Source organism: Delphinus delphis, chromosome 11 (genome assembly GCF_949987515.2).
Source record: "Delphinus delphis chromosome 11, mDelDel1.2, whole genome shotgun sequence".
Lineage (NCBI taxonomy): Eukaryota > Metazoa > Chordata > Mammalia > Artiodactyla > Delphinidae > Delphinus > Delphinus delphis.
This window is the reverse complement of record NC_082693.1, coordinates 68,894,814-68,966,902: the sequence shown is the minus strand read 5'-3', so window position 1 is coordinate 68,966,902 and position 72,089 is coordinate 68,894,814. Positions and strand designations below refer to the sequence as shown.

Sequence of the window (72,089 nt, the reverse complement as noted above, 5' to 3'; positions counted from 1 at the left end):
GGAAGATTAATGGTTATACATGCTCCAGAGGAATATTACCCAATCCTGAGTGGCCTTAAAAGAAATTACAATGATCCAGAAGACAGAGTGAGATTTCGTTCCAAGCAAAATGTAGATTATGCTTTTTTGCTTAATTTTTGTGCCAATATTTCAGACTATTATGTAATGCTTGAAGATGATGTTCGCTGTTCAAAAAATTTCTTTACTGCCATCAAGAAAGTCATTACATCCCTAGTAGGAACTTACTGGGTAACCCTTGAATTCTCTAAGCTTGGCTATATTGGAAAACTTTATCATTCTCATGATCTCCCACGTTTGGCGCACTTTTTATTAATGTTTTATCAAGAAATGCCTTGTGATTGGCTACTAACTCATTTCCGCGGTCTATTGGCTCAGAAAAATGTGATTCGTTTTAAACCATCTCTCTTTCAGCACATGGGTTATTACTCATCATATAAAGGAACCGAGAATAAGCTGAAGGATGATGATTTTGAAGAGGAGCCATTTGATATCCCAGATAACCCTCCTGCAAGTCTATATACCAACATGAGTGTTTTTGAAAATTATGATGCAAGCAAGGCTTATAGTAGTGTTGATGAATACTTTTGGGGAAAATCACCGTCAACAGGAGATGTCTTTGTAATTATATTTGAAAATCCAATTGTAATCAAAAGAATTAAAGTGAATACTGGAACAGAAGATCGACAAAATGACATTTTGCATCATGGAGCCCTAGATGTTGGGGGAGATATTAGATATTTTAAACAAAATAGACAATGTGTTACTTACATAAGACTAGGGGAATTCAAAAATGGAAACTTTGAAGTATCTGATGTAAATCAAAAAATTCCATTTGATATACATTGTATGAGGATATATGTTACCAAAACACAAAAGGAATGGCTGATTATTAGGAGTATTAGCATATGGACTTCTTAGCCAATTAAATCAATATGTCCAGTTACTGAAGCAGGTCTTCCTGTTTCCTTTTTGGCTACCTTCCTCTTTTGCTCCCTTTATCCTCTGGAGGGAAAACAATGGATCAGATGTTCAAAAACTCATTTTGGCAGTTTTGATTTACACATAGTCAGCATACTTTTACTCTAATACACACATTTAACTTCTGAAGTTGAGTATCAGTTCACAGTTAATGCTACTTTTGTTTATATTTTAATGTTATCATATTACTTTCAAAATTTCATCTGAATGTCAAAAAGTGACATGAAGGATTTCAAATGAGAAAACGTAGTTTGTTGGATGGTGAATCTTGAAAACTAGTTGCCACTGTATGCACTTAGTTAAGAAGTGACTTCATTATATCATCAGATAATTTTATTAAGCATCTCTGTGACTATGCAGTTGGTTAGAATGATAATTTTTTTTTCTTGTAAACTTAGGTTTCCATAGACTTCTGTACATCTACAATGAATACCTCCTTATAGAAGTGATGTCTTTACAACAGAATTTTGTGTGTAGGTGGGGTGATGGAAAGAAAAAAAAAAGACTTAAAAAATATCTTCCCCTGACTATATAAAAGGGGACATTGTTCAATGTATAAAAACTTGAACACCTATTGTCAATAAATTTTCTGTGGGAAGCAGTCTTTTTCTAGTTTCCCTTTTGCAAAGAAGAAGTTATGCTCAATATTTTCAGGTTCCATTGGGTACCTGCATTTAATAGAAGAAATTAAAGAAGGCTTATAGTTATTCCATTCTTAATGAACATTTTCAGTATATGCAGAAAATTTTTGAAATTGATTTTATATGTTTTGTATTAAAATTCATATGATTGAAACCATTGTGATTTATCATATACTTTTTTGGAGTTCAAATGGACATCTTAATGAAGGACAGAAGTAAGAAACAGAAATCAGTCACTTCTTCTACACACAGAGCTAGTTCATAGCAAAGCTAGAATGAGAGATCGGATGTTCTGATATCCAGACAATGTTCTTTCCCTTATGTAGAGATTAGTCTTCACATAATTTATGCTTTTGGTTCTCTGGTACGTGAGTCTCAGGTAATAAGTTATTCTATTGGAAATAGCTTGTATAATTCTTCTGTAAGTCATGTTATCATTCTGTAAAATAATCCTAAAGTGTGCTAAATGATGCTCTTGTGGTATATGCACCCAAATGGTAAGCAAACTTGTCAAAATTTTACCATGAAGGACTTGACAATAGTATCCATACCATGGGTCCATTAAAGCAATTCAGGACACCTTAGTGCATCCTAAAATCATTGTTTTTTCTGAATGTCCTGAGCTTGTCTCATCCTTTTATTTTTTGACAAACAGCAAAGGTGAAGGGGTTTATTATGAAGAGAAATAAAGAGTACTTCATGGATGTTTATGGAAAGACTCAAATATACTATTATATAGACAAATATATACATATATATATAGAGAGAGAGAGAGAGAGCACAAGAGAGAGAGATATTAGACTTGGGATAATGAGAAGGAATAGGAATTCCTCTTGTTCTTGCTTCCACCCTGAAACAAAATCCTTAGGACTCACTGGTATGATACAGTCCAAAAAAAGAATGGAAAGTATTTTATTAATTCTATTCAAATCAATTAAATTAGAAACTCAGACTTAAAAATTGGGAAATATTTTCTTTTATTGATACAATAGCTACTGTGTATTTTCTTTGCACCCAGTTGCTATAGTGTTAGAGAAAACAATGAACCTATAAGTATTAATATTCTGTGGCACATCTAAGTCTTAAAGTCCAAAGAAAAGATGAATACTGCCACTAAACTAAACTAACGGTAATAACTTTTGCTTTCATTTGGAGGATGCTTGCCAGACACTTAAAAATATTCTGTTTTCTTGGCTTTTCTCACCCTCTTTTATTAACTGGCTAATATATATAGTATTCTATGCATACCTCAGAATTCAGAAAAACTTTTATGCACTTTGAATGATAAAAGGTACACAATAAAGACATATAATACCAAGACCTAGGTAGACTCCATGAGGTGAGTTGTAAGCTTTTACATATTCTTCTGGGAGCGTTTCCAAAGACCAGCCATTGACATCGACTTCTGGAAAATGCTTCAAGAAAGATTACTTAAGATAACAGTGAAATTGGATGTTTGCTGGAGAATTGCAAATGCTAATGTGAACCAAAGGGATCACATTTCATCTTAAATTTGATCCTTTCATTACTAAAACTGGGTTTGAGCTGATCAATCAACTAAGACTGTCTCTATGTTTTCTTTACAGGTTGACTGTGGGTCAACTTTCTAAGAAAAGACTTTGACAAAGAAAGCTTCTCCATTATAGATCAGGGGGACAAATAACCTTTCTCTTTATAAAAATAACCTGACCAAACATTCTTTATCTTTACATGGTTCAATGCTGTATATCCTATATTTTCAAATTCTGAATAAGGCTCTAATAATCTTGTCTCAGAAACACAAAGCAAAAAAGACAGGTTTAATTATATTCTGTTATTAAGAATTATGTGAGATCTCTGTCTTTGCAATAATTTAAAAATACATATATTAAATTCTTTGTTACGAGTACCCATTGGAAAAGACTGGAATGTGACATGAATAGCTGAGTTATTTAATTGCTATGAAAATAAGACGCTGACAGATTTCAAGCACAAAATATGGTATGACTGTAAATAACCTCTATTTTTATACTTTAAACTGACTGAAAGATTACTTACACTTAAAATTCTTCTTAAGGGAGCCTTTTCAGCATTTATGGACATCAAAGAAAAGCACCTTGGAAAAGCACAATACAGATTTGGAAAATAAACATTTTCGGAAAATACACATTTTAGCGGCAATAACAAGTGTGAATATAAAACAAGTACATAAAACTTGTTAATGCAAGCACTTTTACATTCTCATTGAAAAACTATAACCTTGTGCAATTTATAAAGTATTTTCCAGTTATAAAAATATAATCTGGAAACCAATGTGTCATTTAGAACTATTTCTGTCATACAGCTACACTCATGACATTGGAACATTCCATTTCTTACTGAGCCAGTATTCTTGGGGAATTCTTATAACGCTATCATAGAAAAACTGGCTGTACAATAATGGTGTATAAATGAAACAAACATATATGAAATATATGATATGGCAGAGAAAGCACTTGCTCTTCTAGATGTCCGTACGGCACATTTCACTCAATATTTGCCAGTTTGCAGCATGTCCTTTAGAACATTGCTCCCAGGATTAACACTGAAAACACTGCTCTCAATCTCCTCTAGCAGTTGAAGATGAAAATGTAATTCTCTTCTTTGGCCTCGTCAATATATCCATTAACGCAACACATTTTTTATCACCATACTACTGACTAATAGAACCCACACTCAAACTTTATATTACATGATCTACTGATAAAACATGATTTGCCATTTTGTACATGTTCAATTGATTCTTTGAAGATTTCTTCTAAAGTTTAATATTAATTTCAAAAGAATTTCATTTTGTTTCTTCTGACTCACGATCCCACACTTTCCAGTTCTTGATTCTGTCATTCAGTGTTTTAACATAGCCTCCCAAATTTGTGTTACCATAATTTAATATGTATGTCTTTTGTCTTCATAGGAGATACAATGGAAGAGTCATGCAGACCTGAGTTTGAAACCCAGATCTACAGTAACTAGTCTCTAGATGTGATCAAAGTTATTTAATCTCTTTGAAACTCAGTTCACTTATCTGTGAAATTGGAATAATTTTACCTTGAAGGATGTTAGAGCTGGAAATCAGATAACATAAACTCATCAAGAAACTTATGTTTCCTTTTTAGCCATGCTATACATATGTAAAAGGATATGGCCCTTCAAAACACTACCAGAGACCTTCATCCTGACCAATAGGAATCATAAACTTGACTACACATTAAATATGTTATCCACCCTCCTTTTTATATTATGACCAAAAGAATGGCATGTAGAATTATGTAAATGCCTTCCTAAAATCAAGATATATTTCTGTCATTCTAATCTATTACTTTAGAAATCTTATTCAAAATTTGTAACATTTGTTCCTAATGTTCCCATTGTAAATATTAATGACCATTTTTTTTAAGAACTCTAAATTCATTTACTTTGGAAAATAAAGAAAAAGAAAGGCTTTTTGTAATTTCTAAAATTTTACTTAGAATCTTTATTAAGCTCATAGAGCTGTGGTTTTCAAAAAAATTTTTTTTAATGTTGACGTTCTGTTCTCTGGTATCTTTCCCATTACTGGCAAAAGTGACCAGTGCAATGATATAAGTGACCCAATCCATGATGTTCAAACTTGGAAATAAGCAGTTTATCCCCTTGACTACCTTGAGTTTCAGTGTTCGTATTTCTACTGCTTTGAATTTCTTCTCTATTCATTTCAGAATTATTCTTGTTAGGAGGGAAAAGGCTGTAATGCAACGTGATTTGATTAGTTCTTACTTTTTGATTTTCCTTTGCTTTTTTTTAATATAAATTCATTTATTTATTTTTGGCTGCGTTGGATCTTTGTTGCTGCGTGCGGGCTTTCTCTAGTTGCAGTGAGTGGGGGCTACTCTTTGTTGCGGTACGCGGGCTTCTCATTGCAGTGGCTTCTCTTGTTACAGAGCACGGGCTCTAGGTGTGCGGGCTTCAGTAGTTGTGGCACGTGGGCTTAGTAGTTGGGCTGTAGAGCGTGGGCTCTAGAGCGCAGGCTCAGCAGTTGTGGCGCACGGGCTTAGTTGCTCGGCGGCATGTGGGATCTTCCCAGACCAGGGCTCGAACCCGTGTCCCCTGCATTGGCAGGCGGATTCTTAACCACTGCGCCACCAGGGAAGTCCCATGTTTTTCCTTTGCTTTTAACTGTATTTTTTATCTACCCCGAGAAAACATCTTCTTTATTATTTTTTATATGTTCCAAAATCATTGCACGTGTGTGTATCTACACATCTGTCATGAGTACTCTCTCCCTATATATATATTTATGTTTGTGTGTATATACACAAACATACATGCATATACATGTTTATATGTATATATCTGTGTGTGTATATATATGTATTTGTACACGTGTACCTATATAGATGAAAGAGAGAGATGTATATCCTTTGCATTATTTTTAGCTTCCACACTTCCACTTATTCTTGGCTTTAGCTTTTATGACACACTGTCTTCCTGGTTATGTTCCCCTTCTGAACTGGCTTTTGGTTACTTGTCCTTACCACATATTTTATACATGACATCCTCCGAAAATATTTCTTATTAGAGATTTTGTGCAACTGTTTGGATTCTTTAAATTCCTTATTTTTTAATTTAAATTCCTTTGAATTTAAATAAAATTTGAAGGTTAAAATATGAGTTTCAAGGGGTTGTATTTCCAAACTATAAAGATACACAGATAACAAGATCATGAATCCCCAAAATTCTAATCCCTTCCACCTCATTAATCTGTTCATCATCAGTTAGTTACTCCAATTTAAGTCCAGAGTAGAAATCATTTCATTAATCCCCAAATCTTCTGAGATGATTTACTCTTCTGTTTTTAACATTGAGACTGAAATGTAGATTTGAGACCATGTTCTGGATAATTGGATATGGACATCTATTCTGAAAAACATATTTGAGACCAAAGTAGTTTTTTATTTGAACAGTTGCTTCAGCTTCCCATGTCACTCTGTCTAGATATTCTCTTCGAAGAATTACTCAAAAGTTAAATTCACTATGTGAGAAAATATGTAAGTTGTATATGCTCATAAAAAATACAATCATATTAAGAACATAGAATGTTCAAATTTCATGTCTTATAGGAGGAAAAAGCAATACCCTAAATAGCCAGCTCTTTAAAATGGTTCAATCAAACATACAGTGAAAAGATTCTCAATACCTTTTCTATTAAATGAAAATTTTCATGAGACATATGCTCATTAAATTTAATTATCACTTTAATTGTTTAAGGGTAAACAATGACAGTGAATAAAAAATATTTAGAAACTGAGTCTATACTTTCAAAATACTACGTGTTTGTTAATACAACTTAAACCACAATAGCCAACATAACCTATAATCTTTCTGCCTAACTGCAGATAAATACAATTTTAATGTATAAAAGTCACCAAAAGTCAATGCATAAATAAAGCAATGGAGGCTGTTAGCACTCATAATTGAAAGCTAATTATAGCAAAAATATTTAATTTATGGTATACTCAAAGGTCTGGAAGAGATGTAGAGAAGTTTTCCTTCTATCTACCTCCTCCTCCCTCACTTCACTTTGTGTCACCGAGGAACAGAGTGCCCGAAGTACCACACAGAGATAAATGGCAATCCCATTTTCAATCTCCAAGGTTTTAAACTCTTAAAATATTATATGCATTTTTCCCCATGAAATACCTCACATTGGTTTAAATGTTTGACATTTCCTATATTCCCGTTTTAAAATAATCTATATAATTCACTCCAACTTTTAAATATATTTATATTTTGCCACACAGTTATTTTACATTTTTTACTTTATCAATAAGTGAGAGTATATTTCTAAAAAGTTAAAATAATGATCTCAATTCTACGAACTTCTTCTCTTTTAAAGTAGTCTGGTTTTGACTACAAATTACATCTGTAATCTTACAGTTGTGCACCACATGAGACAGTGTCAATAGTTGGCAGAAGTTTTTCATTCGTATTCGAAAATAAACACATTAACAAACTACAGCTTGCATTTTAACAATGAGTACTGTTGAACAGTATTGAGGGTTTACACATTTCTTTCTTTTTTTTTTTTTTTTGCCGTACGCGGGCCTCTCACTGTTGTGGTCTCTCCCGTTGCGGAGCACAGGCTCCGGACACGCAGGCTTAGCGGCCATGGCTCTCGGGCCCAGCCACTCCGCGGCACGTGGGATCTTCCCGGACCAGGGCACGAACCCGTGTCCCCTGCAGCGGCAGGTGGACTCTCAACCACTGCGCCACCAGGGAAGCCCTACACGTTTCTTTTTATAACACATTGGATCTATTCTTGAATTAGAATTCCCTACCTACAAATAATTATACTATTAATAAAAGGATAAATTTAAGAAGAATAATTCCCTAAAAACTAATTTCTTTGATTCATAAATCAACCTATCTAAGTCAGTTATTTTCAAAAGGGCAAACTGATCTCTGCTAATGGAATGAACAATGGCTTTTCCCTAAATGAAAATATTTATAACCTTAGCTTTTTATAGAATTACAATAAAGAGGCTTTCCCATTTGAGTAAATATCCAAATTAAAAAAATTTTAATTATGTTAATGCAATTTGTACTTCTATTATCAACATTTCTCAAGCTCTAAATCATATATAACTGAGCACAAAAATTTTGTTTATTCATGTGTTATCTTTATCCACCATAATTTGATAATCAATCATGACCTTATTAGTGTCCTTAAAAATCACTTAGAATATCCAATTATTTTGGACAAACATTTGGAAAATGTGTCACTAATAGTCAAGAAGATTTCTAAGACTTAAGTGTGTATTTGAAGTATCTGTAATTTAATGCTTGCAGATTTGTTCAGTTAAATTCATGCACCAAAGCACATATTTCTACCCTCACTTTCTGCTGATTCCTTGTAACCATCCTCAGAGTGGTCAAAACACATCCTCTCAAAATATTCTCCATCATATCAAATTGCTATGAAATGAGTGATAATAATAACTGATTGCTAATTGAACTTTGACAACTGATGAGATAATCCTTTCAAATATTGTGGTAAGGAGAGGTTGCTGGGCAACCAAAGAATGTAAAAATCACAACAGGAAATACCGCATACAAGAGCTGGAAGGGGGCTTCCCTGGTGGCGCAGTGGTTGAGAGTCTGCCTGCCGATGCAGGGGACACGGGTTCGTGCCCCGGTCCGGGAAGATCCCACATGCTGTGGAGCGGCTGTGCCCGTGAGCCATGGCCGCTGGGCCTGCGCGTCCGGAGCCTGTGCTCCGTGGCGGAAAAAAGCTGGAAGGATTCAGACTGAAAATCTTTGCTTCATGATTTTGCCTAAAGCAAGTTATCTTTCCTGTCGGCGTTACAAATTACCATGGCTCAACTTTTTAGTCTACAATACTCATCAAATTTTTGCTCCTGCAAATCAAAATTTGATTCTTGAGACTGTCAAAAGACAATATTACTTGACCAAATAGATCAAGCTCACTTTTAATGAAATCAGAATTCCAGATTAAACTCAAAGCTGTATTTTGTTTGCTATTTTATAAAATGGATAAACTGTTTTCTGCTATGGGATGTTACAACAGGAGGTCCAAATTAATATGAGCAATGATGAATCTGAGTCATGTGTTTCCTATAAAATCAATTAAAAAAATATAAGTGCCCTTCTAGTTAAAGCAAACTAAACTGATCATCTTTGAAAAGTAAAAAGATATTTTGTAATATTTTTTTCTGATAAATCTTTCAACTGGAAAATTCAAGTTAATGTATTTATAGCTACACATTATCAATCAACACACCACTAATAAGTAGGTACTTAATAAGTAGCGATCTGATGCACTACTAAAAATAGCTGTCATAAATTCCATTCATACAGTGTCACCCTAACAATTAGTATTCTGTTTTGTAAGAAGAAAGTGACATTAGTTAAATTCTTTTGATGCCTATTTTATTCTTTCAGATATACTTATTTACTATTAATGTAAATTGTATTACTATGAATAATTAAATTTATTATAAATATATTAATTTTCACCATTTTTCTGATTTTCATCAGTAAATTTAATAATTGCTGCAATAAAGTTTATACATCACTCTCACAATACCTAAAAGATTTTACAAGGTGCACTTTTACTTAACACAATAACAATCTCCATGCCACTGCTTCACTGTTTTAATCTCATAATTTATGTGATTAATTTTGCTTTTTTAGCCATTTTAGGAGTCATAGAGATAGAGATTGTACAGGTACAAAGATACCTTTTGGGTGAATTAGGGAACTAGCTTTACATACTATTCAACATTCTTGATAAGTCAATTTATTGGTCTTACCATATAAAATATAATGTATAACATTAATCATTTTAATTTAAATTGCTTACAATTTCTCCATTTGGTTTCAAAGCAAAATAGAGTCTGGATTGTGAAAGCAATAGGAATTTGGAATAGTCTAAGAATAGTAAATGTGATTTGTTAAACCAATAATTTTCTTCAGAATATATTCAAGACAATTTATTAAAATGAGTGCACACAAGGAAATCAGTTGTGTCCAAATAGACCTAAAAATGACAAGAAACATATGGTCGTGTTAAGCTGGACTATACTGACAAAGTATTCATAGGTTTTAAAGTAATCTAGGAGGATTTTTAAGTAATGTGTCTACATTCATATCACTTTAACAGCTTTCACTGACTTGACCAAAGAATGTAGGTTCTATTTCCAAGAAATACAAGGGAAAAAAACCTAATTTTTTCAATTTTGGGAAAAATTCAGGGGTTTTTTTGGATAGAATTTATTAATTATGTTAATGAATCTACCATAGAATTCAAAATTTACCAGTTGATTCATTCCTTAATGAAATTTGAGTGATGTAGGAAAGGCATTGTTTCATCTATTGACAATTTTAACAAATTAAATATTTCCTTACAAACAGTGATTAAATCATGATGTTAATAATTCATATTTAATGGAGGGTAAAAGAGGAAGACAGAAAGTGAGACAAAGTTATCTAGGTTCCAAAGAAAAGGCACCTGGGCTGATAAGAAAACAAAACAAGTCTCTAATTTATAGATTATTTGTATAGTCTCAACATCTAAAACAGTGCTTACATGTAAATAACATGTTCTGAGCAACTGTGAAACAATGGTTTAATGACTTCATGTACATTTCATTATCTTATTTAATAATTGAAACAATCATGTAAGACACGAACTATTATTAAACTAACAGCATATGAGGAAATTGGAGTTTAGTAACTTGTCCACGGTCAAGTAACTAATATGTGATGGAAAAGAGATTCTGTCTCAGGTCTGTGTAATTCAAAAGTCCATGCTCTTAACCACTACTGTAAATCACCTCCTAATTATGATGCATTCATTGACAATGAATGCATATGGCTATAAAGTGATTATTTAGGAGATATGACTATATTAAAAATAATATAAAAGTCTAAAACTGAATTTAGATTGAAGTTCTTTCATATGAAATGCTTTTTCTCATTTTAAAAAAATTTGAACATCTAAGATGTTTCTACAATTTATTTTACTGTACTCAGCCACAGCCTGGAAGTCTAAAGTTGTTTGGTTTAATTGTTTTGTTTTGTTTTGTTTTTTCTAATTCCAGTTATTTGAGAAAGAAACAAAACTTATGGACTCTGGGTGTATTAAAGGACTCCCAAAATAGTAAATTTGAATTACTGCCTTATATGATAGTCTTTCATAACTCCAACCCCAAATCTGCCTAATTGGTAGTTTGGCAATATGTGTGAAATATTTTTGGTTGATTAACTGAATTTTTTAAATTTTCAGTAAATATTTTGGAAAGGTTGGAAAACACCAAAAAACTTTAAATTTACATTATCAGCTTACATGTACTGGGTGCTTAGTATGTATGGGGTATTCTCCTAATAGGTACTTCTGTTACTTTTTAAAACAATGATTTTTACAAGTCGTTATGAGAAAGAATCACCTGGATAGTTCACTGAAAATGCGTATATCAGACTATTGTATTCTTATGGTACACATAGTATGAGTCTAGGAATTGTTAATTTTAATGTATTCCAGTTAACACTGATGCAAATGGTGCATGAACTCCTTTCAGAAATACTGCATTAAATCCTTCCAGCTCTATTAAGTAGGAATGACTATTATTCCTACTTCGGATATGAGGTATCTCAAGTTAGAGTTATGCAATTTGCTCAAGATCACACAGTTGAGCTGGATCAAAACTCTGACCTTGAGAGTGAAACCCTAAACCCAATTCTTATGAACACTATTATTCTTTACTTATATTTACCTAAATTAGTAGCTTTTAAGTCTTGTTGCTTGTTAACATCACCAGGGAAGTATTTTGCTCATTCCTCAGCTCCTCTCTCAGAGAGTCTATCGTAAGTGTTCTGTGGTTTCCAGGAATCAGTATTTTAAAAAAAAATTCCTAAGCAATTCTAATGTGCAACAATGGAGAACAATTGAAAATCACTGTACCTCAGTAAAATTCCAAAGTTTCTCATTTATCCAAGTTGGAAAGGCCATAGATTAAGAAATGAGATAGAAGGTGTAGATTTTCCTTTGTTTTTCTCTCCCTGCCCTTGCAGTTCATTTCAATACTATTAGAGTTGGATTGAAAAATACAAGCTCCAGCCAACTTCCTATTGCCTTGTTGGGTCTATAGAGATCATCATACATGCCTTTCTATTGAATCTAGCATTGTAGTTTTGTTTTGTTTTTTTAAACACCTTATTGGAATATAATTGCTTTACAATGGTGTGTTAGTTTCTGCTTTATAACAAAGTGAATCAGCTATACATATACATATATCCCCTTATCTCCTCCCTCTTGTGTCTCCCTCCCACCCTCCCTATCCCACCCCTCTAAGTGGTCACAAAGCACCGAGATGATCTCCCTGTGCTTTGTGGCTGCTTCCAGCTAGCTATCTATTTTACATTTGGTAGTGTACATATGTCCATGCCACTCTCTCACTTCGTCCCAGCTTACCGTTCCCCCTCCCCTTGTCCTCAAGTCCATTCTCTATGTCTGTGTCTTTATTCCTGTCCTGCCCCTAGGTTCTTCAGAACTATTTTTTTTTTAGATTCCATATATATGTCTTAGCATACGGTATTTGTTTTTCTCTTTCTGACTTCCTTCACTCTGTATGACAGACTCTAGGTCCATCCACGTCATTACAAATGACCCAATTTCGTTCCTTTTTATGGCTGAGTAATATCCCATTGTATATATGTGCCACATCTTCTTTATCCATTCGTGGATAAAGATAAACTTCCCTGGTGGCGCAGAGGTTAAGAATCCACCTGCCAATACAGGGGACACGGGTTTGAGCCCTGATCTGGGAAGATCCCACATGCCGTAGAGCAACTAAGCCCATGCACAACTACTGAGCCTGCGCTCTAGAGCCTGTGAGCCACAACTACTGAAGCCCAACAGCCCTAGAGCCCGTGCTCCACAACAAGAGAAGCCACCACAATGAGAAGCCCACACACCACAAGGAAGAGTAGCCCCCGCTCACTGCAACTAGAGAAAGCCTGCACGCAGCAACAACGGCCCAACACAGCCAAAAAATAAATTTAAAAATTAAAAAAATATAAAATGTGTCGATGGACACTTAGGTTGCTTCCATGTCATGGATATTGTAAATAGAGCTGCAATGAATATTGTGGTACATGACTTTTTTTGAATTATGGTTTTCTCAGTGTATATGCCCAGTAGTGGGATTGCTGGGTCATATGGTAGTTCTATTTTTAGTTTTTTGAGGGACCTCCATACTGTTCTCCATAGTGGCTGTACCAATTTACATTCCCACCAACAGTGCAAGAGGGTTCCCTTTTCTCCACACCCTCTCCAGCATTTATTGTTTGTAGATTTTTGATGATGACCATTCTGACTGGTGTGAGGTGATACCTCATTGTAGTATTGATTTGCATTTCTCTAATGATTAGTGATGTTGAGCATAGGATTATAGATTTTTAAAAAACTGCATAAGTAATTTTTATATGGGTCTTGGCATATACATTTTGTTAATTAAAACCTAGGAATCTTCATCTTAATACATAAAATATAATACATAAAATATAATCTTCATCTTAATACATCTTTTTAATTTGTTAAAATACAAGAATGTATTTTTTTTAATGTAAGCTGAATTACCTTCCTTTTTTCCATAAACTTAAGTAAACTCATTTAAGAAAGGGAGAAAAACTACCACTTAGTTAAACTTTTTTTCATCTTTTCCATAAATAAATAAATTCTCCAAATGTCAACATATATGTCTTTCCTCATGCAGTCATAGCCCATATTATCCAAATCTCTAATTTACTTGTTTTTCTTTTTCCAGGAACTGGGTACTTTAAAAATGTATTTATATTTGTTAAGTTTTCAAATTTCATCTAACAGAGAACACACTGGCTTGCTCTGAGTGTTTAGAGAGTTTCAGGTTATTGATATAAGCCTTGATATATATTCCCACAGAGAAATTAAAGTCCTTACTCAAATACCTGTAAAGTGTCAGAAACCTTGGTGATGGCTGATTGAGCCAAAAAAAGCAAAGGCAATGAATAGAACAAATTATGCACACACACACACATACTTTTACACACACATTCATGCATAGTTCCAAGGAGTCACGTACATTAATTCCAGCTCACAAATTCTCATTATTATCTGGCTGAAGAGAATCATGTCTAATTAAATTTACTTGTAAAAGAAATCTGGTCACTTAATCTTTTTGAGATGAATCAATACATTCATATGTTGATGTTTTGTCTTATTCCAAATGTAATCTTTTTCTCTGCAAGGTCTCTAGCTAAAATGAAGTACTTTTTCATGAATGAAGAGATCTCATAAATAATATTCTGAGGCCAATTTTTATTTTGGACTCACAGGATTTTCAGATTTGATCTACATAAAATTAGTTTCAGGAACACTCATTTGTATTACTTATTTTCTCTTTGCAAACATTACTGGAAATGTTAGCTATCAAGCCTGAATTTAGGGGACCATATATACTTAAAATACAACGTATAGAGATTTCTTATAGTTATTTGATAGTCTCAGGATAACCAATTTTATCTTTAAACTTTCCATTGATTAGTATAGAAGAAATAACATTTTCCTCTAAGATGAAATGAAACTTGTTCTTTGTCAAACACCATTTAAATCAAAGGATTTATAATTAAATACTCTCGATTGATTATGAATCTGAAATGCCAGACAGTTTAAAAAATTTGTTCAAAGTTTCATTGCTAGTTAATACCAAAGACAAAAATACAAATCAGTGTTGTTTCTTCAGGCAATGCTCTGTCTGAGATTCATCAAATTTGCAAATTCAAAAAATATATATACATTCAAAGAACTAAGATTAAAGAAGATTACCTTTGCTTATGTACTCAGGTGCACAGTAGACTGGAACAGTTGGGTTTAATAATTTCACTAACAAACGATAAGATGACTACTTTGATTAAGTACCCTTATATTCTAGAAGTTTCAAACTAGGTAGGTGCTGGGGATGGGTTAAGTAGATAGACAGATAGGTATGTCAGTTTTAGAAAAAGAGACCTACAGCTCAATCCATAAGCTTAGCAAAAATAAAAGAAAGTGAGAGAATGTGGCCAAATCAGATAGGGATAAATATGAATGAATAAAGAAAAGTCTTCAAATTAATAACTAAATGATAGGACATCATTTTTTTATGTCTTGGTATTATTGTTTAAACTTTTGATAATATAAAAATGAATGTTTCATAAATTATTTTGAATACAATCATAGATAATATAACCATAACACAAAATTTCTGGATAAGAGAAAGTAGAAAAATAAGCACTGATAATTTATTCAGTGCAGCTAAATGTCATTTGTTTGTCAGCTATTTAGTGAGCACTCTCTGCATTCCAGGCATGTCCCTTTCTTAGCATAGCCTTACAAGTCAGTTTTGTGCACATTTATTAAATAGAGATAGTCTATGAAAATCTGTCTATTTTGAAATGTTGAAACAATTCAGATAATTGAAAAGGTGATTAATCTGACAATTAGATCTGTAGACTTGGCATGAACCATGGTACACACATGGACAATAAATGTCAATTTTAAGTAAATTTAATAAATAGCTGAATGTTCTAATCATTCAGAGTATAGGACAAGTTCTGCTTCAAATTCAAGTTTTCACTTCATGAAAGTCACATTTGTTCATAATTATTCCTTCTCCGGCTCTAAGTGTGGTTCTCATCCAATTGTTGAGAGTGTCCTTTTTCCCAAGTTCACAATTTTCATAGCAGTAAGGAAGTAACAAGAAATATTAAAAGCAATAGATTTTATAAAGAATCTTCACTCAACGTTCAACAACTCTCTTTAATTGAAAGAGAATATATCTACAGAAGTTAACGCAGATTTCATGAGCCTTCAGCCAAGGTAACTAGGAAGGATTCATGAATGACTTCCACATTTGACAGAAAATAAAAGCCTCCAAACTCTACATAATAATCCAAGGGAGATCAGTGATAGTACATTTGCATTTCTCAAGGGCTTTCTGGATCCTCAAGATCTTACCTGAAAAGTGAGTATAATGATAGGAATTTCAGGCATCAGTCCGCAGATGGGGTATCTATTTTGGGATGGAGGACTTTTAACAAATCACACTACCTAGGTGGCAACTAATTCTACTTATCCATATGGCTGACTCTGTAGGGAAAAAAAAATTATTGCTGCTAATAGTTTCTCCTTTATCATTGAAGTGTCAGAAGAAACAGTAGGTGAAAGCTTAAAACCTAGCGGCAGTAATGGGAAAAAATAATTGTAGTTTTCAGAGGAGTTGCAGTTTTTCTGGCCTATATATTAGATAAGGGTATTCCATAAATAGATGATGTTCTCTGTATCAGTAAATATAATTACCCTCATCTAGTCAATTTCCTTCGCTTGGATTCCCCCTTATGGTTAAAAACATAGTTTAATCAAGATATCTTTCTAGTTTAATGGATCTTGCTTTAGGTCCTGAAATAGAATGATACTATTAGTTCATCCAGGTATAAAAAATCTCTAAATTCTCTCCATAACTATCATTCCAAGATTCGATGGCCAATGTTACCATAAAATCCTTGGGGACCCACAAAGCATATAAAGCTCACTGACAAGGAAACTTATTCTTTCCTAATCAACTCTTTTTAAGTCTTCAGATGACTTTTATAATTACAGTTTTAATAGCTGCTAAGGGGACTGTAATCGTATTCTATGGTTATGTTTTCCACACATCTCATTGAGGTATACAAAGATAGTGAAAAAAACTGGACATAGTCCATAGTCTTACTATTCTGTTTTGATGATAGGGAGTGATTTTGACAATAGGTAGTCAGTTCTTATTGTTTGAGCTCCATCATCACAGAAATCCTAATGAAAATCCTAATGAATTCCTGGAGCTTTAAATTGTATTTAATGCTGCCAGTCTGAGCCTCCCCATTATTTTAAGGTCAATGAAAAGTGTATATCAATTTGTCTATATATAGTATGAAGTGAGTATGAATTCTTACATAAGCAAAGTCAGGGTAAAAAGGGGAATTCAAGAAAATAGGAGACTGTGTTTTGCTGTTTTTGTCAATTGCTCATATTGTATCTAGCATGGAAATTTCCTTAGAGTGAAGTGTGTATGGAGACAAACACATGAAATATTCCTGAGGTAATAAGACATAGAAGAAGAGAATAAAGGAGGAATTTTTTGTGGAGGATGACTGTAAATTAGAAAATAAACTATATATATATATATATATGTAATATATACTATATATAATTTTTCTGATTATAATCTAAATCATATAATTTCATTGTTCACTAGTACCACCCCCAGACATATCCCCTTTGTTTCATAACTTTTCTCGCTCTCTGAAATGGAAATAACAAAAAAAAGAGATGTCTAAATATTCATGTCATGCATTTTTTCTGATCTCGTAAAAGTTTATTTTTATCATTTAGTTGGCTTTTCTCTGTTATAAGATGGTAAAAATCTCAGTGTTTTGAGGCTGCTAAACAATGCCCATACAGTTGACAGTCTCAAGAATTATTATAAAATGATGGAGTTAGACGCTATGTGTCACACTTTGTAAATCTGACTGCAGCAGGACTAGAATATTAATGAAAGTCAACAGCCATTTTCTTACCTGCTACCAATTTGTAATTCTTGCCTTGGTGGCCGCCCATATATTACAAAAAGAATATTGTTTTCTAATTTATAGTCAGAAAGTCATTGGAGTGACTAAGATTCTGTTCTTGAAATAGGTATTAAGTTCATTGTCTTATTAAAAAATGCATACAGCACTATAAATTTGTGTGAATAAAATGATTTCTTTTAAGCGAGATGTAGTTTTATAAAATAAAGTGTCATATCTTATATAAATAAATACAGTTTCAGTAAAAATCAAGCTAGTAGGAGGAGGAAATTGTTTCAACTTATGATTTTCACATCAAATTATTATTTTTTGGAAATTTAGTTTAATAAGAGTATACAGTATGGGCCCATTCGTGTCATATGCAAAGAAACACCAACTATAAAAAGTCAGCCTTCAATTCATTCAAGACAGCCTTCAGAGTCGTTTCCCTATTCAATTCACAAAGTATTTCCAAATATAGAACAGTACAGCTCATTCTGCCTATGAATTATGGACTGCGCACAAAACAATAATTATCCCCCCAAATTAGTTTGAAGGTTAAAGAAGAAGGGAGAGAGGAAGGGAGTGAAGGATTGATTTGCTGAGAGTTTGCCTTCTGCTTATCCTTGTTCTAGATTTTTCATCTATTTCTCTCACCTGATTCAAACCACAAATTTGTGTGGAAGGTTAGTTATCTTTATTCTAACCAGTGAGGACACAGTACTTAGTAATAGAGTTGAGATTCAGACTTAAAGATTCTGCATCCTCCCTTTGTCAATTTCTCCCCCAAATTGAGTTGCCCTGCATGCTGGTTCTAATTTTGTTACTCAATGAGAAAGTCACTTCTTTTTTGTTGTATCTTTTCCTGTGTAACAGGGAGATAGAACAAAGATGTTTGCTGAAAATATCTTCCAGTTGTATCATGTTTTTGTTCTGAATGGGTAGTCCTTTGTAAGCCTGCCTGGGACTAGCTAGCAATATACGATGGCCACCGGAAGTAGCAGAATAAAATAACTGAAATAACAATCTATATCTCACTAACATCAGACCCCAATCAATGCAGTCAATGCAACAACTTCCTTTGAAACTGAATTGCAGCTTATAAGGCAATTTTGCACGAATTATCACAATAGGGAAAGCATGATATTATTTTTACAGAGGAATAAAATATTGGCCCTGACCTAAAAGGATTTGGCAGTGATTTTTTTTTCTTTGATAGGACAACTAGATGTCCTTTTTTTTTTTTTTAAATTGAAGTGTATTTGATTTAGAGGTGAAGTTTAATACTTTTATAAGCACAAGACATAGTAAATTTAATAAATCAACATTAACACTTTAAAGTAATTTTGTTGTTTCAGTTAACTTTAAGGAGTGTTAGAAGAAAATAAATATTGATCTCAAATTCAGCAAGTAAAAAATAGAAAAATGCAGAAACCATGAGAAATGGTTAAGGTGAGTGATGGACAGGCAAAGTTGCTCTGTGAAACTACAGCACAACGTAAAGTATTTATTCATATGTCAGTGTCAGGCTTAAAAACAGTTTCAATTACTTTTTTGAATAGAGTTTCCTCCATTTGTCTACAATAGTAAAATACACTTAGAATAAAGCCAGATATGAATTTTCCTCTTTGAATCCAATCAAATATTCAAGCTTTAAAATTATAGGAACTTCTGAGAAGAAATTACAGAAATGAACAGGAAGGAAAGGGAGAGAGAGAAAAGAAAAGGAAAGGAAAGAAGAAAAGAAATGAGGGAGGGAGGAAGGAAGGAAGAGGGTAGAGAGAGAAAAGAAAAATCTGTAACTTGAAGCCTGAAAAGCAAAGATTTCATACACTTGCCAATCTTTAGATACTATACCTCTTCTTTTATTAACATACCTCAAAAAATTAAAAGAATTTCTTAGAAGTATAAATCTAATCCTCATGAGATTTTCCAGCTTTTCTGACATTTATATTGATATTTCAAGTTTAAGACTTCTCGTAGATTAGATATGAATCATATGATTATAATTAAACAAAATTCTGAACAAGTTCCTCTTTGTTCTACCATATTATGAAATAAAACTTGAAGAATAAAGTTTGGCTACTGAGTCTACATATATTGTATTAAATGGTTAGTAGAAATTTAATGGTACAGCAAAAGTAATCTAACCTTCTCTTCGGCCCAATTCACATGTATTTTTCTTATTTCAAAATGTGAAGAGGATAGGTATATACCAAAACATAGATTTTGTAAGATTATGTGCAATTAACAATCTGACAATTAGTTGGGTATTATTTAATTAAGCTTAGCTAAATTGAATATTCATGCCACTGCCATGCTTAGGTTTTTACCTCTAAGAATATGCTTATCAGTTTTTGAAGGAGGTTCAATTTAGTAATAAGTATCTTTAAAATTGATAGTTCTAAATAACTTTTTTAAAGATGAATTAATACCTATCCACACTCACTGGACAAATAAATAGAATTATCCTTTGCTTATTTAACAGTAAATAACTTGGTGTTTCCGAGTTCGTTTTTAAATATTAACTGCTCCTCACATATATTTCTGTTCTTCACAGTGTATAGTCAATTGTAGACACTCAATGTGAAGTATTATGATAATTTCTATCTCTGAGGACATAAGAAGATTGAGCCACAGAGAAGTTAAATAGATTTGAGACATGAGTATGTTTGACTTTTTAAACTTACACAATTTGAAATATCCAAAAAATTTGAACACTTAACTTCAGTCTCATATTTGGAAAAAGTTGAGTTGTGTATTCTGCTGTAGGCTAATGACGAGTCCCTCACATAATCCAAGTGAAATAATTTGAATCCAAGTAAATAAGTTCCAAATGTACATGGAAAACAAAGCAACAGAAGCCAATACACAATGGTGGCTCCCTTTACCCAGGACCTACTTTAATATCTTAAACTTGAAAGTTCTCGTACCATCTACACTCCCCTGAACAGATGAAATCTTTGCTGAAGGATTTCAGTATGTATTTTTATCGTATGATCTGTCTGGACTCACTCTTTTCATGACTGATAGATTTCTTGCTTTCTCATTCAACACTGCAATAAAAGGAAAATCCATGATTTTCTTTGACACAACAGAACGCTCTTCAGCTATATTCAGAGGAAGGAGACTAGGATAAAGGTCCATTTTCTTCTTCCTTCATAGCTCACTGATATTTGCAGGATACTTAAAAGTATGTCTTAAGGACTGTTGCTCAACCTCCAAAATGGTTAATTCCCTTCTAGCTACTACCGGAATTCATGTGTATGGTGATAGGAAGCCTGGAAAAACAATTTCTGTACATATACTTCTGACCCATGCCCTTGAAAAAGACCTAAATATGACTAACTTTTGAAACTTTTGCAATGAATAAAGTGACATGACCTCATTGCAGAAATACCTGTAAGATCCTTGGTCTGGGTCCTTCACAAATAATATGCTTTCATGTACAGATGAAAAAAATTAAAATAAATATTAATCATAAACATAGTTCAGAAAACAGAAAAAAATAAAAATTAAGCACAGACATAGCACATCTCCTTGCTTAGAGCCAGGTAGGATGTTATCACTATTTCTTTGATAAGAAACTAAATGCTGAATAAGTAGACTGCTTTGAAGAAATATAGATGACAACAAAATAACAGCTTATACTTTTTAAGCTATGACACTGGCAAAGTGCTTTCACCTACATTCTGTCACCATTTTGTCTCACCAACCAGTGATTCCACACCTGCTTAAAGACCTGTAACCATGAAATCACCTTTCATAATAGGAAGACCTCCACTGAGCAGTTTGTAACATTTCAAAATTTACTTTGGTATTTGCTTAAGGGTATATTTCTATGTTTCTTTGTGTCAACTCAACAAAGCTTTCTAAGCAAGGTTACTCCAAAAATAATTTGGGCAATGGGAAAAGAAAAACAAAATTCTGTGGACTTAGTTTCTTTTTTAATTTCATATCATAAATTATGTGTTTCCCTAGTCTCTGACTCTGTTTCATATTTGCATGATTAGCATTGGCTGAGGATAGAACTAGGCCTCATGATTCGTTATTTAACTATGTGGTTTGTCCCCTGGGGTTTGGGTTAAATCTTACACAACAAGCTGAAAACTAAAAATTTTAATGGCATTTTTTTTTTTAAACAAAGTATTGCTGTTTAATTGAATTAAATCTTTTCTAAGGACTAGGTGTAACTTTCTCAAGTCTATGAACTTTCTCAAATTTTGAAATAATATTTTAGAAAGTTTATCAAATTGCTTCAACAACTTTAAAACCTTAAGTTTGAGGTGTCTGAAATGCAAACATAATGTATATACTATTTCTGTTATCTCAGCACAAACAAAATACCAAACCTATAGAGAAGGGATTCTCATGCTAGTATAAATAGTTTCTTCAACAAAACTGAGTAATAGAGCAATCCACAATTTCCTTTCTCTGCCAGTGTCACAGATGGCCACCAAGTAGTTTGACTGAAAATGTGATGCTTGTATGTTTGCATAGACAAAGAGAGTTTTCAAAAAATTATTGCAATTCCCACTGTTTTCTCCACAAAAAGTTGAAGATTATGTCCAAATTTTTTTTTTAATCCAATTCATCAAAACTACCTACCACTGAGATCTCATCTGTCATTTGGAAGAGAGGTTTTAGTTGTGGTTTTTTTTCGTGAATCTGGTTTTATAAAAATCACACTTCTGTTAAGCTAGTTGAGAAACTACTTTATGTGTTCAGGGACTTAATTTCATCAAAGATAGTAATGTTTATTGTGCCCTAATGAGTCTCATACCGATCCCATGGTCAACCTTTACCGATTGAAATGTATGCATATATAAAATATGTAAAACTAATGATCTAGATGTTTTCTTCATTAGGTAGCACAAATAATTATTGTTAATCTGTGTCATGTATTTTTTTAGAGTCTGTAACATGGTGAAGTAGTATGCTTGCTGTTTTTATACCCATGCTTGCAATTTATTGTTCATTTGAAGCAGCAAATTGAGAATTGTTAAAAATCGTGAAGACTGAACAACATAAAAACATTATGTAGGGCTTCCCTGGTGGCACAGTGGTTGAGAGTCCGCCTGCCGGTGCAGGAGACACGGGTTCGTGCCCCAGTCTGGGAAGATCCCACATGTCGCAGAGCGGCTAGGCCCGTGAGCCATGGCCGCTGAGCCTGCGCGTCCGGAGCCTGTGCTCCACAATGGGAGAGGCCACAACAGTGAGAGGCCCGGGTACTGCAAAAAACAAACAAACAAAAACATTGTGTATACTTTCTATAAATATCTGTTTTCATCAACTGAATCTTGTACTTGTCCCCAAAAGAAAGAAAAGCTGTCATTTGTCTTAAGCATAACTGTAAAGGTGATCAACAAGAGAATCTTATGAACTGAAATGGGAAGAAAATATCTATTCTGTTATTTCTATTCTTTCATTCTAAATCAGGTGGGCATTAAAACATTCCCATCTGAGAGTAAAATTGATGGAAAATATCACCATAACTGTCTAATATGCTGAATTAAAAGTTTTACGCAATTAAAAGAAAAAGTTGACTTAAAATTTAAAAATGATTCGATTTCCAAAAGTTATGGGAAGATCTTGTGAGGCCTGTTCAATTAGATACTTGGATTAGATACACCATCTAATGGTCAAATTTCACATTCCCACTATGAAGGCTCAAAGACCCCTCTTCCTGGTGTTTTATTTTGAATATACTTTTTGTTTATCATTTCAGAAGTTCTGATTTTTTTATGAAGGTATCTGAAAAGTATTCTAATCCTGTAGCCACGTATTTACTTAAAAAAGAAAAAGCATAGATATGTAAATCAACAATTGCATCACGTAAAACAAGAATTTTGTTTTGTTTCACTTCCAGTTCTACCATTTTAGTATTAACTTAAAAAAATAGAAAGATGAAAAAGAGTATCGCATGAAAGAATTGCATACTAAAATGTAAAAGCATGCAACACTCAGTCAACGTTATTCAAAGTTTATAAATGAAAACACTAATGGAGTTTGATATTAATAGTACTGTTTCATCAAACATCATAAAGGTAATTGTTCTTAATAAAGAGTAAGCTGATTCAAAGAGCATTTTTCTCTTGATAATAATTTTTCTCTAGGTAATTCTACTTCAAGTACATGGTGGCTTACTTGCAAGTCATGGAGTAACCTTTTGTGAAACTGGATGTTTTTGTTGGAATTGAAATAGCCCTGAGTAGATATAGGGGCAGACAAGATTGAATCTGAATTTTCAGCAACATTTTAAATTTTAAATTAGGAGATAAATTGAATTGCTAATATTACATAAGAAAAAGTAAATATCCACATGGATTTTAACTAAGAAATTTTCATTAAGAAATTCCAATTATTTATTCTAATATGAAATAATAACTGAAAAATCAACTTAACTGTCTCTTAATGACTAAAAGTTTCTTCCACTTTCCTTCTTAGCATGTCCCAAAAAGAAATGGCCCAACGATTCAGATTCAACCTAACTTGAATGCTAGGCGTATCTAGTCCTGTTCTTCTCATATTGTCTTCAGAGTCCAACTCAATAAATACAGCCCAGAAGGACTTCCTGCTCCAACAAATGAGACCAGTCAGAAAAATTAGGAAAGAATTTTGGGACTTCTACACTTCTGAGGCCACTGAGAGGCTACAACTGTTTCCTGGAATTAGCAAATGGGGTCAAAGCCATCTCATTCTGAGAAAGACAAAAGGACACACAGAGACACACACACATACATAAACACACCCTTAAAACCCATTTAGGCCCTTGGGAATGTAAATTGATACAATCACTATGGAGAACAGTATGGAGGTTCCTTTAAAAACTAGGAATAGGGGGCTTCCCTGGTGGCGCAGTGGTTGAGAGTCCGCCTGCTGATGCAGGCGACGTGGGTTCGTGCCCCAGGCTGGGAAGATCCCACATGTCGCAGAGCGGCTAGGCCCGTGAGCCATGGCCGCTGAGCCTGCGCGTCCGGAGCCTGTGCTCCGCAACGAGAGAGGTCACAACAGTGAGAGGCCCGCGTACAGCAAAACAACAACAACAACAACAAAATTAGGCCACAAATATTGAATAATAAAATGCCTAAACTAAAAGAAATGAGATCTTTAGAGGGCTGTTTTATTATAGTTCTGTGAATTAGGAGTACCACCTAGTGGTCAAAAATATTTATGCTTCCCTCATTGTTCTTTAATGTAGATGCCTCACACCTGCCTCTTTCTTGTTAATTTTATTTTCCTTGAGCATATTCTTTCTTTATAATTTAGAGTTTTGAATTTTCAATAAAAGTAAAGTATTTTAAATCCATGAGAGCTATTTACTTAAAAAGAAAATAGCAGAAATATATGAGAATATAAGAAAACAATATACAGTTGACCTTGAACAACATGGGGGGTCAGGGGCACGGACACTCTGTAAAGTTGAAAATCTGAATACAATTTATAGCTGGTCTCCATATACTCGGTTCTCTGCATCCAGACTTCTGCATTCATGGATTCAACTAACTATATATCATGTAGTACTGTCATACTTACCATTGAAAAAAATCTGTCTATAAGTGGACCCACGTAGTTCAAACCCATGTCATTCAAGGGTCAACTGAATATTTTTAATCTGCACTCTTTTTTAGATAAATTAATTTTGATAGAATTAAAAAATGAAATGTAAAAGACAGTAAGAATTAAACAAAAAATGTACTAAAAATGTAAGTACTCACAATCTATTGTTCAATATTTTGAACATTTGAATCGGAGATTAATATTGATAACTATCAATGTTCATAAATATCTTTAAGATCATTAAGTTGTCAACAGACCCCAAAATCATCGCCCTCAAAATGAATATTCTTATCTGTCTACTTCAGCTACACGGGGAGGGTGGTAGGCTGAATAATGGCTCTCAAATATGTCCACATCATGTTCCCCAGAGCTTGTAAATGTTGTGTTATATGGCAAGTGGGACTTTGCAGATGGGAATAAGTTAAGGATTGTACCATCCAGAGACTATTTTGGATTATCTGGGTGAGCCCAGTGATATTGCAAGAGTTGTTATAAAAGGGTGGCAGGAGGAAAAACACACAGCAGAGAAAACAACATAATAAGGGATGCAGAAGTTGGAGTGATGAGCTTTGGAGTGGAAGGGCTGGCTACAGGGCTACACACGCAAGGAGTATAAGCAACCACTTGAAGCTGGAAAAGACAAGGAAACAGATGCTCCCCTCAGAGCCTCCGGAAGGAACCAGCCTGCAAATACCCTGACTTAGCCTAATAAAACTGATTTCAGAATTCTTGCCTTCAGAACAGTAAGATAATAAATTTGTATTGTTTTAAGATGCTAGATTCGTGGACATTTGCTACATCAGGAAGAGAAAATTATACAAATACTTTGCTACAAATTGCTATTTGTAGAGCAATGACGGTTTTTATTTGAGCCAGAATAGCCCTGTGATTTCACTGAGGATTTTAGTTCTGAATTGATTTTGATATTTTGTCATTAGTATTCATAAGGAAAAAAGATAAACATTTATTAAGCATTTTCCTTAAAAGTTACTTTTTAATCTTGAAATTCTAGATCTCTATTAGGGTGGTTTATTAGAAGAAATGTTGACAGAAGTTTCCACCTAACTGTTAGTATTATCTTTACACATGTTATTTAGAAGGCCTTCATTCCAAATGATTCCCTGGCATCATGTACCCACTGGAAATACCTCACTGGTCCTGGGCCTGCCTTCCATGCCAAGGATCCCCCTTTTTATCCTTTTCTTATTGTATATTGTAGTCCATCTTGTTAAAAAGTGTCCAGGTTAACAAGGAGTTAATCAGTAGAGACTTTCAGAAGTCCTACACTGTAGAGAGCACCAGGGCACTGAGAATGCTTGCCAGAACAGAGAATAAGGTAAATTAAGAAGGTCCTGTGAAGTGGTAAGAAAGATGTAAGAAGCTTATAAGTACACACACACACACACACACACACACACACACACCATCACCATCACCATCACCATCACTGTCACCGTCACCATCACCATGACCACCAGCACCACCACCACTATCACCTTTGAAACCTAAAGCCCTTGCAATAATTTTCTCTTTGTATAGTTTTCAGCAAAGCACAACCACTGGACATTCATATACATCATCATTTGTAGAGCACAGATAATGACCTCCACAGTCACAGAACATTTGGTAAAGCCAGCCATCCACAGACAGCTTTTGTTCTTTCTTTCTTTCTTTTTGTTCTTTGTTAATTTTTAAATTTTCTTACAAAAATTTAGATATTTACCAATACAGTCTTACTTTGGTTTTTAAGGCTTTTTATCAGTGTGTTTCTTCTGTTTTTTAAGTCATTACAGCAGGTACTGAGCAGCAGTCTCCTGCTGCTGCCATGTCCCGGGCCAGAATCAGTCACAGGGGGATTCCACTGCACTGGGGTTCTGTATAGATATAGATGTAGATGACATCCATAATTATAAATATATATTTATAATAAACTATGTATTGCCACTTTTGATAGCAGGTTGTTCCAGGCATACCTAGTTTTACTGCACTTCGTGTTATTGCTCTTGACAGATACTGCGTTCTTATAAATGGAGGTTTGTGGCAACGCTGTGTTCAGCATCATGGGCAGTATTGTTCAAACAGCTTTTGCCCACTTTGTGTCTCTGTGTCACATTTTGGTAATTCTCACAACATTTCGAACTTTTTCATTATTATCATATTTGTTATGGTGATCTGTGATCAGTGATCTTCGATGTTACTATTGCTCAGATGATGGTTAGCATTTTTTAGCAATAGAGTATTTTTAAATTAGGTATATACGTTGTTTTTTTTTTAGACATAATGCTATTACACACTTAGTAGACTACACTATAGTGTAAACATAACATTTATATGCACTGAGAAACCAAAAAACTTGAGTGATTTGCTGTATTGCGATATTCAATTTATTGCAGTGGTCTGGAACAGAATCCGCAGTATCTCCAAGGTCTGCCTGTATATGCAGAGAATTATCAGGGTGGCTATCATGGGCAACTGCCACTTTAAGTGGAAACCTTTTCCCCCAAAATTCTTAAGAGCGGCACCATTGGGCCTTCATAGAAAAAGCATGGACATTTTTTAAAAAATTGTTCCACCTATGGAAAAATTATGAGAACTTTTATGTCTATTACTTAAACTCCTGGAGGGAAATATCCTTTTCATAGATGTTTGCCACTCCTTCTGGCCATCCATCTATTTATTTATTCATTTAGTCATTCTTTGACTTATTTAATAAATACTTAATAAAGGCTTATTATGTATTACCAAGATCTACTTCTCTGGACATGTACCAGGTTTTCTAAGTGTATTATAATTTCCAGGGTTTCTTTCTCCTCTAAGCATCAGAAAATCCTACATATAATATATGAACTTTATATACTATTAAGTAAGGAGTTAGGCAACTCAAAAATGGTTTTATAGTACAATATGTACAATTAAACTTCTGTTAAATGAAAACTTTTATTTCAAATATGAAATAATGGTGCAAAGGAAGATGCAAATAGCAATACTTTTAAAATTTAAACTATATCATGTGATATATGGTCAGCATATATTCAACTCAAATTCTATTACCTATAATATAACACAAGAAATTCTGGTTCACAGTGTGATAGAATGAATAGACACCCCTCTTCTCAAACGAGTTGAGAAATTTCAAGGCAGGGGAGAATATTTGGTATTAGTACCATTTTTCTTCTTGTGGTCCATCAGGAGAATTCTCAGGTAATATAAATGTTCTTGTAATCAATAAGATAAATACTCCATTAGCATAAAAAGCCAGAGGGTTTTTTTAATAGGAGATATATTCTTATCAAATACTCTCTAGTCTTTGTAAAGAAATTATTGTTCATGATAATGGTGTATGTTTGTCTTTAGGTAAGTAATTAAGTAGAAATTAAACCATATTCACTGCTGGTGGGCTGATCCTGAACCATTTCCCCTCCTACCTTCCATAGGACCAGTACTTACCTCCGTAAGCTGATGAACAGAAAAAAAAAAAGAAGAAGAACATTAATATGTGCAAGAAACAAGAAGGGACATGAGACTGGATTTCTCCTATCCTGTGAAGAGTGGTAACGTCTTCAAATGGATGATGGTGGGATTAAAGAAAAAACTGTGAGTAATGCTGGGGATGAATTTTGGAATAGAGGGAAAATTAAGGGAACAAGAGAATATTCTTCTTCTCCCACTTCTCCCTCCTCTTACCCTCTGCATATACACTTATGAAGCCCAAGGATATACGTTCTCTCAATGATGACAACTTCTACTCTGGGCAGTTTTTGAGTACTCATATTAACCCTTCATTGAAGGACTTCTTATGTCTCTAACAGAGTTCAGTGTGTGCGTGAGCTTGAGGCAGGCAGAGCAGAGTCAGTGCTCACCCTCATCAGCTGGGGAACCACTGGGGCTGGACCTCCTCTAGTGGAGCCTGGGGGAGCTCAGAGACCCTCCCCCACCATGGAGAAGGAAAGAGACTCTTGCCTGGGAAACTATAAGCCCATTCTCTGATGTCCCCTTTTGTCTCCTCTTGAGGGTAACTAGAAAAACTTCTGGATGGCACAAAGAGATGTGTCCTAAAAATGTGTATTAAGGTCAATTCAAGTTAAAAATACCAAATTCAATAATATATAAATGAAAAGATTTTTTAAAAACTGCTGGCACAAAAGGAGATAAAAGTAAGGAAAATGATACAATTAGTTAACAGACTACTGATTAGTCAAGCTTTAATTCTAATAATAAGCTCTTCAACCAAAATGCTCGTGTTTATCTGAAAATGTATTTTATTCTCCACCAAAATATGGAAGAGTTTGCAGCAATTCACTGATCTTTCAGTAAAGTGATTTTTTTCAGAAAGATTAAGAAAGGCTTAAAGCTCAATTGTGGAATCACCATGTTTTCAGCTCCTCTAATATATTTCTCTATCCCTTTCCTGGATCTGGCCAAGATTCTAAGGATCCAGTTTTACGATAAAGAGTTAAGAATTGAGGGCACAGTAACATACTCATAAATATGTGTGTGTTCTAAAATCGAATAATTCTCCAACCAATCTGCAAATATATAACCAATCTTTGATTAATTTAAGGGTAATCTACCAAAGGATATGGATATTATATTTATCTTTTGTCAATTTTCCGTATTTATTGACTATGATAAGGTTTCCTGACATCTAGGTGTTATAAATGCTTTGCTCATCATACCACTTATCACCATTAGGTGGCACTATAAGGCAAAAATTGAAATGTTTAAAAAGGAATTTCTGGATTTGCTTTTCCTCGCAAATAGTCTTATGACTATGTTCTGTACTTCCCTGAAATTTATCTTTAATTCAATAATAACATCCTATAATCTATGCATCCATCTTTGTATCTTTTCTTGCCTCCTGTCATGGTGTTAAAATTATGAAATATTCAAGAAAAACCATCTGCCTTATATTCCTGAATATGAAATAATTTCTAGACAGACAATTAAAACAGAAAGTCGTACTAATGATTCTTTTAAAATGGAACATATGATGATGTAACAAGGAATACTAGAATGTGTAAGTATAAGTTACAGGTCCTTATTTCTGGAAAGATCAAGAAATGGAGTTCATGTTTTGCATTTTTAAGAAAGTAATCACATAAGACTAATTTCTAAGATAATTGAAAAGCTATAAGAATATTCTCTGCTTTAACTCATCTTGATTATTCTAAAAGAGGATCTTAGTGACCCTCCAGGATGCATGTGAATTAGGTCCCAAGATTCACCGTGACTCAGAACAGCAGTCAACTGAGCAGCACAGATGAATTCCACAGTCAGGGAGTTCAAAGTTTTTAAACACATTAAGTCTCTTAACCTACAAGGTAGATGTGTTTAGATAATCTGTCACATGTCTAGCAATATTCTTCAAATTACCTTTAATTATTTATTAACCCTTTAAAATTGTCCACAAATATTCATTTTAGCCCAGTTTCACTGCTAGAAAAGTATTGGAGAAAATGGAAACATGGTTAGGGTAAATTGTTGTGGCTCCACAATCCTATTGCAGGTGACATGATCTTATATGTATCAATAGAAAACACAAAAGATTCCACACTAAAAAACTGTTAGGACTAATGAATGAATTTAGCAAAGAGGCAGAGTACAAAACCAACACATGAAAATCAGTTGCGTTTCTACAAACTAACAATGAACAATCCAACAAGGAAATTAAGAAAACAGTTCCATTTTAAGGAGATGAAAGACTACAAAATATTGCAGAAAGAAGTTAAAGAAGACATAAATAAATGGAAAGATATCCATGTTTATGGACTGCAAGACAACATCATTAAGATGTCAATACTATCCAAAATGATCTACATATTCAAAGCAATCCCTACTAAAATCTCAATAAGAATTTTTGCAGAAATAAAAAAATCCATCCTAAAATTCGTATGGAATTTCAAGAGACCCTGAATAGCCAAAGCAATCCTGATAAAGAACAAAGTTGGAGGGTTGGAGGGTGCACATGTCCTGATTTCAAAACTTACTTCAAATCTACAGTAATCAAAACAGTGTGGTACTGGCATAAAGACAGGCATATAGAGCAATGGGAAAGGATAGAGAGTTCAAAATTAAATGCTCATACAGCTGATCAAATAATTTGAAGAGGGGCACCAAGAGTATTAAATGGGAAAAGGATCATCTCTTCAACAAATGGTGCAGGAAAAACTGAATACCTACCTGCAAAAGAATGAAGTCAGACCCTTTTCTAACATCATTTACAAAAATTAACTTAAGATGGATCAAAGCCATACACATAAAAGCTAAAACCATAAAACTTTAAAAAGAAGATATAGGGGGAAACTTCATGACATTGGATTTGGTAATGATTTCTTGAATATGACACCAAAAGCTCAAGCTACAAAAGAAAAAATAAAAACAAATTTGACTTCATCAAATTAAAAATGTTTGTGCATCAAAGGACACCATTAACAGAGAAAAAAAGCAACCCATAGAATAGAAGAAAATACTTACAAATCACATATCTGATAAGGGATTAATATCCAGAATATAAGGAGAACTTTTAAACTCACAAAAAACAAACAATTCAATACAAGAATGGACAGAGGAATTATATAGGTGAACATATTTTTAAAAACCAATTGTATTTCTTATAACTCAATAAAAAATAATTATATCTCTATGAAGCAGTGAAACAATTAAAAGTTATTCTTTATAAGAGCAATAATAATATGAAATATTTAGGAATAAATTTAACAAAACTTTGCAAGACCTCTCTGTAAAAGTTCTGTTAAATATATTATTAACAGGGATTAAAGGAGAATTAGATAAAAGGATTGGAAGACTCAATCATGTAGATGGGTTTGAAGACTCAATATCATAAAGTTGCCAATTTTTCCAAAATTGATCTGCAGATTTGATGCAATCTATAAAAATCTATAAAAATACTTACAAGTTTTGTGTGTTTGTGTGTATGTGTGGTTCTTGGCAAACTAATTCTAAATTTGCAATGGGATGCAAAGGTCCAGGAATAACTAACACGCTTTAGGAAGAAAAAAAAGGACTTGTTTAATGAGCTATTACAAAGTTACAGTAATTATGACAGTGCAATATTTGCTTCAAGGACAAAAAATTGACAAGGATGTAGAAGTTTCATACATTACTGTTGGGATTATAAATTGATACGACATCTTTAGGAAGCAGTGTGGTCTCCATAGAAAACTGAAGAAATGCAGCCAGTAACTCGACTCCTATGCTCTAGTCTAAATAAATATGTAACTGTGTGCACCGAGAAACATTTAAAAATATTTATAGCAGCATTATTTGTGGTAACAAAAGATTTTTAATAGTCCAAATGTCCACCAAAGGGAAAGTGGATATTTGTGGTGACATATATTTGGCAATAAAAATAAATGAACTGGGCTGCCGTGGTGGCGCAGTGGTTAAGAATCTGCCTGTCAAAGCAGGGGACACGGATTCGAGCCCTGGTCCGGGAAGACCCACATGCTGCGGAGCAACTAAGCCTGTGCGCCACAACTGCTAAGCCCACGCACCACAACTACTGAAGCCCGTGTGTCTAGAGCCCATGCTCTGCAACAAGAGAAGCCACCGCAATGAGAAGCCCGTGCATTGCAACAAAGAGTAGCCCTCGCTCGCTGCAACTAGAGAAACATCGTGTGCAGCAACGAAGACCCAATGCAGCCAAAAATAAATAAATAAAGTAAACAAATTTATAAAAATAATGTAAAAATTAAAAAATAAATGAACTACAGTCCCATACAATATGGATGACTCACAAATTAATGCCACACAAAGGAAGCAAGACACAGTTGAATATGTTGTGCATGATTCCATGTGTAAGATCAGCACAGCTAAGATAAGATAGTGTTTAGAGAAACATATTTTGGTGATAAAAATATATTTTAAAAAGATGAAAGTTACTACAAGAGTTAGGATAGTGATTACCCTTAGGGATAGGTCCAGGCTAGGGATTCTGGGGCTCTGGCAGTGTTTTATTTCTTCAACTAGACAGTCTTTACAAAAGTTTTTACTTTATAATAATTCATGAAGCTGTATTTTTAGATCTTCTGCATGGTTATGCATCATATTTCCCAGTAAAATTTTTAAACATAAAAAATACATTTATTCTCATCTTGCTCTTGTATTGCATTTACCAAGGAGAATAGAAATTTGTCAAACTTTCTACCAAAGATTTACAAAGACTTATATAATTAACTTGAGTCTATGGGGTATCTGAAGTTGAAATTTTAGATACCAGGAAGTAGCCACTTCATATCTTTCGGTGGATCTGATCACCCATCCTAAATTTGCCCACATAATTTTCCATGTAATTTTGTTTTATTTTCTTCACAGACCTACTTACTAGGTTAAATTTTATTGTTAGTTCCTTCGTTTCCTTATTTATTATTATCTTTGCTCCCAGGTGTAGAAAAGAGGCTCCACAGAGCAGTGACCTTGGATAGCTATTCTCCTTGATTCTTAGTACCTACGACCTTGTCTGGCACGTACTAGAAGTACAGGAAATAAGTTAGTGCTGATGCGGGTGATATTTTTCAAAACGTGTACGTGGGCATTGTCAAGAAACATTCCATTAAAGGAGGTTCTCTAGTTCAATAACTTTAGGAAATCCTATATCTTATATTTTCCTCATGGTGATATTCAATATACATCAGCATCCTAAGGGCTGTACAGAATCCTAAAGTAAAACAAATTGTTTAACATTGCTTAGCAGAGCATTTTCCAAATTTTGTGTGAAATTTCTGAGTAGCAGACCAGAGGCTTGCCAAAAATGAGCAGTCTGACAAATAAATACTAAAGAAGTTGTGATAGACTCAGCAAAACATACAGGAGTTAGCAGACTGTGGAAATGTTTAGTGGAAGTGACTTCCCAAGTTCCCAATTCCTCCTAGAAGACACAGAGGAATAGCTGGCAGTGCTAGTCTGCTTGCCCTGAAAGAGGTCTTTCTGGTCGTTGAAAACTGAGTGGGTGTTTTCAAATCTCTTACATGTCACCATGAAACCTCAGCACAATTACCTTATATTGGTGCAAAAGCTAATTTTTGCAAGTTATATCTCCTGGATTTCACATCTGGCTTTGGAGTGTAATTGCTTCCCATGGTCCCAGCCATAGGAAACTACTTATAAGTGCGATCAGGCATCAAAATTGTGGAGTTCCATTGAACCTACAATGTAATGAGCAGTCGCAGGACATGTACAATTGTTTATGTACAATGTCTTGAAGGGAGTGACCATACTAGGTCTGGAAACCCTTTTTGTTTTTGAAACAAACATTAATATCTCAGGGAACTAGTGTTACATATAAAAACTTTGGAAACACTTGGCTAGGCAATGCAATGAATGTGTATACATTAACTGAATATTTTTTTTACTGAAAATGTATTCTGTTTAAACTTTAGGTGAAAATATATTGACAGCATCTCAATTTTTACTTATATATTTTTCTGTCATGTAAATGTAGTCAATGACAATTAACTTGATATTTTTCAGGCCATCCCAATCTAGAGGTAAAAATTGGATCACTCTTTATTGTTTGAGAAAAAAATCTTCAAAATATACTGAACTTTGTATTTCATTCACTTTTCCTTTTCATATTGTAAGGTTGAGTGATTTCATCACTTCCTGTCTCTGAGCTATAGAAAGGAAAAAAAGCTTTTTTCCTTCACTCCCAAATTGGCATAAATTTCCCTACTCCCTTATAAAATCACAGAGGCTATTTACGGCAACCTTTCTGACCCATAGGCCAGAGCATTGGGCTAAATGTATAATTCTACCACTTAGTTAATGAGTATGACCTTGTTGCAGAGGCAGAATGGTTCTAGGAGCAGTTTTCCCTAGCTTTTAGTAACAAATAATGGAAGCAACAGAAGGTTTTGCGTCATTACTGATAACTCCTCTGGATTGATGCAGCATGGTGATTGCTTCAATAAGAGCTACAGTCAGAATGATTCTCAGAAATCACCCATTGCCAAAAGCATAGGAATGACCCAGGTTGAAGTATGGCCCACCGCAAAGAGATGAGAGATTCCTTTCAAAGTGCTAGGTAGCAATGTACTGGGTAGTTTTCATCTTTGCATCTTGCTGAAGGATCCAAATAGAACTTGTACTTATTTCAAAGACTGTTTGGATTCCTGGGAAGAGGGCAAACTAAGATTCACAATAGTCGCTTTGCATCAAATCATAGATTTTTTGAAGGCATCATGCTCCTTTGTAGTTCACATAAATGTCCAAAATACATGTTGGTTCTTTGTCCATAAATATATAGAGATTCTGACTCTGGTCTCAGCACATTTACTTAATACATTATTTCCAAAACTAGGATTGAAAAACTGAACTAAAAATGAAAAGATCATCAGTGGCTGGTGGAAAACAAAATTAGTTTGGAATAACTCTAGAAGTTCTCCAACCTAAAGTTTTTTTTTTAGAAGTTTCCATTCAAAATACTCTTATTCCAAATCTTCCCCTCTATAGCTCCAGTCAATCTGACACATAAATACACAAAGTGTTATGTAAGAAATTTATTTTTAAATTGATTGTTATTGGAATGAGAGAGAAAGAGAAAGAACGACAGTATAAAAGGATGAAGGTCAGAATATATTACCTTTATATTTTGTTCTGAAAGGTAAAGCCATTTTAGTGTTTCCTTTAATTAATGAGTTTCATGTCTCTGTCTTCCATACAATACTTTCCCTATACCCTTACAGATAGTTGAATAATGATATTATGAATGAATGTGATACTCCTCATTTTCCTTCAACAAAGTTCAATGTAAAGTCCCCAGTTCTCTTCTCTTTATTCTCATTCCCTAATTAATATCAGAAATGCATACGCCATTAAATACTATCTATATAATTATGATTTTTAATTTTTACCTCCAGCTTGACCTCTCCTTTAAGTGCTAGCTCCTATATTCAACCACTTACCAGACAATTTACATTTGGGAATATCAAAGGATGTCTCGAACATATATGAAACCCAGTATGAGTCAATGTCAACTCTGAACTGTGGCTTTCCTATTGTTATGGGTTGAATTGTGTCCCTTCAAAAATCCTATGTTAAAGTTCTAACCCTAATAACTCAGAATGTGAACTTATTTGGAAATAGGGCGATTGCCATTAGACTTAATTGTAATAAGTTGAACTGAGGTCATAATGGAGTACTGTGGGCCCCTCATCCAGTGTGATGGTGTCCTTATAAAAAGGGGACATTTGGCCATACACATACACACAGAGGAAGATGCCAGTGAAGATGAAGGTAGAGCTCAGGCTGATGTTTCCACAAGCCAAGGAGTGCCAAAAATTGCTAGCAAACAATTAGAAGCTAGAGGAGAGGCAGATTCTTCCTCATAGCCCTCAGAAGGTGCCTATCCTGCACATACCTTAAGCTAGAACTTCGAGCCTCCAGACTGGGAGACTATAAATGTCTGCTCTTTAAGCCATTTAATTTGTGATACTTTGTTCCAGCAACCCTAGGAAATTAGTACAACTACCTACCCACCCAAAGGAATCAACAGTAACCACTGAACTGAAAACAAAACAACATTGCTGTCTTTTAGTGTCCCTAATTCCTCAGGCTGGAATCCTAGAAGCCATTCTGATTCCACTCACTAGGGAAACAAGACAATTCAACCTTCTTCTGCATGAAATTTTTAGTTTGTTAAAGTTCTTAATTTGAACTATTGACAAAACAAAAAGACAACCTACTGAAAGGGAGAAAATATTTGCATCATTTTACCAATAAGGGGTTAATATCAAAACTATATAAACAGCTCATACAGCTCAATATTAAAAAAAAAAAAGACTCAACTAAAAAATGGGCAGAAGGCCCGAATAGACATTCTTCCAAAGAAAATATACAGATGGCCAACAGGCACATGAAAAGCTGCTCAACATCACTAATCATCAGAGAAACACAAATCAAAACCACAATGAGGTATCACCTCACACCTGTCAGAATGGCTATCAACAAAAAGTTTACAAATAACAAATGTTGACAAGGATGTGGAGAAAAGGGAACCCTCCTACACTGTTGATGGAAATGTAAACTGGTGCAGCCACTTTGGAAAACAGTATGGAGGTTCCTCAGAGTTACCATATGATCCAGCAATTCCACTCCTGGGTATAAATCTGAAAAAAATGAAAACATACATGTGCCCCAATGTTCATAGCAGCATTATTCACAATAGCCATGATACAGAAGCAACCTAAGTGTCCACCAACAGATGAGTGGATAAAGAAGATTTGGCGCATATATATATATATATATATATATATATATATATATATATATATACATACATATATACTGTATTAACTGTCTTTATTGCACACTAAAGGACAACTTGAGACACATGTAGAGAGTGGATTTTCAAAGACTATTTTCTTGACCCAGTTAAATTTTTATTCAGTGAAAAAAGTTGCATTGAGATAAAAATTATATACATACAATGGAGTATTACTCAGCTATCAAAAAGAATGAAGTGGCAATAATATGGATGGACCTGGAGGGAGTTATGCTTAGTGAAAGGTCAGACAGAAAGACAAATATTGTATGTTATCACTTATATGTGGAATCTAAAAAATTAAAACAAATGAATGAATGTAATAAAACAGAAATAGACTCACAGACATAGAGAAAAAACTAGTGGTTGTCAGTGGGGAGACAAGGAGGGAGAGGCTAGATAGGGGTATGGGATTAAGAGATACAAACTACTATGTATAAAATAAATAAGCTACAAGGATATATTGTACAGCCCAAGGAATATAGCCAATAATTTATAATAACTTTAAATGGAGTATAATCTATAAAAATATCTAATCACTGTGTTGTACACCTGTTGTACAATATTATTTCATATAATTACAATCATTTAATATGTAGTTATTGATATTTGTAACTGGCTTCTTTATTTAGCATAATATTTTTGAGATGTACCACATTTTGTTTACCTATTCGTCAATTGATGGTGATGTGTCCCATGGGATCTGCCCATGTTTACCTGTTGCTGAGTCCATCCAGAAGCTGGAGAAAGAGGGAACTGCTACTCTGTGGTCCAGCTGAACAGAACAGCTCTCCCACAATACAGAGTTGTGGAGAGAGTGGTTCAGCCCTTAGTTTGAATGTCATGGCAGCCCCCTGTTCTTACTAAGTTTTGTAGCTTTTGTTGAATAAATGCATCTCAATTTATTATAATCCCTTTAATCAATTTGTACAGATTTTGAATGACTGTTTTTGATATTTTGACCAATTTTATAAAATGTGTCTCTGAGAAAGAGGTTTCACAGAGCACCTCACAACACCATTCCAGAAACGTCCACTTCTGACTACTGATTTTTTTTTTTTTGTATTTCCTATTTATTTTTCTCTTCTTTTTCTTTTAAAGCCATCCTCAGGATTTACTAAGCTTATTTTTCCCTTTATTTGCTTATCTCATCTCCCCCCTTTTTTTTACCAGCTTTGAAGCTATTCTCTCTATACTTCTTATCTTGGTATTTAATACTTTAATAAATCATACATTGTTCAGAATATTAAGATCTTCTCAAATAGTTCAAGAACTTTAAAGGCTTTGACCCCAAGCCCCTTTTTTCTAGTATGATACTGCTGACCAGTATTTTCATTCTGTTGAGGTTTTTTAAAAAAAAGTCTTGGAAGTATATATTTATTACTCTCATTAAAATAGTGTATTGGTGTTTTGATTTACCTCCATATTTACCAATATCTCTAGTCACTACTCCTTGCATCTCAGGTTTTTTTATGGAATTATTTTCTTTAGCAAATCATTTTTTATGGTGTCAAATCTCTAAATTAAATAAATTGTCTTTATTTCACAACTGCTCTTGGAAAGTCCTATTACTGGGCATAGAAATCTAAGCAGAGATTATTTCTCTTGGTACACTGAAGACATCATTTGAGATCTTTTAACTTCTATTGTTGCCATTGAGAACTGAGCTCAGTCTATTAGCTAACTTTTGTGTAGGTGATTTGATCTTGTGGAGGTAGGAATTGCTTGCTGCTTTGAAGATCTTCTCTTTGTGCCCTGAAGCCTCACTAATAATTGTCTAGATATAAATATCTTTTTCTTTACCCTGCATAAAATCTATTAAACTTTCTGTAAGTTTTTGGAAATCTTTTCAAATAGTTAAGTGCTTCCCCATTTTTTCAATCCTCTATGTTTCTTAACTTTCTATCACATTTTCTATTTATGCTACATGATTGATCATTTATTTTATTTTACATTTTAGTTGATTTTGTTGGTCTTGGTCAGGGAATGCTTTCTGGAACCATGATTTCTGGTCTACATCATGAAGGATTTATAAAGCAAAAGGGGATGAGAAGTTGATTTGTAAAGTATTGATTTTTGCTGCAGGAACAGAAAACCTTAAAATTACCATCAGCTAAACAAAACATAAACAACTGGGTTTTTTTTCTCATGTGTAAATGCAGAAGTGCACGATCCAATGCTGGTAAATTAGCTCCGCTTCTCAGGGACTTAAGCTCCATCCAGGTCACTGTGCCACACTTAGTGTGTTTCTCTGGACATTAAAGTCCAAGATGGTATTTGTGTTCCAGGAGGGCAGGATGGAGGAAAGATCAAACACGAGGTATAAAGACTTGTGTCAGTTGTCTCTTCAAGGAGATTCTAGGAAGGCGTCACGTTAACAGTTTTGTTTGCATCCCAGTGGCCAATTTAGTCACATGGACATAGCATGTGATTTGGAAAGATATTATGTGTACACAGGAAGTAGTATGTCTTTGACTTGCTGTCCCAATGCTTTGCACAGTGCCTCAGAGAGTAGGTACTGAGGAAATATTTGTTAATTAAAAGAGTAAACAAATTAATTTAATAACTGTAACTCTGACTTCTATCTGGATGAAATAAGAATCAGAGTTCTTGGGAAAAATTCTGAAAATAAAACAAAATCTCAGGACTTTAAATCTGAAAGAATGATGTTCTTAGAAAGCTAATATGGACATGGAACTTACTCTAGTATCTTTGTGACTGTTTCCCAGAGATTTCATGAAAATATTTTGACAGTCCTTTGTCAGTTTCATTTCAGCACATTTTAGATATCAGGAAGATATTGCAGGAAGAAATAAATGGAACATCTCTAAACTGCTGTCTGTAGGCAGCTTTCTCTTGATTAAAAATTGATTAGGAACAGCAGATGAGTCAGATTGCTTCCTTCAGGACAGTTAAACAGCAGGCTTCTATCTACTAAAGAAGTGGGAAATTCTTAAGTGAACAGAAATTAAGCTTTACAAGTATGACACTGAGGGTGTTTTAACACTTATTGAATTTAAATCCAGAAACATGAAGGCTTCTCTTGTAAACGCCAGATGCCTTGTCTTTCATGAGGCTGTGCCATGGTAAATGCAGACGCACAGTGTGTCGCTTCACACCTCCTTTTAAAAGTCACCAATAAGGGCTTCCCTGGTGGCGCAGTGGTTGAGAGTCCGCCTGCTGCTGCAGGGGACATGGGTTCGTGCCCCGGTCCGGGAAGATCCCACATGCCGCGGAGCGGCTGGGCCCGTGAGTGAGCCATGGCCGCTGAGCCTGCGCATCCGGAGCCTGTGCTCCGCAACGGGAGAGGCCACAACAGTGAGAGGCCCATGTACGGCAAAAAAAAAGAAAAGAAAAACATCTTCCTGGGCGTGCCAGGATCTGCAACAGGATATAGAGATGAACTAGGCATAATATCTAACTTAAAGAAGTTTGACCTATTTTCAGAGAAGTATGCAATCTATTATACCATGCAGGAAACGTGCTAACAGGGACATAAACAAGGGATTATAGTAGCACATAGGACAAATACAGAGGAGACCTAACTGAGCTTTGGATGGTGAGTTGGTAGGTTAGAAAATGTTTCCAAGAAATGGGATGTCATCTAAATTTCAAAAAGAATGGGACGTCATCAATTGGACAAGGGTAGAAGTAAATCCTAAGTAGAAGAAATGGCAAGAGAAAAGGTGTGGAGCAAAAAGCACAAGAGAAAAATCACAGAGTGATTTGGAGCATGTGAATATGAGGGAAGATGAAGCCAAGGAGATAGGTCATATACCAAGCATTAGCATGTGCCATGCTGGACGCTGTGTGGCTTATTTAGATGTATTTTTACGCTTAAATAAATGCAGAGCAGGAGGTGAATTCAGGTTCATTTTCATCATAGTTTTACATTTTATCAGTGACACAACTTTAAAGCCTTGCACTGTCTGATCCTGTGACATGGCTGATTCATTACATCAAGTTCCTTTGACTTCAGGAGTACTTCTGGGACTTCCTGGTGGCTCAGTGGTTAAGAATCCACCTGCCAGTGCCGGGGACACGGGTTCGAGCCCCCGTCTGGGAAGATCCCACATGCCGTGGAGCAACTAAAGCCCATGTGCCACAACTACTGAGCCTGTGCTCTAGAGCCTGTGAGCCACAACTGCTGAGCCCGCGTGCCACAACTACTGAAGCCCACGTGCCTAGAGCCTGTGCTCCGCCACAAGAGAAGGCACAGCAATGGGAAGCCCGCACACTGCAACGAAGAGTAGCCTCTGCTCGCCACAACTAAAGAAAGACCATGCGCAGCAATGAAGACCCAATGCAGCCAACAATAAATAAATAAATTCATTTTAAAAAAAGAGTACTTCTATACCATCAACAATAATTCAGATGAAAACTGAAAAATCAGTTACCAGAATGAAATTATGCCCCCAGATGTGGCACCCTGTCAGATTTCCTATCTTAGTGTGAGGTGGAGGGTTTATGGAGTAAGAAATCAGGGCAGATAAAGTAAAATGGGCCCCCCATTCCCTCCTCAACGTATATTAATAAGGTAATAATAAATATTTGTGAGTGGTAATGGAGGGCAACATAATAAAGCTTTATTTCGTGATTTTAGGGTTTCTAGTACTTTTGCATATATCTTTATATAACCCTGTAAGAAAGACTAGGAAATTTTAAAACAACTCTAGTTCTTGTCATCTGTTTCCTTATCTGAGTTAATACTAAGTTTTTTATTTAGCCTGAAACTTGATACAAAGAAAATCTATTTAAAACAAACAGATTACTGGGTGGAAAAATAAGTCTCTAAAATGACAAATAGCAAACTGTTGCCCAAATTTGACTTTGTATCCAAATCACCCGTGTAGCTTATTAAAATACAAATATCAAACTTCCCCCTCACAGATTCTGAGTTACTAAATCTGCAATAGAGTCATAGAATCTGTATTTTTTACTCGGATGAAGAAACCAACCCTCATTTGAGAAATGCTGGTCTAGAGGTCTGTGAGCCACAGTAACATGAAATTCCTCTCAAGTTCCCTGGCTCCAACTGGGGACTTGGCGCTCTCCATTTCTAAGTAAGCTCAGCCCAGCAGAGTAGTTTGATACTTTGTAATAGACTAGCTTTATTTGCCCTGGGAAGTCTGTCTTTATTTATTTATTAATTAAATTAATTAATTAATTGGGTTGCACCAGGTCTCAGTTGCGGCAGGTGGGCTCCTTAGTCGCAGCAGGCGGGCTCTTTAGGTGTGGCTCCAGACTCCACGTTCCTAATGCAGGGGGCCTGGGTTAGATCCCTGGTCAGGGAACTAGATCCCACATGCATGCCACAACTGAGAGTTCGCATGTCACAACTGGGAAGTCTTTCTTGATGAAGAGCTTATGTAAAGAATAAATGCACCTTGTTTCTAATCCCTGTTCTGTAATGAATTAGCTCTGTGGCCCTAAAACCTGTTACTTCAATACTCTGTACTTCGATACAGAATGAGAAGTTAAACATATCATATAGGAACAGTCACAGATCTCTTTCCTCCCCAGCCAACCAAAGACAACATGGTAATTACCAGCACACATACCCTCTCTTCAACAGGAGGAGAAGCTGTTTCAGAGGGAACTGTTCATCCACGGCTTTATGTTGCATGATCAGCAAAAGGGCAGAGAAAGCAGAACCTGAAAGGTAGGGGAAGAGGGGCTTTGCACAAGAGCTTGAAGCTCGTTATGCAGACAACCTAGTCTGTCCTGTTCACAGATTTATCCCCTGTGCCTACCCCAATACTTGGAATAAGCTTGGAAATATTTGTTGAGTAAATGAATAAATGAGACTAACTTGTTTCAATATTTCTGTAGCTGCTATGAATGATTTCCAAATATGAGATTCTTTCCTTCAGGTGAAGGTTTGATTCCAAGAAAAATAATTAAAATCATGTTAATAAATTTACTAGGGGGAATGAAATAGTCTGAGAGCCACATTATAAGGTTGTCACTCAGAGGACGAAACAATGATAAAAGATAGGTGGCTTATTTACGATTTTGTCCAATATTAATTCAGACTTCCAAAAATAATTATAGCATAGAGATAAGCTTGGAAGTGGTTTGGGGAATCCATCCCCTCAGGCAGCAGCTACAAAGCCTGGGGCACCAGAAGTGTGTGTAAACTCCATCCGGGGAGATACTGGCAGCTTTGTTTTATTGTTGCAGTGAGCCAGGAGGAGAGGTAGGGAAAATGTCCACAAGTTTCCCTGTTCTCTGGGGAGGATCACGGCCAGCCCCTAAATTTTTGCTAAAATTAGAAGTCAGGGAATTCCCTGATGGTCCAGTGGTTAGGACTCAGAGCTTCCACTGCAAGGACCACAGGTTTGATTCCTGGTTGGGGAATTAAGATCCTGCAATGTGGCACAGCACAGCCAAAAAAAAAGTGGAGAAAAAAAATAAAATAAAATTAGTATGAAGACAGACCCTTTGTAGGGAAAGAATGAGAGAGGGGCGGTTTTGCCTGCTCTCTCTATACTGAGCCCTGGGGGGGGGATAGTCACGTGCTTTGGCTGGTGGCAAATTATATTCAGACACTGAGATTGCTTTGCCAATAATTATCTAGCACAGGTTCACTGCGGGAATGATGATAATTTCACAAGCCAATAGTATACAGGATAATGTCTCTTAATAAGCCAGTAAAGAAATAACCTACTCCTTTTTTTTAAACATCTTTTTTGGAGTATAATTGCTTTACATCGTTGTGTTAGTTGCTGCTGTATAACAAAGTGAATCAGCTATACATATACTTATGTCCCCATATCTCCTCCCTCTTGAGTCTCCCTCCCACCCTCCCTATCCCACCCCTCTAGGTGGTCACAAAGCACTGAGCTGATCTCCCTGTGCTATGCGGCCTCTTCCCACTAGCTATCTATTTTACGTTTGGTAGTGTATATATGTCCATGCCACTCTCTTACTTTGTCCCAGCTTACCCTTCCCCCTCCCTGTGTCCTCAAGTCCATGCTCTACATCTGTGTCTTTTTTTTTAGATTCTATATATATGCGTTAGCATATGGTATTTGTTTTTCTCTTTCTGACTGACTTCACTCTTTATGACAGACTCTAGATCCATCTACCTCACTACAAATAACTCAATTTCGTTTCTTTTTATGGCTGAGTAATATTCCATTGTATATATGTGCCACTTCTTCTTTATCCATTCATCTGTCGATGGACACTTAGGTTGATTCCATGTCCTCCAAACCAACAATAGATTAGTCACAATATTGTTTCAGGCAAGGGGGAGAGAAAAGGAATAAAGCCCAAATTTAGGTGAGGTGTACCTTTCTACGAGTTGTTCTTGGGAGGGTCAGCTTAGCCAGCTGCCAGTGCCAAAGCAAAAGTCCCTTGTTACTAGAGCCATTGCTGGGAACAAAGATGCCAGTGTTGACGGGAAAGATGATATCCCTCTCAGGGGCTCTGCATAGTTTTCACCACTGCCTGGCAAAGAGTCGCCTTGCCCAGCCAGGAGATCTTTGGAAAGCTGTTTCGATTAGCACAGGGTAGCCTTGCCCAGACTAAACACTTTTGAGTTGCTGGTCAAACCTCTTAGTATTTAAAGCTTAAAATCCCCCAGCCAGAGTCACTCTTTCACAACAGTTCTTATCAATAAGCCCCCAGCTGTGCCTGTCAATTGCTGAGCTACTGAGTGTTCATGCTAATGATGATATCCTGACACAGCTTTCTCAGTGTAAACATCTTCATTCTTAGAACAAAAGGCAAGTGGATTCTAGATCATATCAAACAAGTACACAACACTGCGCAAGCGTGAGCACGCCTGTTAAGAACTGCTCTTTTGTTTATCATAGTCTTATGGGTCTCATGGACATAAGCCATGTTGGCTTTCAGGGCTGAGTGTTTTGGGGGAGCCTGTCCCTCAAATGGGAGCCTTAAAGTAGGGGCACCAGATGTACAGTCCAAATCTTTTGCTTCTGAAGGTGACACTAGGAGTTGGGCATTCCCTCCCAACTGTATAGCACGGTGCCAGGGTGAGTTGTATGGTGAGGGCATGCCTCAGCCTTTCCTACCTGTTTCAATCTGGGTATTTTCTCATTTGCCCAATGTGTAGAAGTTGCTCAGCTAGTCTCTGGATTTCTTTCAGAGGAAATGGCTCCATGGGTGCTTGTTAATTTGGCGTGCCTATGGGAGAAGGATTTCAGAAGGCTTCGATGTTGTCATCTTGGTGGACTCTTAGGCAGGGACTGGATTTAAATATTTAAGTTTCACATAGCTCAAACTAAGGGAAATCTCAAAATTTGCAAATATAGAACAAGGTTCCCGACTTGAAATCTCAAAATAATCTAGAATATTCCTTTCTTCTTTCCTCCTACATTCAAGTACCAGTTCATGTTAGTACTTTCTCTTTATATTTCACAAATCCATTCCTTCCCCTTTTAACTACGGTTGACCCTGAACAACATGAGATTGAGATGCACAGATCCACTCACACATGGATTTTTTTTCAATGAATATACTATAGTACTACACAGTCCCTGCTGGTTGAACCTGCAGATGCGAAACCATGGATAAGGAAGGCTGACTGTAAAGTTATATATGAATTTCCAACTCCACAGGGAGTCAGTGCCCCTAACCCCCATGTTGTTCAAGGAAGGGTCAACTGTACTGCCAATTTCACTTTGGCATTTTTGTTTGTTTTCCTCACAGAAGGGAATCTAAGAGACAAAAAATGAAGCCTCATCTCCCCAGGTGGCCACTGTTAGTGAAGGTGAGCTTTAACCTCCTACATTCTGTGATGTTTCACAAAAGACCAGGGACTTTGTGTGGATATCTGAGCTCATAACCAGTCTTTCTGAAGTGTAATCTCTAAGAAGGGGCTTAAAAATGTGTAGAAACTATGTCTAAAACCTCTTATTAGAAGAGAAAAGGCGATTCTGCTGCTAATTTATTCATTCATTAAACAAATCCTTCCTAACAGTTACCAGCCCTGGTGCTCAACCTTGGGAATACAACTATGAATAAGAAAAACAAAATCCTTGTCTTCACAAAGGTTACACATTCGAGCGGGGGTGAAAAATTATGAACAAGTAAACAAATACATTACTATATAATTTCAAGTTATGATATGTGCTGTGCTGATGTCTACCAGCCAAAGACCACAGACAGCACTCTCCCACAAGGTCGGGTTTGTTGGTCCTGGAGATCTCATTCAATGGAAAACCATGGGACCTCCCAATAACAGGGCATATGTAGGGGGCTTTTACAGGATTTAGACTTGTGATTTGAAGAATATTCTGAAAGTGTGGTTTTGCTCTGGTTTGGGTGTTTTCAGAAAGTGAGGGTATTTCTTTGATTGGGTATTATAGTGGTTTTTATGCTAGAGGTAGAAAAATAGAGCTTAGTTAAAGCAGTAGTCACTCAAATTATGTGGGAAAGGAGGATGTTAGATCATTTCTCTGGTTTGTGGTGCCCTTGTTTTTGCTCAGACACGATTATAGCGTGGTCATGTTTATTGTCTTTTGCCATCATGGTTAGAATGACCCTTTCTGAAGTTTTATTCTATGAAATTGTCTGTGTTTAACTGGAGGGCACCATAGCCTAGCTGTTGGTGCCAGGCCAGCTCCCAGCTGATTGCTGTCAATGGCTGCTTTTTTTTTTCTTTTTCAAATATGAAGAAAAATATAGGAATGTAAATGAGATGAGATCAGATGCATTCAGGGTGGTATGGCTGTAGACAAATAAAGCAAGTGAGATGGATATTGACTCAGGGATGAAGGTTATTTAAGAAAAGTCCTCACTGTACATATGTCATATGTGCAGAGATCTAAATTATGTGAAAAATAAACCGTGAGAAGATTGTAACAATTAAAATAATGGCTGAGGCGTTGTAACAATGAGGCTGAAAAATACAGTGGCTTAAATAAGTTAGAAGTGCATTTCTCTTTCAAGTAACAATGTGGTTGGTCCAGGCCGGTGAGGCAGCTTTACTCTACAAGCTCTATCAATCAGCGTCATGCTCAAGACAATGGTATTCACTTGTGTGGTTACAATAAATTCACATTTAAGACCAAAAAAACAAAATGAGGAAAAAGTCAAAGTTCAGGGAATGAAGTTTCTCTTTAAGTTATTACAGACCCACAAGTTATACACATTTTACCACCCATTATCCCATTGGTTCCAACTTAGCCGTTCCTATGACAAGAGATGCTGAAAATGTAATCTTTAAGTGGATGCCCTGTGTACCCAGGAAAAAGGATTTTCAACCAGAAGAGCTTTCCAGAAAAGAGGTTTCAGCAACTGTTTTTTGTTTCTGGAGCAGAAACAAGCTGGATATAAGAATAACAAAAAGGCCAATATGACTGGAGGGGAATGAGTGAAATTAAACAGAGAAGTAAACCAATGCTGCAGCATTTCAGGCTTTTTAAGACAGAATTTGGATTTAATCCAAAATGCAAGGGAAAGACACTGTGGAATTTTGAGGAGAGACGCATGGCATAATCTAATTAATATTTTTAAAAATTTTATTCCTCTATGAGGATATAGATGAATAAGACGATAAGAATAAAGCAGCCGGGAAGAAACTGTCACAGTCCCAGGGGGGAGGAAAATGTGTGGATTAGGGCAGTAGTGGTGGATATGGCAAGAAGCAGACAGATTTGAGATGTTTTTGAAAAGCAAAGCCAACAAAAGTTCTTAACAGATGAAATGGCAGGTTCGTATTAAAGAGAGGAGTTAAGAATTACTACTAGATTTTTGGCCTGAGCAGTTGGTGGGACCGTTCACTGACATGGGGAAATAAAGGAGTAAACCTCAGAAGAGAAGAGACAGTTCCTCTGTTGAAATGTAAGAGAGTGAGGCATAAATGCAAGGGAATTGTTACATTCAGTGGTAGGGAAATATGATTTTCTTCTTATTGCTTTGTATTTTGGGTGAGATCATTAGAAAGTCATCTGACGAATGTCAGGAGAATGACGAGTGTTGCAATTTAAGGAAGAAGAGAAGATATAAAACAATCATTAGTGAGAACTGGAGGCAAAATTTATCATGCAAACAGAGTAGGAATATTGGGCAGTACTAAGGACCCTCTTGAGATTTGCGATCACAAATTTTAAGCGTGACACTTCAACAGTTTGGGTGCTTTTCTCCAGCTTCTCAGGTCAGGTCACGATCAGGGGGAGATTTCAGTTTAACTGATGGTGTTCCCACGGGCTACTATAATGTAGAAGGACAGGAAATTGAGGGTAATAAGGGAGTGATTTTAATTTTACACGATAGAATCTAAGCCAAGTAAAGTGCAAAGTGAGGGCATGATTAGAAGGTGAAGAGTGAAAAGAAGTGGGGACGATGTATTAGATGGAATCATAAATGTTAGAGAGTGATAGATTATGTGAACTGGAGAGAGAAGATGACGTGTAGAGAGCAGAGTGCTTGAAATCGAGATTTTTGGAGAGGTTGAATTTATTGGGAGTGAGAAGTACTATGGAAGGACCATGGAAGTGATGGGATGAGGTGAAATGGATATAATGTTTATTATTGGAAGTGAAAATGTCAGGGACTGAGAAGGGAGATTATGGAGGGATCTTGCACGTGTATGTGGAAGTCCTCAAGGATAATGAATGAAGCAAGTAAAAAGGAGATCAGCAGTTGTTCAAAACACAGAGGGTTAGCATATGAAACTGTGTTATGCTCTGTAGTTTGTGAAGAAGAAAGGAAAACCAGTAGGAAAGTGGCCAGAAGAACTGTTAAATTTAGTGTGTTATTAATCTATTCCAGGTACCGTTGTAAGCATTTTACACCATATCAGACTACTTTACCGTCCTCCAGACCGCATTTAGTAGCTGAGGAAACAGAGAGGTTAAATAAATTGTCCAAGATTACTAGTGAACAGTGGAGCTGAATCTGGGCCTTCTGACTCCAGAGTAGACACTCTTAATCACTATGGAGTAGTTTCCTTCTTAGGATCAGTGCCTTGAGCACTATTTTTTTTTTTTTTTTTTTTTTTTTTTTTTTTGCGATATGTGGGCCTCTCACTGCCGTGGCCTCTCCCGCCGCGGAGCACAGGCTCTGGACACGCAGGCTCAGCAGCCATGGCTCACGGGCCCAGCCGCTTCGCGGCACGTGGGATCTTCCCAGACCGGGGCACGAACCCGCGTCCCCTGCATCGGCAGGCGGACTCCCAACCACTGCGCCACCAGGGAAGCCCTTGAGCACTATTTAATGTTGAAGCTGTTAGGACTATAAAAGATGGTAGGGAGGTAGTTGTGAGAAGTCATGGTTTTATCAGAAAAACTCAGAGATTGGTGAGCTACACTTAAATCCTACCAAGTGGGGTTTAGCCTGGGGGAGGGGGCGATCTCATCTAAAGGCCATAGAGTTCTCAAAACTCCTTAATTCTAGAATAAGTCAAATCCTGATATCTTCCTTCATAGATGACTATGGGACTAGGATGCAACCTGTAAAGAGAGGTCCTCCTAGGCCCCCTGTCAGAGCAGGAGTCTAGGAGGCCACTGCTCATGGTGGGGTGTAAGGGCTGTGAGGGCTTATGAGACTGTAAGTACAGTGTTTAAGGAAATTCATGAGGAGTTATTTCAAATATGCCTTTTGCCTCAGAAATGGTCTCCTAAGTGGGAAAAATATTAGTCACATAAATTCCTCAGTGAGGTTAAAAATAAAGCTATCATTTACTGGATGTGAGGGAAAAATGTCAATAAAGGGTAACTCTTCTAATGATAGTAAATCTGCAAAGAAACATGGTTCTGATGGCTTGTTGTTTTTTTTGTTAGCTATTAAGTTTATTTAACAGAAAAACAAATTCAGTTGAAGATCATTCATTAAGATAAGCAGAATTAACAATAATTCATTAAACATTCTTTGAAGATGGTCCTATTTTACTACTATTACCTTCCCCATATCTGAGAGATTCATGAGTAAGTCTTAGAAGAGAGCACGTATTTCTTTTAATTCGATAAAACATTCAGTCAGATAATAAAACAGGTGCTATTATTTTGTTTGGGGTTAATGACATGTAAGCTAGACTTTGCCATAAGACTCTGTTCTAATCTCTTATAATTTGGTTTAGAATGTCAAACATTTTGACTGTTTCAACAACCCATTAAGTGCTTTGCAAAATGACAAAACGTTCTACATATGACTTAATTCATATCTACTCCAGTTATACACAACACATCATGCTCAAGACCTAGATTTATTTGAAAACACTTAGTCCAATTTATATTAATGCAGAAAAATCATATCTAATAAACCACAATTGTAGCAGAGACAAAATAATTGTGTTGTCATATTTCCACACAAATATAATTTGATATTTAATTAAAGGATGGTAAATCACAATCACATGTAAATAAAATATCCTCTCAGTAGTAGTAAGAACCTCTTTTGAGTATGTAGGGTCTTCTGGGTTTATTCTCATACAGCTGCCGTTTCAGAATGTAAGGAATTTTTCTCTTTATAACTTCTTCCTTTTCATTTCTGTCATTTCCAGTATCAAGAACCTCTTCCTGAATCAACTGCAAGATAGACCGAATATGAATGAAACATACATGCATAAAGTCTTCCATTTCAGAGTATTTGTCTACCTTTTATCTCATTTGCTATTCAGACGGTAAGATATATGTGGATGAGATGTATGCGGTTCACAACAATTAAATGTTTTGCCCAAGAACAGGTGGCTATCAAGTGGCTGAGACAGGATGAGAACATGATTTTTCTGATTCTCTGTTCTGTGCTCTTAGTTCATCAGGCCAGCCTTTAAAATTTGCTTTCTATATTTGTCAAGGCCATATATTAATACCTCCAAATGAAGGAACACACTTAATATAATTTTGAGTATTTTTCTTTAATTTATGGTAGACCAAAAGATGGAAATATATCATAAATCACAACAAATACAAAGTTTTGAATCTAGTAAACCACGTTTGGCCTCAAAGGTCAATAGAATTTTATATTCAATTAAGTTAATTACTGATTTGACTTGAAAGCCATTCTAAAGATCTATTGCTCAAAGAGAGAGGAATGCTTGTTCTGCTTACTTGTTCAGCTGTTGTAGAAATTAACATATGTGAAAGCTCTGTTTAAATGGTAAAGATCTTTAGATTGTGCGGTTTAATAGTTAATCATTAAAAGCAAGTTCACATTCAAAAACTCAAGGGAGTTAATCTCTATGTAGAATCTTGTCTAATACCTCATCAAATATGCTGCATTCTAAAATTAGTTCCAAACACTTTTTCTGATAGTACTGTTCTGATTCAAATGTTCCACTGGCAAAAAATATTTAGGAACTCTTTCCAGAGTTTTGCACACGATTTACACAAAATTTTTTTTAAAATCAACGCTCAAGGTAAGAACTGTATTCATATCTGTGAATATCTTCTAAACTTTGGGGTGACTATAACTAATACTGACAGGAGAGTAAGTTTTTAATCATAACCCGCATGCATTGAATCGTCACAAGTACTTTATTTCAACCCACAGCTGTTCAATTTCATAGAAGGAAAAACAGCTACTGTCAGACAATCTAGTTTCTTAATCTTTTGTTTCTCTGTGCACATAGTCTGTAATTGTACTACACTCTGAATAATACCATCATTTTATTTTAAATCACTCAACAACATTTAAAATAGCAAAAGTTTTAATCTTATGTGCACCTGATTTGTCTGTATTATAGTTTATTGAGGGTTTTTTTTTCCCTGGATAAACAGCACATAATTGATATTTCCCTATGTTAAAATTAGTATTTTTCAAGTTTTATTGATGTAATATTTTAAAGAGAAAATCATTTAGCTGGAATTGGAATTAAGGGATAAACAGTCCAGCAAGAAAAATTAAAACTAGATTTTTTTTTTTTAATCTGGAAAATATCATTTTGTTTACAAGTTAGAATAAACACTAGAAGTTCTGCATTTCACTTCCTCTTTTCCACAGGGTATCTCTGGGACAGTGTATTATAGAGATAGTTATATTAGCAGGAAAGGCATCCTCAGACCCTCAGATCCCCAGTGTTTGTATAAGCCCAGAATATGAAACATGAAGTAAATTTCTCTTAGGGGTTAATCTGAAAGAAATATTTCCCTTGTCAGGAAAATTTTAAAATTTTCTTCTTATTTTTTCTTAAAGAATTTTCGTTTCTCTTTTCTTTTCCAAAAATTTCCAAACCAAAGGTGGTGAGTCACCAGTGTAGTATTTCATAGAACCGATTCATCCAGTCCTTTGTGGTAGTTCTGGATAATGAAATTGGGCTGTACTAGCCATAGTGGACCTCGTTTAGCTTCTAAGGATGATTGAAATCCACAATCCACACATTCAATTAAAATAGAAATATGCATACATCCTTATCATTCTGGTTTTATTTGCCTATTATATTCAAATAAAACTGGAACCTTTTGTGTTCTGTGTTTGTTTATAAATAAACACACATGACTTATGTGTTTCTAAGAAAACATTTTGAGTTTCCTAAATTTCTTAGGCATGCCACCACCACCACCAAAAACTGCCTAACCATGCCATCCACAATAAAAGCATATGTACCAAATCTGCCCTAAGACAGATCCCCCTTTTAAGACCAAAGAAAAGATATTTTGCTAAACTCCAAATATTTGCAGGATACTTTGAAGATCTGAAGGAATGTTAACCTCAACACATGGTTTATTCTTCCTTAATATTTGTAAGTCTTCCTGTTATGATAACGATCAGGATTAAAAAAATCAGTACAAATGAGAGTTAACTAGTATAACCACAATCATATTCGTATTTTGTTTTTGTTTACCTCCCAGTGTTGAAAGGCCCTGCTGTGACAGATTTTTCGGAGCTGGTATATTGTCAGCATTGCTTCCAAGCTAAAGCCATCTAAGGTAGTTGGAAATTTCCTCCTTGTAATAAGCTCCTCCTCAGGAAACTCTCCTGTTTCCTCGGCTTGGCTGTTCTGGTTATTTATAAGACTGCACACATTCAGCAGGCTCATTTTCCAAGAGGGAACACTTGCTTTACTGATCTGAAATGTAGAAAGAAATAGTTAATGCAATTAAAATTTGTGCTGTAAGAGTTAGAAATCAATTTCTATTGTGCTAAGCCATTACCTTTTAAGACCTAATTGTTAGTCTAGCCAAATAAAAACACTGTTATTAATTAGTAACTTCATATCACAAAGTTGAATAGTGTCGATACTTCATATCCTCTATTTGCCAAATGCAATAAAGTTAATACACATAAACACACACATACATGAGCAAAGCAAGAAAGAAAATAGAAATTACAGTAAGTAGAAATACATAAATATATATGTATATATCACAGGTGAAAATATTAAAAATATCACTCTCTCCTTATTACACTTCAGTTTAGTATCTAATGGAACAGCGGCCAAGGTGATACTAATAGATTTGGATAATTACAGTAGTGTGAGACCACGAATCTATTCGACACATTAATAGTTGTCACAGGTAGCATCACAGATGATCAATTTATTTATTTGAAAATTATAATATTTTCTAAAATATCCTTTTCTAATAAGATCTTGTCTGAAACCATTATTACCATAATTAACAACTTTCTCATTTGCCAATTTTTGGAGAAACTAAGTGTGAAATAACTTATAAAACTTAACAAGCATCTCAAAGGGCATAGATGAAGAAAAGCATAAATTTTTTCTAAAGAACATAAAAAAAGCTTTTTTGAATGACCACAAAGCTGTGATGAGAAGATTCAAAAATATTAGTATCAATTTTATTGGTGTCAATTCTCTGTGAATTATTCTCCAAATGCAATGCAATTCCAAATCAAAGTTCCAATTTGGAAAATATGGGAAGACTGGAAGTTTAGAGGAAGGAGTGTACCAAAACAATTATGAAGTTAATTTGGAAGTATGAATATGTGAGAACTAAGAAGACTTAGAAAAATAAAAAGGTAATGAGGAAGGACTTACTCTACCAGATATTAAAATGTATCTTAAAGCTGCAGTAATCAAAGAGTGAATTAATAGAACAAGCATAAATATAAAACTCAACAAAAGAGAATATAATGTCCAAAATTTGATCCAAGTAAATATGATTGAAGAGCGTTATAGCAAAGTTTGCATTTGAAGTCCTTGGGACAGTTGGCTATGGGGAAATCTGGATTTAGATCTAGTTATAACTTTTATTGGCATATTATAGTCTAACAATATCCAGATGGGTTAAATATGAGTAAAAATAAAAATATGTAAATATATAGAATTTATTTTATAAATTTGGAAAAATATTGTTAAGCAAATATCCAAACCAGAATCCATAAAGGAAAAGATAATTTATAATACATAAATGTGTAAATTATCTCTCAAAAATTAACAGCCTGAACTAAAATCAAAAGCAAGACATACTGTAAAAGCTGCCACAAAATGTTAATATACCTAACAGAGGTGGAGCTCTTCCAAAAGAAACTGGTGAATGCCCCAATTAAAAAACAAACAAACAAAACAAAACAAGAACAAAAAAACACTTAAAAAGTGTTCAACCTCAGATAAATAATATGAGCAGACAAGTCACAGAATCGCTATCAAAGAAGAAATATGCAACAGAAATATGTGGAATGATGTTCAACTTGGCTACTATCAGATCAGAAGACCCTAAAAAGTATAAGTACACTTGATGTACTTATGAGGATATGGAGAAACAGACACTTTCTCTTCTAAATATTTGTTGGTCTGAGTATATATTGGTATAATTTCTTGAAAGGTGTTTTGGCAATATGTATAAAAATTGTAAATGTGCATACCCTTTGATTAAGACTTTACCTTAGGGACACGCAAATCTGTGAGTACAAAAATATTCACTATAATGTTTTCAAACAGTTTGGAAATACATTCAACTATGCCCCTCGAATGTGATTATCAGCCTGTTCTTGAATTTTTCTGCTATGGGAAACTTAGAGGCAGCATGCTCCACTGTGTGGCAGCAACACCTTATGTCTTGTCAATTAATGGGATAGTACAATTTTACATTCGGAAAGCTCTTTAGAGATCATCTGATTGAGTGTTTTCCTTAGAACACTAGCTCTGTACTCACTGTTTTTAAAAAGGAGTTCCACTGTCAAGAGAATTGGAAAACTTGAGTTTAAAGGAAGTTTAAAGGAAATTTAAAGGCTTCTTGAGCTTTTTACTTGCAAATATTCATTGTAACGTTTCAACGGTGCTAACATAATATCCAATGCTCCCCAAACTAATTGACCATATAATGCTTTATTCATAAAGTATCTGTCAGGACTTGTGTTGTCTGATTATTTTTTTGGATGAGGAAACTGAGTAAAGCATTTTGTTCTCTTCTGCCAGTTAAAACAGTCACTGCATCACTCACTAGTATACTATTTAATATCACCTTAGCCCCTGTCATACTTTGGAAGCACCGCAGAGAGGGCACTTTTGACCATAGGATGTCTAAATAGACATGTATTTAAGAACATTTCTTATAAGGTTTAAATAGTTCACTCAAGAAAATGACAAAGACTCTGTCTTTGATGAAATCTGAGTTAGGATCCTCTGAGCCCTCTTCTTGACGAAGTCCCAACCTTGGGCTCTGTCCTTGGTCTACTTAGTCCAGTTTTAGCAAGAATCCTTCTGAGTCAAGTTAGCAAAAATGCCCCACCATTGATACTTGATCATCCTAGGATTCTATTGAGTTGTCTAACAAGAATTCTCCTAGATTTAGAGTTTCCTTAGTAATTTTCCATACAATGATCCACCCCAACCCTGTTCCTTGGCTGTAAGTCCACACTTGTCCTTGTTGTGCTTGGAGTTAAGCCAGATCTTTGCAAAACCATAGTTCCTCTTGAATAAAGTCTTCCTTGCTACCTTTAACAAGTGTCATGAATATTTTTCTTTAACAATAAACATTCTTATTTATTAAATTATTTTACGTAAATGTCTATAATAGACCTAAGCCTATAGATAAGAAATTTAGAATATTGTCTTCTCTTGCTTTTAAAATGAGGAAAACAAGAATATTTGTGGTTCTTACTTAGCATTATTTGATTAAACTCCTAATACTGAATAAGATCCTGGTCAAATTTTGGTTTCCTTAATTAAATGGGACCTAATCTATATTACTAGTGGTCACTATCTATAATACACTGAAATCAAATGTATTACAAGCATTTGAACTGGTGAATTGGTGAATTCATGGTGAATTCAAGTATTTCACCTAAGTAAAAATAAAGTCATCTGTGGTGGAGCCCTGAAGTTCTTACAGCTGAATACAAAAGGTAAGGGCTAGTAATAAATCCTAGATTCTTATTGTTAGTACATAAATATTTATTAAACTCTTACTGTATTCAAGGCATTGAATTTGATCACAGAAAATTACATCATTCCAGCAGCTTTTTGAGAGCCTAAAGAAAACATATTCTTTTCTTCAAAGTTCTCTTTCTTAATAAAACTATACCAAAGCACTACCACTGGTAATAAAGAGAATTGTATTGTGAGAACTAATTTCTTTATCTTCCCCTTCTCTTCAAGCTTTGGAATCTCTCTTGGCCTTCTCTTGCTTAAGAGTATTTCTACATTAGTATTTCAATGTCTAAATAGTTTTACTTTAAAAATTGAAATTACCTTTAGAGTGGAAAGAAGAAAACTGAAGCTTTCTGAAGCTTTTAATAATGGAGTTATACCAATAACAAATACTATTCTTTCAAAATTTTAGATACAGTATATTGGTTAAAATGGTCAAAAGTTTAGATTTTTCATTTGCATAGAACACTACACACACCAAAAACTAATTGAATCACAGAGAAATAAGTGATAGTAGTTTTATAAAAAATAAGAAATGAGCTTTATGTTCCCATCCTAGCAGCAAAATTGGGATAATTATGCTTCTGGGTGCTTCCTCATCATAGTCTGTATTTTACTTATTTCAAGTAAAAAAGGAGGCAATGGGATTCAATTTTTCTTCCATGATCTGTTTTAGAGATATATCCCATGACTGAATGAGAGCGGTATATGTTATTCTGTCTATACTTTGGCTACGTATTTCTCTTAAGAATAAAACTAAACCACTTCATATACTGAAATTGTTTTTCCCTTGCAGCATCTTGGTCAGGGAAGGAATCATAACCTCTACTCCCACATTTTTGCAAAGTAGCTGGCAATCCCCACACCATATCACATTTTGGAGATTATTTAGGACCTTTATTTGTCTACATAAACTTGAAATCATAGAGGTAAAATCTCTACCAAGACACTAAGGCATACTAATCTGTTCCATTTTTCAAAACAGACTATTAACTTCACTTGTCTTCCTATTTATGAGTTGAAGCGATTATAGCCATTGCTATTCTGATTGAGTATTAAACAAAGGATCCATTATCTTAAGGTTAAATGTATTTGTTCACTGAGTTTTAATGACTAAATGAAATTTGATCATTCTTGATAGGAAACCCACCAAATTATGGTAGAATTTGGTTTCAATGTGTTCAACTTTTGTAGATCTGGGCAATTGTGGAAATATATAGGTACTTAAATTTTCCCCAAATGCCTTTTAAGGACCATAGTAGAAAACGTCTTTGTTAGCTCTGAGATAACAGTGACCCACATTCTCATACAAACACAGAAATGGCTATTACCCCTTCACACCCACTATTGAACACAATTCTACTTCTATGCTAGGGGTTGTTGCACCTGGAACATGCTCATCCAATTAGGGAAGAGGCAGGAGGAGTCCTGAGCATTTACTTTCTTCCCACAGCGCCTGTGGAATCCTCAGCATTACAACAGTGATTGCACCGGGTGACTGCCTCACCTCAAGATATGTTCTTCTTTGAGAAACATCTTTTGGTTGGGAACCCTGTTCTCCAACTCTACATTTAGATACACACTGATTAACTCACTCCGGGTAAATCAAGATTGTGTGGTAGTGTGGTAATTGGGTATATTCTAATTGAGTTTTATTCCTAGGTACAGGCTGGAATCTAAAAACCTTGCTTTCAAGACCCCAAGAGAGGAATAATAAGGTCCAGTACAAAGTTTCACCTGATTCAATAAAAACAATAAGCAGGTACCAATAACACTTCTGTTATGAGGAGAATTTAAATCCAGGTGTGGACTTAATGTAAATGTCTAGGAGATCATAAACTCCAACCCCAACGTTTAAAAATAAGGAAACAAAGGCAAGCAATGTTAACTAATCCCCTTGCTTAAGATCAAATAGTTCATAAGTCACAGCTGTGGGATTAGATCTCAAGGCTTCTGTTTGCCAGTCTATTGCTCTTTACTCTCTACCATATTTCTTTCATGGGTTTCGTGAACTTTAATTCTTAATTTAGGAACTCCACTTCATTCTCCCCAATAGTACAAGAAAGGCAAAAATATCACTTAATTTTCATTTATGTATTTATCTTGAGGCCAATATACCTTTCATCATACACAATATGACTGGAATGGAAAGAGGAGTTTTAAAAATACATTTGCATGTCCATATAAATAATATGTGACTACTTAATTAAATTTGCAGTATAGTGATTGATACACTATACAGTATCAATACAGCTTCTTTCCCTGTCACATCAACACCCTTAAGTCCTTTGAACTTAAGGAAAAGTTTCCCCATAAAGGAAATGCCTCCCAATGAACTTTTCAGTCTCAATGGGAAGTTATTACTATAGGAAAAGGACACCATGTTTATAATGAGAGTTCATATGTTTTTCAGTCCTTGGTTTAAAAAAAAAGAAAAAGTTACCTTTGATGTATGCATATTGGTCAATAAATCTGCTTCTAACGCTTTCATTTCCTCTTCTGAATCTGAGTAAAATCAAAACCACATGTTTACTGTATAATCACGTATCATGTAATTATATTATAACCTAGAGATTTAAGATTAGCCTCAAAAACTTTGTCTTAGAAGTTTATTGTCTTTGCTATGTATTCATTCTCCTTAGAATAACATTTGGAAAAAAACAATTATAGTTTTACTTTAGGCTAACAGAATAGAATAATAGAAGCACTTTTAAGAAAATAAACACAGGATTTTATGCCAGGAGAGCTATTGATGATTTGGAGTTGTTTAATCACTGAATCTCATTATTTAAAAAAAAAACCTGATTATATGATAAAATAAAGATTTAATCAAAAACGCTGGATAATTTTTACTGGAAATAGTTTACATATACAGAATATATATGTATTGATATTTTAAAAACAACATAATGAAAAGGTATGTATAAGACATTTTTTCAAGATAAAAACAAAGGAAATTGCTTGCTGATAATTTTAGAATAAGAAAGACACTGAGATTTGTTTAATTTGAGATGCTATTTTACAAAACACACTTTGAAAGATTTGTTTCTCTACTTTAAACAAGGATTTAGAATCACATGTACTTAGCAATTTTTTCACAGGCTATTAAGGAAATTGTTTAAGCAAAAGTGGAGTTGTCCATCAATACATGTACAAGAGTGTGGAAAATGGATTTCTGATGTTTTTTTAGAATATTCTTTCCAGTTTCCAATAATGAATATTTCACAGAGAAGAAAAATTTAGAAATTACTATAGGGTAATAGAAATAAAGTTATAGAACACTATACTGAGTTAATTCATAAAATCATAGCAGGAGTTTGAATTAAACATTTCAGTGTCATATTTATGATATAACAGTATAAAACAGGCTAAATATTTTTGCTGCATTTATCCCTTGTTTTTTTTTCCACCTTGATGTGATCATTCAATTATTTTCCAACATTAATTAGAGCATATGGCAATCACTATAATATTTCATATTACTCTTTTAAGTTTAAATCTTATTTTCAAGGTGAGCTATTGATAGATATTTGACAAAGTATGGTTTCATCTTAATTATCACATGCAAAATACTCTACAGGGAAATAATTTTTATCAATATAAAATTTTCCAGTTACATTCTGTATCAACTTAAATGACATGCAAAAAAATAGTTAAATTAATAATACATCTATTTGTCACACAGAAAAGTTATATAAAATGTATTCTTAAAAGAGCTTGGTATTTTGTGTATTTTTCTAGAAATAATTTTCTACAAATAATGCTTTATTCATTTATTCATTAAACATCAATTTTCACTTTGTTATCTTAACATACACACAATTAAGAAAATAATATTTGAGAGGGAGAAGCCACCATGTCCTAAGAGACTGAATGAGGAAGAGATAAAACATTTCAAATGCAATCAGTTTTAATTATGGGTTTGCACTTTGACAGTCACCACTCCTGTACTTCTCATTAGAGAAGTGACCAGCTTGATTTGTTTCACATGTTTTTTTTTTCTAGTGGTTACATTGCAAAGGGGAACATGAAGTGTTTCATTGAAATCCCTTTTATTACCTTGCAGATTTAAAAAGGAAAAAGAAATCTTTCAGTTCTTGTAATCATAAAACAGAGAAAGAAAGTATCCAGCTTCTATCACTAAAAAGGAAATCCAGAATAAGGGAGAAACTCTTCTCCCTAGATACATTAACGTTAAGTGGCAACACACAGTAAAAATGGAAAAAGAAATCACTTCAGGGAGTTGTGAAATGCAGCTGAGCTTACCTGAGCACAGACTCCAGGAGCTGAAAGCCAGGAGTATCATGCACACCAGTTGGATTTTCATTCCTGCCATCATCTTCTTGAGCCTTCTAGCAAGCCCAGTCCATAAACGTCAGAGACAGGCTGAAGGGGGCTCTCTAGTGCTTCCTCTTGCCTCCAGCTGAGTTTGGGAGTGACTGAACTATGAAAGATGCTTTGACCATTCCCTATGTATATATATATATGTATATATATATATATATATATGCAGGGGATGATGTCATGAGTATACAGGGATTATCTCTTCAGGATGTGCCCTTCATTTCCATCCCTCCCCTCCACTCCCCACTTCCTCCTCCCTTTCTTCTTTGTCCCCCCCCCCACCTCTCCCCCACTTCTGAACCTCCAGTAACAGCGACATCTTCCCTAATTGACACTGCTGCTCCAGATTTCCGGCACACAGGAGTCATTCAAAAGCAATTCCATACAGAGCATACTGGAAAAGAACTTCCAGTACCATTCTTTCCCCATTGCCTCTTATTCTCTGACTCTAAGAAGTTGTCATTTTGATTTTGTGAAGCATGAGATCTGTTATTTCTAATATAATCAAAATCTCCAGGATGAATGCCTAAAATCAGTAATTCTTTAGGTTTGGAAGTTCTTAAAGAGTCAGGATTCTTTTCTGATAACCCATACTTTTGAACAAGTGTTTTGTGGTTTCAGGACTGATAAGGTCTTAGACAATACATGCTAGAAAAAGAAAGCAAGTGGAAGATAAGCAGAAAATCAGTTATAATATTGGGTTAAACAAAAGAATTTAGAGAAAGGAGAGAGAATCAATTTTAAGAAAAGAGACTAGTAGCTCTAAGCAATAGGGTATTATTTCCTAACAAATTGAAAAGTCAATTTTAAGTAACTGAAAGGTTGACTGAATTATGTATGCTGATTTATGGTTGAGTGTCTTAGAAAGACAATTTCATGTTTACAAAACCCAACTATAATATATTTGTTAGCAGGCAGAAATATGTATTATTGTATCACTGATTGCTGTTTTCCGATACTTTCCTCGTTTTCTGTCTGCATCGCTCTGCTCCTTTAGATTCATTCTTGCTGCCCCATCCTATTCAGTCTATAATCCCCTTTTCACTGGTTTTCGCCATTGTATCAGATTTCTTCCCCTGTGATAGTGATAAAGATGAGACTGTACTTCTGGAACGGAGATAATCTTAAATAACCACCGTCCACCAGTCGCATTCTTAAGACCGCATCTTCACATATTTCATGAGTTACAATGACACTCATTCCCTCTCCCGGGTTCTCAGAAGAAAATGGCTCAAAATGTCTTTTGGAGTGAAGTTTTCTTCTTGCATTAAGTATTTCAGGATACATGGCATGACTGGAAAAGACGGTGCTGTTAAAAATGTGGATATTTGAAGGTAAATGTGTCTGAGACTTGTTCACTTCTTAAACATATCAACCAGATAGTAACAATCGAGAAAAGAAGTCTGGATTGATTTCTACAGAGAGTTGATTTATATCATATGGTATATGTCTACGGAATTGACTTCTCCATTTTATCCTACATCTAAGAAGAGGGACTAATTCCAAACATGTAATAATAATTTAAAATAGCAAGGAGTCATTCATGTAACTTAATGTTTAGGAATTTAACAATGGCTGATATTTTTTACTTCTTTTAGTTTGTTTTACAGACTTACATACGACACAGCATTGAACACAACTCACTTGAGGAAAGTTTTATATGTAAAGGGTAATTAATCGGCAAAGAAATTTGAAATATGTACTCGATTTTTGCCTTTATGCCACTAGGGGGCGCAATAGATGTTTAAAAGGATTTTTATTTTCACTTGACTGATCACATCAGAATTCTGAGCATTATGCTTTCTTCTCATGATCAGAGCATCTTTGTGACAGAATCCTTTCAAAGCCACTTTAATGAAGAAGTCAAGAAATTATATATTCTTTGCATGATATTTAAATTAGTTGTTTTATGAGCTTTTGACATGCAAATACAAAGAACAATCTTTTAAAATGTGTGATAGCAGCCTAATGGTAAAAAGAAAGTGTGAGTCCTATTTTTCTCAACTGACTTCTTTCATACATGAAGCTCAGGGAAATGTTGACAAAATTTATTCTTAATTAATTAGAAAGAAAGGGGGAGAATTAATAGTGGGAATTCATGTTGTTTTAAATATATCACTTCATTAGCTGTCAATGTAGAAATGATAAGCCTGAAAGAATTGGGGGAAATGTGTTAGCAAATGTCAAATAATTGAAAATCAGATAGATGCTATACACTACTTTTTCTTTTGGGAGAAAAAGAAGATGTATAACTTTTATGGTAAAATTATGATATAGATAAACTTTATTTGACCTCTAAATGGTATTTTTAAAAACATCTGTTACACCTTTGCTTTTCAGCTCCAATGCCTTCAAGCTATAGAAAAGCCAATCAAACAATTTGTTTTAAGAGACAGTAAGTTATGTGTGGATATTTGCCTTTAAACGTATTTCAGGAAGTACTTCAATGATGCCTTTTATGCAGGATTTCAGGCACCTTTCTATGGAGATGGGTGAAATATCTTTATTCTAAAGCCTTTATGCCTAAAATCCTTCTAATTTTTATTTAGCTCTTAAAATACTAATGAAGAGTTTGAACATTACCCTTGGACAACCTTCACGTGTTGGCCTTCTAGCTTGCGGTCACCATGAAGCAGCTAACTCTGAATAGGTTTTATCTTTTTATCTATCTAAATAGGTTTATCTGGGTACCTGTAGGTTACATTTCTACTGTAGGTAGATTTCTGAGCTTCTACTGTGACTTAAATCAGACTTTTGCTAGCTAATTACTTAAAAATATCAACAGAGATGCCTGAAAGATTGGCAATTAGAAAGAGTGGTCTGTAAACATTTAATTTGGAGATGAGAAAGTTCAAAAACTATTTGATAAATAGCGTGTCTTCAGTTTCAGATGATTTCTTCCTGTACCTTTGGAGGCTTCATCATCCCATTTATATACAGCTTCCTGGACGCGCCCATCTTTTTATACCGTAATCCCCAAAACTTACCCTGTGGTGTTTCTACCATCTGGAATCTGCCCTCCTTCTTCCCTTTGACCGCTCTGTCTCTCACTTTCTGACTTATCTTTAATTTTTAAAAGATTCTATTTTAGGCCTATTCAAGGTGAACCTTTCCAAGTTTGAATCCTAAAAGTTTAATCTACTTCTACTCTTCCCAGTTTCTGCTAGCCGTTTGTGGTAAACTGAAGGGGAGCAGAATGTGCCACCCCAAATTATGCCTCTTTGGCATATTGATTACTTGAGCTGGTTATTTTTAAGACACAGCCAAGGCAAGAGAAGCTCTGAAAACAGAGTAGAAGTTACCCTTTTATAAGGGACCTGTACGTTAATAAGGGGAATCTCTGTTTGAAAGGGTATCTCCCTCACTATACTACACCTGGAAGAGAAGGATGACTAAATCTCTGAAAACTCACCTCAGTGGAGAAGGCTCGGACTCTGTAACAATCATATCCTGGTTTACTGTGCTTTGCCTGATCATCTCCCATTAACAGGCCTTCCCCAAGCCCCTCCCCCAAATCTTTCTTTTGTCTTTAGCTAAAGATGGTGTTTAAGGTGGTGGGTTGGACCATTTTGGGGAACCACTCAGTTTTCCTGGGTATCTCCCATGGATACAGGAAGGGTACCTGGTATTAAACTTCTGTTTTTTGTTTGTTTTTATTTTTGGCTGCGTTGGGTCTTCGTTGCTGTACATGGGCTTTCTCTAGTGGTGGCGAGCAGGGGCTACTCTTTGTCGCGGTGCACAGGCTTCTCATTGCGATGGCGCCTCTTGTTGCGGAGCACGGGCTCTAGATGCGTGAGCTTCAGTATTTGTGGCATGTGGGCTCAGTAGTTGTGGCTCACGGGCTTAGTTGCTCCACAGCATGTGGGATCTTCCCAGACAAGGGCTCGAACCCGTGTCCCCTGCATTGGCAGGCAGATTCTTAACCACTGCACCACCAGGGAAACCCTAAACTCTGTTTTCAACTGTTAATCAGTTACTATGGTGGCAATGGTGGTGTGGTCTCAACCAAGAACCTAGAAAGGCAGAGGGAAAATTATTTTTCCTCCCCTACATCTGTAAACTTCTAGAAGGAAAGGATGCTCACACATCGTTGTATATCCTCTTCTTCCAAGGCTTACAGAATGTAAGTGCTCAATACATATTCACTAGGTTGAATTGAAAAGCTGATTATTTAAAATTTCTGACTTGTTTTTCCATGTTTCCATTTGTAACATTCCTTTCAGCCACATCTCTACTTTAATTTCAATTACTAAAAACTCTTTTGTTATCATAATCTTAATATTTGATATGAGACTTTAAGTCAGTTTTCTGAGACTTTGCTCTACTCATTCTTTTCCTCCCTGACTGGGGAAGTCAACATTAAAGATATTTAAGAAAGCACCCTGGGATCATGTGCGTTCACCAGTTGAGTGCTTAGGATAACTTGCACATTTAATCCATTCCTCTAAATGAGTCTCTGGTTTGGAACTGTGACTGTGATTCATCTGAACAAACAATGATGCCAATCTCTTTGTAAACTCAATTGATTTTTCTGTTCAATTAAGGTCCATTTTCTAGACATACAGACAGTTATATGCATGCACAGACCCACACCCACATATACTATCTTACACACAAAATGCATATAATCCTGTGCTTGGAGAGTTAGGTAAATGTAAACCAAATGTCCAATTTTCCAATCTATGTGTAATCATGCTTTGCCCATAATCTCTATAAATTCCCAGCTCATTTCCCTTTGGCTCTTCCTGTCTCTGCTCTCGCATCTGTATAGGTAATTAATTCGGAAAAATTGATGATGGATTTCTGTAGTCAAAGCATATTTTGCAACTTAAACTCCAATTATAACACAAGCTTTGCCTGGGATTCACATGTTAACGGGTTGCCATATTTAACTAAGGATATTGTAGGTACTGCTGATCTCACTTATAATCTTGTTTCTCATGTCAAAGAAAAATATCGATATGTCCATGAAATCACTCACCGCTATGTGTATTGCTCAAGTAATTGTCCTTCTAAGCCTCCTTTTTGAGTAAGACCAAAATGAAAGCATTACAGGAGAAGTCCTTAACAAGTTTCAACTTTTATTTTTCTTAGTTTTACAAATTAGAGTGTAACTATTTAGAGTAAAAAATGAGTTTTTTTTTAAAGAAAAGCTTCTGCTTTTTTTTTTTGTTGTTACAAAATCTAAGAAAATTTCTGTACCACCTGTAATACACAAAATAGAACAAATGTACTTGAGCTACCATTTACCAGAAGCAGATTCAGTGAAATACTGTATTTTTTCCTTATCCGAAGAAGATATCAGATGCTGAACTTGGAACATAACGGTTTATATTATTAGTCTTGGTCCTTGGTCTTATTATTTTTTCAATTTAGATTCTTTCCCTGCTGATCTTGTTAAATCTTATGGCTGTGGATCCTATCTATTCCCTAGTAACCCCTCAATTTTCATCTCTGACTACTCAGATTGCATATCCAATCACATCCGCAGCAGCTCTACTTGGAGGATCATTAGGTAACCTTACTGTCCAAAATAAAACTTTTTTTTATTTGAGGTAAGGAGAGACTTTATTCAAAACAATTATTGCAAGGAAGGTAGGAGGACTATTGCAATAGAGAGATTGCTCCAATCATACATAGGTCATAAGATCTGCAAGTATCTCCTAAACCAGTAACTTTAATACAGTGTGAGAGGTACTGGAATAGCACACACTTAAGAAAGAGGCCTAGGACAGAGATGAAGGGGTGGTTAATTCTGCTGCTAGAGAAAGGTACAGAGTGATGGGAACAAGTGAATTGTGTCTTGAAAAGCAAGAAGTCATCCTCAGAATTAACAGTGGCTTAATTGAGGGCTTACCCCAGCCCTGTTATGCTAAATTGCTTTCCGCATGATCTCATTTATTCCTCACCAAACTGTAAGTTGGGTATCGATACATTTCTGCTGAATTTGGACTAAAGGGTCTTCTGAGCAAAGCGCAAAGACACTGAGGCAGGAGGATGGCAGCTTTGGGAGCCAGCAGAGGAGCAGGGAGGGGGAAACGCCGAAGCTGCAGAGGTTCCTTCTCAAGCTCTTCTTTAGCCAATGCTCCCTGAGTCGTTGACTCCAAAGGAATCGTGGGTACACTGCTCATTCATTTGTGTGTCTCTTCGAGGGTCTTCTGTGAGCCCCGCATGGTACTAGGTGCCAAGGCTACAACCAGTGGGCAAGACAGCATGGTCCCTACCACCCATCGTGGAGCTTATATTCTGGTCAGTTCCATCCCAGCATGGTAAAGACAAATAAGAGGGTGCGCGACTCCTTGTTCTGCAGGATGAAGGGGGCTTACTGAAGGACCTCAAGCTCAGGGTAGCTGAGCACCATCAGGGACGCACAGGTGTTGACACTGTCGCCCTTCACAAAGGACGTGTCCACGCCCCTGACCCTCTGCCGGCCCGAGAAGGCGGGTCCCGCTGCCACCACTCCATGTCCAGGTCCACAACAAGGGCCTTCAGCAGGGCTTGCTCCTGTTTCCAGAGCGACAGGGTTTCCTCTGGTGGTCATGGTGCGGCCCCAAGCACCCATAATAAAACCTTTGATTCCTTCCAACACTTTTCTAAAAATCTCATCTTCCCCTAGTGCTCCCCATTTCAGTTACTAGCACCATCATTCACTGGGTTGCACAGATCAGATAGCTGGCAGCCGTTTACAACTTTTTTCCCTCTCCCCTACCACTTCCAAGGGTGGAAACTCCCTAGGGTGCAGGTCTGCCACCAAAATTGATTCCAAGCCCAAGTACTTTTCCTTACTCCATTATCACCATCCAGGTCCAAGCCATCATCCTACTATCACCATGCAGGTCTAAGCCATCATCACCCGCTTGAGCTGCAGCAAGAGTAACGTGAATAGTATACTTACCAGCAGACTCGGTCCCTTTCAATGTAGTCACCACACAGAGAAGTTTTTTGTTTTTTAATGTAAATCAATTCTTACTACTCTCTATGTAAAACCCCTAAAGGTTTCCTATTGTACTTAGAACAAATTCCTGACTGTGGCCTATATTACCCTGAGGGGGCCTCTGCCTCCCTCTCAGCTGTCATATCCTACCACTCTCCCCTTCTGTCTGTTTCAAGCATACTGGTCTTCTGGCTTTTTCCTAAACATGCCAACCTTTCTCCTTAGAGATCGTCAATGAATGTTGTAATTACATTATTGTTCAGCAAATACTCATCCCCTGCCTCTCCCCAGAGTGGGTAGAATATACTTCCCCACTCTTGATCATGATTTTGGCCATGAGGCTTGCTTTAGCTAATGGGATGTTGGCAGACATAAGGAAAACAAAGACTCGATATGAGTTTGCAGCTTCTGGCTCGCCCTCTTCCTCTTCTGCCATTGCCAGAAGAAGGACGTTTCCTGGGTGGTCCCCAAATGAGAAGAAACGTGAAGCACAGTCGAACTAGCCAACTTGCAAAACTGCAGTGTGAAGCAGAGCTTCCTGAGCTGAAGGCAGAATCACCCTGGCTAACTCACAGATATATGAAGAGAATTAAGTTATTTGTCTTAAGTAACTGAGTTTTAGGGTAGTTTGTTATGCAGCATTTTTGTGGCAATGGTTGACTGATATAACTGTCTATTTTAAAACCTATCCCACTGCTACTTCATTCAATCTCTATAGTCTTTATTTGTCCACTTATTTTTGTCTTTTGTGAATAAAAGCAGGAATGTTTTTGTTTTTTGGTCTTATTTCTTATATTCTCAGAACACAAAACAATGCTTCTCCATAGTAAGGACTCAGTAAATATTGTTAACTGGATGAATTAATGAACTAGGGAAATTCTAAGCACCCTTCCCTGATAGTTTTAGGGTGGCTATTTCTCCTTCACCTCTCACAAAGACATTTTCATTCTCCAAACTGTGAACAATGAAACACAGGAAGTAAATCTCTTCTGGAGAGATTTTTAGCCAAATGGTATAAGAGAATGCTTCCTTTCAAGAGAGTCTTGAATGGTATTTTTGACTGCAATTGACATTTTGTAAGTTATCATTAAGGAAGAGTGGGAGTATGGTGGTCCTACAGGCACTGTGTTGATGTTTCCAACGTGGTGAGCCAATGTGTACAGAAAGAATAAGGAGGGGCAAGTTGTTAGAGGCAGAGGACTAGAGTCAACAATATAGCATTCTGAGTCTAGAAACATCCACCGTAACCAATACCACAGGCCTCAGAGCAATCTAAAGATTAAACTTGAAATTAATTTATTGAAACCCTACTCTATGACAGGCAACGTGCCAGATTAACTTGATTTCATGTAACATAGCATACTATGAAGCAGGATTTGCAGAATGATATCATTCTCATTGTGTTGGTTAAAAAAATAATAAAGCCATAGAGAGTTTAAATAAGGATAAGGGGACTTATTAAGTAGAGCTTAGATAGGACTGAACAGCTTTCATTTCTAAAGCAACAGCTAATCTTTGTAATATTAATACCGGATCCAAGCACAAGTCAAAAACAAATCTTGTGTTAACATGCTGTAGAAAATACTATGCCAAATAAAGAACAGGCTAATATTTTTAACCTAAAAGTACATTTAGTAAAAAGTCAGATTGGACTCTATTTTCAAGTTGATTCTAATTCAACAACTTATCCTTGTTTTCCTCCCTTTCCAGGTTTAGGTGTGCTACACATATTAAACAAATGAATAAACTTAAAAAAAACCCTCAGACTCCTTATTATAAGGGCTATGTAGAACCTAAATGGATCTGGGTGCATTGAATTGTTTTAACGGGGGTAGTAAATTAGAAAGTATGAAAGAGGAATCAAGAAGTTAATTGAGGTTGCAACCCGTGGAGAGTTGTAGTGAGTGATCTGAAAAGAAGAACCCTTCCCACTTTGTACTCTGGGTGGAGGCACTAGTATGTATAGAATAAAAATACCAGACAAGCACTGTTTGGGTACTAGGCCATATTTCAATGTCATCCTAATTCATGAAGCCAAAGAATGTCGGAACTGAAAAGGTCCGTTATGGAAAAACCAGTCTTATATTATGCTTTAATTTTACAGGAGGGAACACAGACCTAGATACTCTAAGGGGGTTACAAATTTCCTCCACCTTCCTGCTCTTAATCACATTGGTTCTGAGTGCTCAGAGTCTAACCTCACTTCTTATCCCAGAGGAAGGTAATTCTTCAGTATCAGTCAAGCAATTTTGAGAAATTAATTTATCTTCTGTGAGTCTCTCTATTACAGCATAGCATCCCCACAACAAGCTGGAAAACATCCAATGGGTATTAGTCACTATAAAATGGACTTTCCTTTTGGACAGGTCTCTGCTTTTTGTCTTTTTCTCTTATATAATATCTTGCTTTGGGCATTATCAGGTTTTGTTGCTATGTTTTAGTAAACACAAATCCCTTAGCTCCTAAATCATAGACTCCTTACTCATATGATCTTTTGTCCCCCCTTCACTGTGCAATATCACCTTTTTTCCTATGTCTTCTCTGGACCTGAATTCAGATAAACGTGGTCATCAATTAGGTATCCATACTCAAACACTTACAGAGACAAGCAGGTAACATGTCCTATTTAAGTCCTGTTTAAGGGGACCATCTGCTTGACACTGAGCTTCAGATGATTTTTCTGCATGTGGGAACATAGGCCCAACATGGCAAATCTTCCAATTTTCAGTATTTTCCAGAAATTCAGATTTTTTATGGAAATGTCACAATCTTTAAATGCAAATATTTACTTCAATTTTCTCTTTTGCAATACCAAGCGGACAAAATGAAATGTCTATGTACTGAACTCAGCCTCAAGATCCACCATTCTGCTAATCGCTGGTATAAGTCTTATTCTGATAACTTTCTACCTGTGGCTTTAGACTTTAATTCTCTGGTCTCTATCATCATCTATAAAATAAAAATAATTGCTATCTAAAAGATGGTATGCATATATCACAAAATGTGTATGTAATACATACTCAATAAATCTTAACTTGTGCATCTGATTATAAGTTACACACACTCTTTCCATTTATTCTTTTTTTATAAATTTATTTATTTTATTATTTTATTTTATTTATTTATTGTTTTTGGTTGTGTTGGGTCTTTGTTGCTGTGCGCGGGCTTTTCTCTGGTTGAAGCAAGTGGGGGCTACTCTTCGTTGCAGTGTGTGGGCTTCTCGCAGTGGCTTCTCTTGCTGTGGAACACGGCTCTAGGAGTGTGGACTTCAGTAGTTGTGGCATGTGGGCTCAGTAGTTGTGGCCCACGGACTTAGTTGCTTCGCGGCATGTGGGATCTTCCCGGACCAGGGCTTGAACCCATGTCCCCTGCATCGGCAGGCAGATTCTTAACCACTGCGCCACTAGGGAAGCCCTTCATTTATTATTTCTCCTGACTTTCTACTTTGTATTCACGTATTTTAATCTTTTAAAAATCATTCCAGTTCTTTCCCTCTTTTGTTTTAATGGTAGTCCAATATATAACTTTTGTCCTCCTGTGGCTTATTTTTTTTTTGTGGTACGCGGGCCTCTCACTGTTGTGGCCTCTCCCATTGCGGAGCACAGGCTCTGGACACGCAGGCTCAGCGGCCATGGCTCACGGTCCCAGCCACTCCGCGGCATGTGGGATCTTCCCGGACCGGGGCACGAACCCGTGTCCCCTGCATCGGCAGGAGGACTCTCAACCACTGCACCACCAGGGAAGCCCTGTGGCTTGTTTTTAATTGAGGTATAGTTTACATACAGTGAAAGGCATAGATCCTAAATGTAAAGGTTGATGAGTTTTGACAAAAGTTTGAACTTGTGTTATTCAAAACCCAATAAAGATGAAGATTGTTTCCTTCATACCAGAAAATTTTCTCATACACATCCCCAGCAAATTTCTGTGACATCACAGGTAAACACTTAATTT

At 35.6% G+C, this 72,089-nt stretch overlaps 2 protein-coding genes across 2 annotated transcripts in view; one reads left to right on the top strand and one right to left on the bottom strand.

The window, feature by feature from the left end:
* Window positions 1–1,107, top strand: part of MGAT4C (MGAT4 family member C) — an 11,357-nt gene extending 10,250 nt beyond the window's left edge. The window contains exon 3 of the mRNA XM_060023875.1: window positions 1–1,107. This exon is cut by the window's left edge and continues 203 nt beyond it. Within this exon, the coding sequence (XP_059879858.1) occupies window positions 1–939 (939 nt within the window). The 3' untranslated portion in view covers window positions 940–1,107.
* A 49,402-nt stretch (window positions 1,108–50,509) lies between these two features.
* On the bottom strand, window positions 50,510–61,263 carry NTS (neurotensin). The gene is made up of 4 exons (XM_060023874.1): window positions 61,127–61,263; window positions 59,304–59,365; window positions 53,372–53,596; window positions 50,510–51,116 (listed from the first exon to the last, which is right to left on the bottom strand). Exons 1-4 carry the CDS (start codon window positions 61,197–61,199, stop codon window positions 50,964–50,966), a joined length of 513 nt encoding a protein of 170 aa, XP_059879857.1. The 5' UTR covers window positions 61,200–61,263; the 3' UTR covers window positions 50,510–50,963.
* Between the last annotated feature and the right edge of the window lie 10,826 nt (window positions 61,264–72,089).

What these genes read in the sequence shown, in the direction of transcription:
- NTS (XM_060023874.1), bottom strand. Translation starts at nt 61,199, where the DNA reads ATGATGGCAGGAATGAAAATCCAACTGGTGTGCATGATACTCCTGGCT. An exon ending in CCAATATGCATACATCAAAG is followed by an intron (nt 53,597 to 59,303) that starts GTAACTTTTTCT and finishes TCTACATTTCAG; the next exon opens with ATCAGTAAAGCAAGTGTTCC. An exon ending in GGGCCTTTCAACACTGGGAG is followed by an intron (nt 51,117 to 53,371) that starts GTAAACAAAAAC and finishes TCTATCTTGCAG; the next exon opens with TTGATTCAGGAAGAGGTTCT.